The following is a 72,089-nucleotide window of genomic DNA, read 5'->3' on the forward strand; positions in this document are numbered from 1 at the left end:
TCATGCGTGTGCGCGGTGCTCAGAGGGAGGTCAGTGTCCTTGGAGCTAGCAGTGGTCTTGGTAGTGAGGAGGGTTAGGGCATGTGGAAAGAGGAGTGTATTGGGGCTAGAGATAATTTGAGCACACAAAGTCGGGTCTAATGTGGTCTGGAGGGGAGTGCCTAAAGGGAGTTCACTAGTGGACCGACTGTGGTTGATGTTCGATCTGCCTATTCTGGGATGAGCTTTGAGGGGTTTATTAACAGAGTATCTGTTTGTTGGTTAATACAGTCATTATGGTGGAAGTGGAACTATAAGTGTTTCCGGGTGCTGTTTCGAATTTCTGTACTTGAACTTTTTTTTTGCGGTATTGGACATATTTTATGGGTAAATGATGGCCCATGAGTTGGGTCCATAGTGCACGAGTGCCACAATGAATGAGGGATTGAGTGGGAACATAGTTGGTGATTGGTTGGGAGGTTAAATGATAGCTGTAATGCTCCCTAGGGGGGATGTGTAGTTTACCGCACACTTTGATTCTCTGAATCCTTGACAGGGAGTTGCAATCTTCTAATGAATGTTTGAAGGACCAGCTAATCCAGGATGGTTGCAAAATTGTATGCCCGGGGGGGCTTAGATTACTTAGAAGTTGGGTAACTGCTGAGGTGTGGTAGGGGGTACATACATGGGATTAGGGCTTCTTTGGTCTATTGTTAGTTTAGCTCTATGTAGATAGGTAGAGGAAAATACTTTAGAAGTTAGGTAACAATTTTTAAGTAAATTGGGGTAAAATACATGGGCATCAGTGGTTTATTGGTCCATTGTAAGTATAAGGGCTGTACCATTCCAAGATGGCCACCGTATTAGAGGAGTACTAGGAGTAAAAAGGCAACAGTGGTTATTTGTTCATAACAATTGTTAGGAGAGGAAGGAGAGATACAGGAGTTATCAGGGCTTGCTTAGTCCTTTGTCAGTTTTGTATGCAAAGAGTAAGTGAAGGCCGAGGGCCGAGATTAAAATGGTGCAAGGAGGAAGTGAGGCTGAGGGCAGAGATTAAAATGGTGGCCTTTAATGAGTGAGGTGTATTGTAAGCTAACGACAGGAAAGGTGTTCCCAAACTCAGTAAGATCCTATGCATGCTTCATTCATCCAAGACTACTCAACTGACCTAGAGCGGATATCGGCAAGGCACTAGTGTGGACATCCAAATCCTATTCCCTAGTGTCAAGATGGCCGTCATCTCCTAACATAGAAAAAGAGATTCAATCACAGGACACACTCCGTGCCAACCTCTGTTCAACCAACCTGGGCCTTCTGCGTTGATCTGTTGTGCTTACGCTGAACGAAGCGCCTCTGCCGAGCACCATCAGAGAGGGCAGCATTCTCGCAGCGGCCGCCGACATCGGTGAACTCCAAGCGAGGGGCCGGTCCAACCCCGGAACGCAGGAGTGCCTCTCACGTGCAATCCCACAGACATTATTTCAGAAAGGCTTGTTTAGCGGAGCCGGTTCAAGTGGGATCGGGCCGGCGCAGCTCTGTTTAGATCCCTCTGCTTGGCCAGCAAGGACAGCCCTCTCTCAGTAGCCATCTACAAGAGTGGCGTCGCTAAAGATCACCTGGGGCGTGACTCGGTCCGGAACCTCACCAAGCGATTCAGACCGGAAACCCGCCAAGAGGAGCATTTCATCCGCTGGAACTCCCCCGGGTAGATCGCCTCACCCGAGCCTCCTGGGAGTCGTCGCTCCGGTTCCGAATAGAGCGCAGTCTGCTCCTGGCTCGCCAGGCTCCCATGTGAGCAGCGCGATGGTCGGGCGGATCAGTCGTTGCCTTTGCTGAGACTCCAAGGAGAAACCAGGATACTCCGACGAGGTGAGCGGGGTCACAGAACTCGATCAGCGGTGGTGGGGCTAGGCCAAAGAGGGATTTCCAACAAAGTTGATACCAAACCCGAGAGCCCCAGTTTAAGAATAGAATTGGGTATTGTAGGGGCATATCTGCTCATGCAGATATGCCCACACCTGAGATATAGAGAACCCTGCCGTAGGACTTGGAAGGCCTGTTAAAGGGGTGACGTACCTATATCTTGGGCAGTGTTGCTGGGCTTGGCACACAGGCAGTGTGCCATGTCGTTTTTGTCTTCACCAATGGCATGCATACTGCAGTGTCAGTTTGCATGACCTAGGTGAGGAGTCCCTAGGGGACCCTCTTCGGTCCCAATGCCCTAGGTACCAGGGTACCATTTACTAGGGACTTACAGGGGGTCTGACGTGCCAATCGTGGTACAGTTTTAGAGAAGGAGCACTGGCACAGGGGACCTGGTAGGTAAAAGGCAAACCCTCATTATGGATGAGCCCTATGAGCCCTCCTCCGGAGCACATTTGGGACCGAACCGATTTGAAAATAATGACTGGGAATGTAAATGACCTTGGAATAAAAAAAGCGTAATATGGTATTGCTATATCCTAGGCGGTACACCCCAGACATAGAACTTATACAGGAGTCACACCTAAGGGGCAATCATTGTAAAGCTCTGGATAGGTGTGGATATAAACTCCTCGCACATGTGGGATTCACATCTGGATCACAGGGAACAGGGATATTGGTCCGAGCTGCATTCCCAGGCTGAACAATGTGCTCAGTGAGCTAGAGAAATGTATTCAATCTTCAGTCAATGGTCCATACTCAACACTAAAAATACAAGCAAAACAGAAACAACACTGGACACGTCCAGTCCAGGGTTAAATTCTTTAGACTTCACGGTTACTTCAAATTAATCATTATCATGCAAAGTCCTTTTATCAGATCAAGCAAATAGAAAAGAACAGAATAAATCAAATGCAGAAACCAACACAAAAATACATCCAGCCAAACAACAACAAACAACAACGGAACACAAAGCTTGAAATGTTAATACCAGGGTCAGGAACAAAACATACAAACATAAAAATATCAGTGTAAGCCGAGAATTCTGAAAGAAAGCTTAGTCCCAGTTGCGACTGGACATAGTGAAACAGCTCAAGAGAAAGTAGTTCCAAGCACAAACACAAAAATAGAACAGGGCAAAAGAATCCCAATAAAAGTTATATTTAAAAAGTAGGGCTGCATTTCCCACTTACCTACTAAGGAACAAATAAGGGCAGAGCCTGCACGGACAGGAACCAGACGTAAATCAGGGAGCCCGGTTTAAGAAACCTTAGGAATGGGTAAACCCAACATCCTTACCCAAGGTAAGGCAACCCAGGAGTATACGGCCAAATTAGTCAAATGGATCACGAAGACTTTAAGAATCCAATGGGCACAAACAAGGCACCAAAACATTTAAGTCACATAGCAGAGACCTCACCAAAATTGATATTTGTGCCCGAATATCTAACAAAGGGTGAGACAGGATATATTAAACAGAGGAAATGTACTAAGACTGTTTAAAGTGATTCCAGAATTAAGGAAGATAACATCAGCTGGTCTTCAGCAAATTGAAAATAGACCCGAATTAGAAGCAACCTGGACTTCAAACGAAAAGTTGGACCAGATTCATTCAACAAGACCCATATTTTAAGCCTGGGGCATAACTATAAAGTATCACAAATGCCCCAAATACTGCAAAAACAGAGGAACCAAAAATAGAACAAGTTACAGTCAAAGGTCTTAAGTCACTCCTGAGGGGATCCTGAAACACTTCACCCAATGTACAGCGAAACCTGGTTAATAGTCAGAGTGGATCCAGGCTAAGTATACCACGATCAAAACAAGAAGACAACCAGGACTGGTCATGGGTGCCGAAGGTCCTGAGTCAACAATGGGCCCGAAAAAAGCATGGGGCCCAAAAGGCATGAAACAACAGGGGCTTGTCTTGGCATACACAAAGAGGATGTTGTCAAGATCTGTTCATGAAATGTCAATGGATTTAGAGAAATGGGCCAAAACCACGAGACTCTGTCCCGTTTAAAATATTTTGATTTAATATTACTCCCAAGATACATGGAATCTGACATCAAATTCAATCATAGCCTATTTTATGTTATGTTATGTTAATAAGCTTTTAAAGCGCACTTCTACCTAAAGGTGTCCTGGCGCTGAGCCATGCCTAACTGGTTACCAAAAAACAAAATGGCTATTCGGAACACAGACAAGTTTTCAGCCCCCTCCTAAATGAGAGGAGCTCGGTATCATTCCTGACATGTAATGGTAGGTTGCTCCAGGCTTTAGCAGTACAGGCGATGAAACTTCTGCCACCCCAATTGGCTTTTTTAACTAGGCGGACGGCCACTTGCTTTGCCTTCGTGGATCACAATGTTCTCCCGGGGACATACCATTGAAGGCGTTTCCTCAGATATTCAGGGCCTCTGCCTGTCAAAGACTTAAAAAGCGTGCAAAGTACTGTGAATTATGCACACTGTTTCACTGGGAGCCAGTGGAGCTGCCTAAGTTCCTTCCTAACAGCGACAAACCTAGGTGTGCCGGTTAACAACCTGGCTGCCGCATTTTGTACCAGCTGGAGTCTGTTTAGAAGAACATCATGCATTGGCGGAAAGATTTTCTAACCCTGGGCACCCAAGAGGGGGCTTGTCAATATACGCTACCATCAGAAATCAGAAGAACTAGATGCGGGACTAAACTGGTTGCAAGTTCTGAAACTCGAGTATAAAAACCCCACATATGCTAGGACCTGGCAGTTAATGATAATAAACATATACATCCGGCCTGAGAAAAGATGGAAGAAGGACAGATCGATCTGTCTGGTGAATCTGATAAAGGTGCTGCAGACCACCCATCAACATTGTGAAATGATAATCTCAGGGGACTTTAACATCAACCTCATAAGGAGTAAACAGAACAGAAGAAATAACCAACGTGAGCCAGAGGTCCTGGAATTAAGACAAGACCTGGAAGCATTAGGCTTAACAATTCTGAACAGAAATATAAAGGGCGATATACCGGCAGCCATCACGTTTTTTCAGCCGTAAAAGGCAATCAACCATAGACTATACCTTTGTTAGCAAGGAACTCATTCACACGGTCAATGGATTTTAAATTAGACCCTGTCCGGAAAGTGACCACCTCCTGCAAGACTTGGTTATAAATATCAACTTGCTTCAGATGCCTGTAATGTACAATCTAAGGAAACTAAGTGGCGTGGAACAAATACAAAACTAATCATGGATGCCATTTATGAATATGCTAACACCACAGGGCCATGAGCGAGCAACAACTTGAACAAAACTGGGAGAACTTAGGAAAAATCCTACAAAAACAATTCCCAGCAAATCAGGCACGCCAGAGGAACCCAGGAACAAGGAAAGAACCATGCTACAATACACAGCTGCGCAACAAGAAAATCAAAATCAAAAGAGAGGTAAGAACACAGGCCACGGCAGCAAGAAAAGGAAAAACCACGTACAAGAGCAAAATTACAGTAATGAGAAAGAAATACAGGGATGAATGCAGGGAGGAAAAAAAGACGCATAAGGAAAACCTCTGGGGCAAATTGCTCTGGGCAAGTAAACTGCCAAACAGCAGGAAATTTTGGGGAATCAAACAATTTAACAAAGGGGCTGACACAGCATCAAAAAGCAGGCATAAGTGAAGAAACCTGGAAACAACACATTCACAATTTGTATAAGGATGTAGCTCATGAGGGAAGGAGCAGTGTAATAACCTTCAGTCCCTTATCACAGGAATGTATGCAATCGGAAGGAGACTCATTGCTCCAAAACACCTATGGATGTAACACACTAAACGATACAAAACAACTTAAGGGAATAATAAAAAAACTAAAAATACGGAAGCAGCTGCAGGGCCAAACGGTCTTCCAAATGTTCTATTTAAGCAAGCACCAGATTTTTGTGCCCATCACTTCACGCCTTTTTTTTTTTAACTATCTATACAGTCAGAATAAGATACCAAAGTACTGGAATGAAAACATATTCCATCCAATATATAAAAATGCAAGTCGCACCCAGCCAGAAAATAACAGGCTCATAGCCTTGATTGATGTAGAGGCTAAATTATTTGCATCCTGCATTTTAGTACACCTCCAAGCATGGCTGGAGGAGAAGCGTGTAATCCCGAAATTTCAAACAGGATTTATGCCCAGCGTGGGAACAACCACTAACCTGGACGCCTTGGCAATTTTGACAGAAAAAGCCATAAGTAGGAAATCTAGATTATTTGCATGCTTCATAGACTTCAAATCGGCATTCAGCAGAGCTCCACGAGATCGACTCTGGGAAAAACTGAAAGCATGGGGACTACCACGACAAGTAATCGACGCCATTATAGCCTTACACAGCGACACCTTGGTCAGGGTGAAGCTCGGACATTGAAGCAGAGTGTTAGCCATGATAAACACCAATTACGGCCTGAAACAGGGCTGTGTTTTGGCTCCAAGTTAATTTAATTTGTACCGTGCTGACATAGTCACCTGTCAATAGCGAACTGCCATCCACCCAACTTGGCAATCGAGTCAATACCTTAGCTCCAATACGCAGATGACATAGTGGTTCTGAGCCAAAGTCCAATTGGTATGCAAAGAGTTATAAACAATCTGACAAATTACCTCGACCAGCAAGGGTTGGAGCTGAACAAGAAGAAAACAAAGGTGGTGCGTCTATTATTATAGTTATTATTATAGTTGCTTATACAGTGCTACTAACACCCTACGGGTAACCTGGTGCTAAGTTAGAGTGTGTACTGGGTGAAAAAGGAGCCCCTGCCAGACGGAATTAGCAGGAGGCTTGGTGGAAGGCCCGAGGATATAGCCAGGTTTTGATCTTTTTTCTGAACTGCGTCAGATTGTCTATCTGTCTGATATCCAATGGGAGTGTGTTCCAGAGTCGGCGGGCTGCTATGCAAAAGGCCCGGCCTCCTGATTTAACTTTCCTGACTCTCTGCACCCTTACCAAATTTGATGAAGAAGAGCGAAGCAGCCGAGGGGGAGCATACCAACTGAATCTTTCCTGCAGGGATTTTGGCCCTTGTCCATGTAAAGCTTTAAACAATAGGCAGAGGGCTTTAAATTGGATTCTCTGGAGGACTGGCAACCAATGTAGATCCGAAAGTGCCTGCGAGGTAGAGGAACAGTGTGGTCGTCCCAGAGTTATCTTTGCAGCCATTGTCTGTATTCTCTGCAATCTCTCAATCAAATACTGTGGAGAGTTCAGAAGCAGAGCATTACAGTAGTCCAATCTACCGAGAATGGTGCTTCGGACTATCAGTGTCCTTGCCTCCGATGAAAACATCGGGAACATTTTTCGGAGAGCTCTTATCAGGCTGAAGCAGCTCCCAACTGTCTTATTGACGTGTTTCTCTAACGTCAGTTTGTTATCGAACATAACACCTAGGTTACGTACAGCAGTACTGGGAGTCAATGGTGCGCCAGCCATGGTTGGCCAAAAATTAGATGGAAGCAGGGGGGGATTCTTCCTGTTGCACAATATAAGATCTCAGTCTTTTCACAGTTAAATTGGAGGGAGTTCTCCCTAAGCCAAGTCGCTATATCCTGCAGGCACGCGTGGAAATCTGTTACGGAGACTGAGTGCTCGCCTTCTAAAGACAGGATAAGCTGAGTATCATCTGCGTAGTTGACTAAATTGACATTATGAGTCTACTGGACTCTAAGTACAGCAAATTTAAATGGTACGCAAAGGGCGAACAAGGAGAAGAGATTGGCTCTTATAAAAATCTGGGAATTAGGCTGGGGCAACACATGTCATTCATGGACCAGAAAAGAGAAATGAGAGCTAAAGCCCAATCATTAATCTTTGCATACAAATTGCTGAAAAAGAAATTGAGCTGCCCCTCCTACAGCCACCTGTTGAAAGTGATGAAAGCACAAATATTACCCACCCTCTCGTATGGAGGGTGGGTAATATTTGTATGGATTAAACCCAGATCTGTGACTGGGGGTGAATGTTTTGCCAATGTGCAACATTCTGTCCATCATCTTGTGTGTTTGAATACTATCTACGCACATACTTGGAGCCGTATCTTGTTGTATTTTAACTAATCGTAATGCCAAGCTTGTTTAATAAAAAAACTGAATTAAAAATCATATTCTAGGCAAAAAGTGGGGGGGGACTAACCATGTCAAAAGGCGCACTTTCTCACATAACCCCCAAATGAAAGAGGATGAAACCAACCTTTCCCTGGAGAGTCTTCATCTTCTAAGTAGAAGAACCTGGAATGACCATCTGCATTGGCATGGGTATTCTCAGTTGTGTGATCCACTGGACAGTCCATTCCCTGTGGGGATATGGACCACCTTAACAGTTTTGGTTTTTAGCTTTCATTTGTTGTAGCCATCTGAGAGGCCTGTGGTCTGTCTGAACTAGGAAGTGAGAGCCAAACAGGTATGGCCTCAACTTCTTCAGGGCCCAGACCATAGCAAAGACATCCCTCTCTGTGGCACAGCAGCACTGATCTCTGGGGTGTGGGGGGTAGTCTCCTGCTTATGAAAGCAGCAGGTTGGTTATGTCCTTCATCATTTGTTTGGGCTACAACTGTACCTATCCCATGCTCAGAGGCATCTGTCTGCACAATGAACTGCTTGGAGTAATCTGGAGCTTTTAGGACTGGGGCAGAGCACATTGCATCCTCCAGAGTGTCAAAAGCCTTTTGACCACTCACTGTTCGGTTCACTTTCTTTGGCATCTTCTTGGAGGTGAGTTCTGTGAGGGGGGCCACTATGTACCCATAATCCTTCACAAACCTCCTGTAATACCCAGTCAAGCCAAGGGATGCCCTGATTTGGGTCTGGATTATTGGAGGTTCCCAGTCCAGAATTTTCTGGATCGTGGGTTGGAGTACCTGAACTTGGCCTCCCCCTACCAGGTGTCTCCAGTACACAACCTCTCCCTGCCCTCAACCTCTCCCTGCCCTATCTGGAACTTGCTTTCCATGATAGTGAGGCCTGCACATTTCAGAGCCTCAAGAACCTTCCCAAGGTGGATCAGCTGATCCTGCCGGGTGGAGCTATAGACAGCAAATTCATTCAGATAAGCTGTACTAAAGTATTCCAGTCCAGCAAGGACTTTATTCACCAACATCTGGAAGGTGGCAGGGGCATTCCTTAAGCCAAAGAGTATCACAGTAAACTGGAAGTACCCACTTGAAGTGGAAAATTAAGATTTTTCTTTTGCTCCAGGGGTCAAAACTATCTGCCAGTTCAGAGATGTGAGATCAAAGGTACTCAGATACTTGGCTGTCCCCAACCTGTCAATCAACTCCTCTGCTCTAGGAATTGGATGTGCATCAGTTTTTGACACAGCATTGAGACCCCTCTGGTGCAAGCAAAACCTCATTTCTTTCTTTTCACCCTAGGAGTTTGGGGACTAACACAACTGGGCAGGCCCAGGGGCTCCCTGAGGGTTCAATGGCACCTAAACCAGTATCTTGCGTACTTCAGCTTGAATGCTCTCTCTGGATCAGACTGCCTGTAAATTTTGTTTTTGACAGGTAGGTGGTCACCAGTGTCCACACCATAGGTACACCAGCTACTCTGACCAGGGCTCAGCATACTGATTTAGGACATGCCTGCAATCAGCCTGCTGTAGGTCAGTGATAGTGTCTGACAAGACTACTCCATCAACAGACCCATCTTTTGGATTGCTGGAGAGGAGATCAGGGAGAGGTTCACTCTCACCTTCCTGTCCTCATAAGCATAGTCACATCAGCTCTGTCATAGTAGGGCTTCAGGCAGTCGACATGTATAAGCCTTTTGGGATATTTGCAACTGCCAAGGTCCACCAAATAGGTGAACTCCCCTTTTCTTTCAAATACAGAGTAGGGACCACTCCATTTGTGCTGGGGGCCCTAGGTGCCATATGCTCTGTTAGGCCTGGCATCATTGGCATGGGTCTCCCCTGTATTTTTGCCTTTGCCGCCTGTATTTTTGCTCTGTGTTGAACTTTGTTTTGCTGTTCTAGATGCTGTGAGTACTTTGCCACTGCTGTTCAGTGCCAATGTGCAAGTGCTCCCTTTGTCAATTATTGTTATGGATTGATGATTCCATGATTGGCATATTGGATTTACTAGTCAGTCCCTAGTACAGTGCACTGTGTTTGCCCAATGCCTGTAAATCAAATGCTGCTAGTGGGCTGCAGCACTGTTTGTGCCACCCACATAAGCACCCTGTAAATGTAACTCAGGCCTGCCATTGAAGAGACAGGGACTGGGGAGGTGCGGTGGCTCCAGAGAGTCTGGATGGGTCAGGGCTCGGCTGCATAGACCTTGGCTGCATTTACAGTAGGGGGAGGAGATTGAACTGAATGGGCCTAGTCTGCCTTCCACAAGGCTGTCTCCACCTCCTGCCAGGAAGCTGCACCAGAGAGGACAGAACTGGTTTTGACTGAGCACAGGGCTTCTCTGCCACTAGAGAACAAAGGGTTTTGCTGTATAAATATTGGGGTCCAGACCCCAGAACTTTAGATCACTTCTGGGAAATCAAGAGGAACCTTTGCCAAGGAGAACAGCTGGAGAAACTGAGGAGGAGTACTGCCCCATGCTGTTTGCTGTCTGGGGTTGGCCTGTAGTGGCTACTTTCTGCCAAGAAAAGGAAAAAGGACTTTGCTGTTTGCTGTGTCCTCTGCTTAAGGAAGATCTCCAAGTGCTTGAAGAAGAGCTTGCCTCCTGTTCTGAAGTCTCAGGGACACAAAGACTTCATCCTCAGCTCCCCTGAACTTCCTTGCTGGGAGTTGTAACCTGCCAAGAGGTGCCTGTAGCTGTTCTGGGCCTCTGGCGGTTGTTCTGGCTGTTGGGAGCTGGAAAAGCAACACAACAACGAGAAGCGTTACGCATCAGTGCCTGTTTCAGGCGCATCACCCAAAAAACCGACACAGTGCCTGCCCGTTGCTCGAGAAATCGCTGCGCGCTGCAACGAGTGCATTGGTCTCCAAAGTCCGATATCACTGCACCAATTCTGACGCAAGCCCTACTGTGCGGCCGCAAGAAACCACGCATTGGCCCGGATTGTCGCATCGCAGCGAGTCGCCAGGTCTTTCGCATCATTGGGGGACGCAGTAAGAAATCGACGCATCACCTCCCCACACAGTAAGAAGTCGACGCATTATCTCCTCTCCGGTAAGGAACTGACGCATGACCTCCCGTGCGCAACAGTAAGGAATCGACGCATCACCTCCCCTGGAGCAAGGAACCGACACATCACCTTCCCTGAGTGTAAGAAACCGATGCTCCACCTTCCCTGCTGCCCTTTTTGTTTGTGATTGTGACGCATCTAAGGTACTTTGTGTAAAAAGTGTTGCCTCTACAATTTGCTTTGAACTGAACTATTTCTACCATTTGAAAGTCATACTTTTATTACTGTATTGTGGATTTGTTGTCATTTTGGTCTTGTTTGGTTTAGATAAAGATTACTTATTTTTCTCAACTGGTGTGGTGTCCATTTGTAGTGTTTTCACTGTGTTACTGTATGTGTTCACAAATGCTTTACACTCTGCCTCTGAGATAAGCCTATCTGCTTGTGCCAAGCTACCAAGGGGGTAAGCAGGGGTTATTTTAAAAGTGTATACCCCTTAACCTGACTTGAAGCAGGGGTCCCTATTTGGACAAAGGTACCTACGTCTGCCAACTAGAGACCCCCATTTCTTTTTTTTATGTTTGAAATGCTTTATTGAGAAAATTGTTAATACCGAGAGATACCAACCATTATAAACAATATTATCCAATACGAAAGTAAGATGACAATAGGTTAATACCGCATAGAAAAAAGACAAAAACATTTTATTACATTTTTATAAATGAGAAGGGAAGAAAAGAGAGCAAAGAAACAAAAGGGGAGAAGTAAAAGGAAAAGAGGGAGTGGAAAAACTACAAAAGAAATATGAAGAAAATAGGGCATATTTAATAGGCAAATAAGAAATTAAAAAACATATTGATCAGTAAAATGTAGGTGTAATAGAAGAGGCATGAAAAATTAATAAAAAATGAGGACAGAGCGAATATAATTCAAGGAGGTTTAAAATTTTCAGAAGAGAAATGTGTATTGTTTTTCAAGGCCATGCGATCAAGGTATGTTGTAAGGGGTAACCAGAAGAGATCTCTGTTGAGAGTGGGAGTGCAGGAGGAGGCAAATGCCACATAAAGTCTATGAAGGTGACAAAGAGAATTCCACCAACATTGTACAGAAAGCTTGGTGAGAGTTTTCCAATTAAAAGATATGTGTTGGAATGCAAGAGCAAGCATAAGGTCTAATAGACCATAGCAATGCGGGGGGAGATCTAAGGAATCAGAAAGGTTGCCTATAAAGAGAAGATGTACAGAATAGGGAATAGATATTGCAAATAGACGAGAGATGTAGGACCAAACCTCATCCCACAATGTAGCAACAGGAGGGCATAGAAAGAAGAGATGGAGAAGATCAGCATCAGGAAAGCCACAGGTCCAACAGTTATAATCTTTAGAGATAGAAAAACGAGAGAGAGAAACTGGGGAGAGATATAGTCTGTGATATAGAAAAAACAAAGATTGGGTCAAAGAAGCAGAGCGGGAAATTTTTAGAGATCTGGACCAAATTTTATCCCAAAGAGCAACAGACCAATCACATCCCAGATCCAACTCCCAAGCAAGTTCTAGTTTAGATTTGACGCGGTTTGGATTGGGAGATAAGAAAAATTTATAAATAAGAGAAGCTTTAGGAAAGGTAAATAAAATTTGAAGAAGAGGAGATTGAGAAATAGGAGAAGATGAGGAAGGAAGGGAATAGTAAACGTCGAGAATAAGTGCCATAAGAATGGTGAACTTGCGTGAATAGGATTGGGGACAATGAAATAGGAGTTGAAATCGAGGAAATGAGCAAGGAAGAAGTCCATTGAAGAGTTGCTTAACCCATATGAGACCCTTTGATCTCCAAGAAGTCCAACAAATAGGTCTGTTGTTTAGGAGAATACGCAAATTATGCCAAATGGGGGTCTCCAAAAAGGATTCGCGAGTAATTGGGGCAGATTGGACCAAGGGCCTCAGAAGGGAAGAGGTATATCTAAATAAGGGAAGGGAAGTATATGAATTTTTGGAAGAAAAATGTATAACTTCATTGAGAGAAAAGGGTGATAATAGCGTATGTTCTATAGAAAGCCAGAGGGGAGCAAAAGGAGAAGATTCTGATGCGAGCCATCGGGAAGCTTGATGTAAAGAAAAGGATTTATGATAGAGGCGAAAGTCTGGGAAATTGAATCCACCATTCAATTTCGGTTTACGAAGAGAAGCTAAAGCAATCCTAGACTTTTTATTTTTCCATAGGAATCTTGAAAGGCAGGAGTCAAGACGTTTAAAATGAATATCGGGGATATGTACAGGGAGCATGGAAAATGTATATATAAGGATAGGCGATATCATCATCTTAATCGAGTCCAGCCGACCCCACCACGAAAGATAAAGAGGATTCCAAGAGGAAAGTGATTTATCGATACAGGAGAGGACTGTAGACATATTCAATTGGATGGATGAGGAGATGGAGGTAGAGAACCATATACCTAGGTACTTAATTTTTGAAGAATTCCAGGCAAATCCAGTAGAGGAAAAATGATGAGGAAGGCAGAATTTTGTAAGAGGGAGAATCTCTGTTTTATCAGAGTTAATCTTATAACCAGAGACTTGTGAAAAGGAATTAAATTCAGATAATAAGGCAGGAATAGATGTTTCAGGGGTAGAGATAAATAAAAGAATATCGTCCGCATATGCAGAGAGATTCAATTGATTATTACCATATGGAAAACCAGAGATGGATACATTATTTCGAATAGAAGTCAAAAAGGGTTCAAGGGCTAGAACAAAGAGAAGTGGAGATAAAGGACAACCTTGACAGACACCGGGCTGGAGAGGAAAATAAGAGGATAAATGACCGTTAACTAGAACTGAAGCTTTAGGAGCAGAATAAAGTAGGGAAATGAGGGAGATGAATTTAGGACCAAAGCCGTGCCAGCGTAAAGCAGCAAACAGAAAGGACCAATCTACTCTGTCAAATGCTTTCTCAGCATCAACAGAAATAGCAGCTAGAGGGATGGAAAGAGATGAGACTTTATTTAAAACATTGAGGAAAAGACGAGAATTGTCAGAGGTAAGTCTGCCTTTAACAAAGCCACATTGTTCCTTACCAATAAGATGGGGCATAAGAATATCTAGGCGGAGAGCGAGCAGCTTAGCAAATAGTTTATAGTCCACATTTACTAAAGATATCGGTCTGTAATTTTTACAAAATTGAGGATCACGACCTTCTTTGGGTATAAGGCAGATCGTGGCCTCATGGAAAGTTCCTGCAGCTTTACCAGAAAGGAAGAATGATTGAAAGAGTGTTAAAAGTTTAGGGAGTAAAAGATCAGAAAAATGCATGTAGAATTCAACAGAAAAACCATCGGGTCCCGGCGACTTACCTTTAGTAAGAGTATTTAAGGCGTTATCGAGTTCAGTAAGTGAAAGTTTGTGTTCAAGGCCAAGAAAATTGAGAAGGAAGGTAGAAGGGATAGGGAGCTTCTCAAAATAGGATTGAATAAGAGAGGCGGAGGGAGGAGATTCGGATGTGTAAAGGGATTGATTAAAAAAGTTGGAATTGGGTAAGTATATCTTGCTCTTTGTGTAAAAGTAGATTTTCTGAAGAGTAGATAGAATCTATAGAAGTACGTTCCTTACGCGATTTGAGATAGTTAGCTAAGAGTTTGCCCAATTTGGTGCGACCACCATAGTAACGGGCACTACTCCGAAGTAGTATTGAGGAAGCATTATCAGTAGTAGATTTGTTAAAATCAAGTTTAGCTCGTATGAGATCTGGTAAGACAGAGTTAGTAGAAGAGGTGTAAAATCTATGCTCTAAAGACTTAATATGAGCCAACAAAACTTTCCGTTTGTTAAGAAAGAGTTTCTTTTTCTTAGAAAGAAAATCAATAATGAACCCTCTTGCCGTCGCTTTAAAGGAATCCCAGACAAGATAAGGGGACAGAGAAGGATCAGAATTGAATAAAAAGAATTCGTTGGCAAAGGAAAGAAAAGAAGAAGAGAAAAGAGGGTCCGTAAGAAGAGAGTTATTGAACCGCCAGCAAGAAGATTTAGGGTGTGAAGGAAGAAGATCAAAGTCTGTTGCAATAGGAGCATGATCAGAAATAACTATGGGTTCGATAGAAGAGGATAAGAGATTTTGGGAAAGGGATTGAGAGATACAAATGTAATCAATACGAGAGAGAGAAGCATGAGGGGGAGAGAAAAAGGAGTAATCTAGGGTATCGGGATATGAAAGTCTCCATGAATGAATGAGATGTGATTGTGAAATAGTATCAAGGAATTGTTTATGGGATTTGTGAGGTATAAAGCAGACAGATGACTTGCGATCAAGAAACGGACCAACAATCTGGTTACAATCACCACCTAAAATAAACATGGTATCTCTGTGTTGAAAGCATTTCGTTGTAATTGAAGGCCAGAAATTACAATCAGGTTGAGTAGGACCATAAACATTAAAAACAGTTAAAGTTACAGAATTAATTAATAACTTAGCTACTACCCATCGACCTTCAGTATCATTATCTTGGAATACAACCTTACATTTTAGTTTCTTGTGACATAGAATAGCATCACCATTATTTTTATTGGAAGATGGGGACAATAAGACCGTACCCACCCAGCCTCTTCTCAACTTAAGCGATTCGGCTTCAGTAAGATGAGTCTCTTGTAAAAGAACTAAATCAGGATTATAAGAAGCCAGGTGGGAAAGTATTCTCTGTCGCTTAATAGGGTTAATAAAACCTTTTACATTCCAAGAAATAACTTTGAAAGTAAAAACAGTAAAAATGTAAAAGAGAAAATAGCCATAAGAACAAAAAGAAAGAGGAGAATGCCAGTAAATAAAAGAGAAAAGAAAATGAGAGAAAAGAGGAATTTTAGAGAGAGAGACGTAGGAGCACAAAAAAGAGAAAATGGAAAGCGTATGTATAGGGAAAGAAAAAGTAAGAAGGAACAAAGGAAAAGGAAAAAGTATAACCAATAAGTAAAAGGGACAGAAGGGGAAACAGGGTATAGGAGGGGAGAGGGAAAAACAAGAAGAGACAGTACATATCCAATAAGGATGACTGAAGACAATATACCTGAGGGGGAAAGGGGAAAAGAGAGCGATGGGACAATGGCGACACTCAACAAGACGAGCCCCCCATATACGAGAGTCCGAACCAGACCGGGACAGGAAAAATGCAGAAGAGGAGGCACACAAATTGAAAAAGACCCAGTGAACCTATAAGAATAAAACAAGGAAAAGCAATTAACACAGAAAAAATTTAAAAGGATAAAAAATAGTCAGCAATCATTAAGTACAAAAGATAATGAGTTCTAAGAACAGTGATGTCTAAAAAGTAAAAACAAGAAAAGAGGTAAACCTGAAAGGAACATTACACTAAAACAACTATATAGCATCAAAACAACAAAACTGTAATGTAACCAGAGGCAAGAAATGTAAATTCAGGAACACGAAACCTGTAAGGAAAGAAGATTAAATGATCAACCATTAGAAGAGTTGGAAGTGTCCATGCCATTGGGAGCGTGAATATGAATAAAGTTTTTAAGTTCTGCAGGATTTTGAAAAGTCCATGTTTGATTTTGGTATGTGACTTTGAAAAGACATGGATGGAATAAACCATATCTAGCGCCTAAAGAGCGAAGAGGAGCCCGAAGATTCAGGAACTCCTTCCTTCTGGTCGCAGTAGCATTGGAGACGTCTTGTGAAAGAAACACTTTTTGACCCATCCAGGAAATCTGACGTTTAGATCTAGCTGCCGAAAGGACTGAGAGAAGATCTGTAAATTTCAAAAAGAGGATGATGACTCCACGTGGCTTGGTTGAGGAAGCTGTACGAGGACCAAGTCTGTGAGCTCTTTGGATACTGAAAGAAGTGGTAGATGGCATATCTAGAAGTTTCAGGAGAAAGGAGGTGAAAAACGAGACAGTGTCGTCTCCTTCCAAAGATTCCGGCAGACCATAAACGCAAAGGTTATTCCTCCTGTTGCGATTTTCTAAATCTTCAGTGTGTTGCTGAAGAGCGAGGACCGACTTTTCCAAAGAGGAAATTCGCTGTGAATTAGCTGTTATATCTGTGACTTGCTGCTCCATCAACGATACTCTGCTCTCCATAGCGGACCATTTCTCCTCAAGAAATTGCATCTTGTTATTAGTTTCTTCAACAAACGATCGTACAGCGCGTATCTCATCCAGGAGGAGTTCCAGAGAGACAGGAGGTGTCGTCTTATCTGGAGAGGGAGGATCCTGCTTCAGGCGCTTAGAGGAAGTAGTAGGTGAAGAAGCCTTACCAGCCGATCTTTGCATTGAAGAGGGACGATTGGAAGAAACTCCCGCCATTTGGTCTACGTTAGAAGAAGAGTTCGTAGCGAAGGAGGGTGAATTCGTTGCCACAGGAGAACGCTTAGAGGGGATAAAAACAAACTTTGGACTGCGCAGTTTTCCCATAAAGAAGTAATAGTCCTCAATCCTCAGGACGTCCAGTAGATGGCATTACAGTCAACAAAGGGGAGCATGGACGCAGAACAAGGCAGGAAAAGAGGAACACTCCTCACATTACCCCCTCATCCAGACAAAAGTCTACAAGGTTATAGATCTTTAGTGCCAAGAAGAATAACCATTTCAGCTAAGTTAAAAACAGGAGTCTTTTTCATACAGAGGAGCCTGCAAAACATAGTATGAAAAACAGAAGTATTCTTGGTGTTGGTGGTAATTAGAGGAGAAATAACAAGTCTTTAGGGTCATAGAAGGTGGCAAAGTGAGAAAATCCCTTCCGTGTAGGCAGCATGTTGTGTTTCAACGCATGCGAAAATCACCTCAGCAGAGGCGACAACTTGCTATATCGAAGCGCGCATATTTAAGATGGTGGCCGCTCCGAGGGAATGTACCCGATAATCAAATAGTGGAGCGCGTAGCGCGCTGACATCTAAAAATAACCTCACCAGAGGCACGGAGTGTTCCTTGATGTGATGCGGGCAGACGACGGGCAATTTTGAGGGGAAATCATGCCGGTCTCGTCGGAAGAAAGTCCCGGTGCGGTAGAGCGGAGACCCTAGGCGGCCATCTTGTGCGGCGCCTTAGCCACGCCCCCAGAGACCCCTATTTCTAACAGGCTCCAATACCAATACCCTTTGCTCTGGTTAAAATTCAGCCATAGCAGCCTTTTGGTCATACCATTGCTTCTGAAACTCCTGGCTGTCATAAAGGTTTTGGCTTGCTTTTTCCATGTACTCAGCCATCCTAAAGCAAAGGCCAAGCACGTTATCCACTATGTCTTGTTTTGGCTCTCTGAGAGGGGGTTTCCATCCTTACTTCACAAGTCTCAGAGAACCCCTAACACGATGCCCAAACAGAAGTTTAAAGGGGGAGAACCCCACTCCCTTCTGTGGAACTTCCCTGTAGGCAAAAGGCAGGCAGGGAAGTGAGACATTCCATCGCCTGAGTTTTTCAGGGAGTCCACTAATCATGCCTTTCAATGTCTGGTTAAATCTTTCAACCAGGCCATTGGGTTGTGAGGGGTAGGGAACTTGTAAGTCACTCCACACTCCTCCCACATGTGTTTTAAGTATGCAAACAAGAAGTCTGTACCCTCCTTCTGATACTACCTCCTTGGGAAAACCAACCCTGATAAAGACACCAAGGAGGGCATTGGCCACTACAGTGGTGGTCCTAAGGGGAATAGCTTCAGGATACCTGGTGGCACGATCCACTACCGCCAGAATATATCTGTTCCCTGAGGCTGTTTGAGGGTCTAGGGGGCCATCAATGTTGACCATAACCCTTTCAAAGTGTACCCCAACCACTGGAAGTGGAATTTAGGAGGCCTTCAGGCGGCCTCTTGCCTTACCATTGGCTTGGCAAGAGACACAGGACTGGCAAAAGTCCTTAACATTCAGGGACATCCCTGGCCAGTAGAAGTGATTGACTATCTACTCCATGTTTTATCCTCACCAAGGTGCCCAGCTAAGGGGATATCATAGGCCAAAGTGAGGAGATACTCTCTAAACTTCTGATGTACTACCACTCTCCTGATTGCACCAGGTTTGGGGTCTCTGGCCTCAGTGGATAGGATTCCATCCTCCGAATAGACCCTGTGGATTCCACTGATATCACCCTTTTCCTGTGGAGCTGTTTTCTGCCTCAGGCTTTCAAGAGTGAAACAGGTTTCTTGTCCTTGGCACAGATCCTCCCTAGAGGGTCTCCCTGGGCCCAAGAGCTCTGCCGTGTAAAGCCTAAGCTTCTCAGGCTCCGTTCCCTCTGGGGCTAACAGGTCCACTTCCTGAGAAGAGGGGTTTGACCTGGTATCTGTTTAGAAGCTGGTCCCCAAGTCTTCTCACCTTTTCTCTTGGAAGGCTGGTCCACTCTTTCAGGATCCAGCACCTCTTTTTCACTTAGGGCTCTGCTGTGTGCTCTTGTTTTAACGCAGCCCCATTCTGGTATCCCTAGGATTCTTGCATGGGTCCTCAGTTTGAATTCAGCCCAAGGGGAAGTCTCCAGATCATTTCCAAGCAGACATTCTACAAGGAGGGTTGAGGACACTGCCACTTCCTTCTGATCAACTATTCCGCCCACTCAAAAGATACCATAGCCATGGGATGGATCTTCGTGACATTTAGCATTGTAGACTGGCTAGGTCCTTCCAATCAGGTACTGTTCTGAGTTAACCAGTTGCTCTGTCACCATGGTGACACTCGCACCAGTATCCCTCAGGGCGTCTACTCTAGTACCATTAATCAAGTGGTGAGTCGTCTATTTTCTCATATTAGTGGGCCAGGCAGCACAGGATAAGTCTACCCCTCCCTCAAAGACTAGAGTTGCCTCAGTGGGATTACTGGCACGGTCAGGCCACTCCTGGGATCCCATCTGGACATTAGCAACTGCATGTACAGCAGGTTGGCTAGAGGCAACCCCAATGGCCTACAGTCATGACACAAAGCCTGCTTGGGATTCCAGTTCGTTCCCTGGTACCCTCCCTTTGACTGTGAAGAATCTTTGGGCTCCCCCTCCTGAGCAGCTGTTTGGGTGCCTGGAGAAGACTCTTCCCCAGGACCAAGGCCTTGTCATTCTCTGCCAGCGACTGCTGCAGATTGGCTTTTGTGGGTTTATTTATTCATACGTTTTATATAGCACTAGCTAGACCCGGGGGCATCAGAGCGCTTTTCAGAATCAAGGCCAGGCAATAAACCAGTTACTTAGTAAATGACGTGCAACAATCTTAGGCTCATAGACAAGCAACAATAAATACACATGGAAATATTAGACAATGCGGGTGTAATACAATATGTACACAGACAACAGCTAGGCCCTGAGGGCATTTACTGCTTAAGGGCAAGTCACCAATTATGAGTACAGTGAGAGAACAACCTTCAAGGTAAACAGAGACAAACAGCAATAAACAGCCAGTAGTTTAATGGGTCAAAGAGAGAGACTGATAGAACCGAGGTCAAGAATTGCTCAAGTGTTCCAGTATTTGTTGAGGAGATGGCATTTTAGGTCTCTTTTGAAGCCAGTGAAGGAAGGGTTGCATCGTAAGTCCCTCGGGAAAGAGTTCCATATGCTGGTAGCATTACCCGAGAACGAGCGAGCCTGGCTAGATTTCTTTTTTAGTTTGGGAGGGACAAGAAGAAATATGTTGGAGCTTCTCAGTGATCTAATTCTTCCTGCTTTAATGAGTTTGTTATCTAAATGTTCAGGGGTGTGTGAGTGAATGGCTTTGTGGGTAATACAGGCAGTATTGAAATTGCATCTTCCTTTTATAGGAAGCCATTTGAGGGTCTTGAGTGCATGTGTGATGTGATCTTACCGTTTAATATCTGTTATGAGCCTGGCTGCCATGTTTATTACTGATCTGAGGGGAGCAAGGTGCGATTTTGGGGTCCCTGTTAGGATAGCATTCCCGTAGTCAAGTTTGGAGAGGACCAGAGATTAAACAACCCGTTGGAAATCATCCGAGTGAATGAATGGTTTGATTTTTTTAAGGTGTTTTAGTTTGTAAATCGCTCCTTTGGCTGAGTTTTTTATGTGCTCCTTTTTTGACAAGTCTATATCCAGTGTGAATCCTAATGATTTATCCGAATTGTGTGAAAGAGTGAAAGTACAATATAGATCCTTCAGGTCAGTGATCCATTCTTTGAAGGTGGTTACTTTTGGGGGAGAACAGGATAATCTCTGTTTTGGTGAGGTTTAATTTTAGATGGTTAGAGTTAAACCACGATTGAATATTACACAGTGTGACATTGAGATGTCGGATGTCTCTAGGAGATTTAATTTTGTAGTAGAGTTGAGTGTCTTCTGCATAGAGGTGGAATTTGATCCCAGCTTGCTTCAGGATAATAGAAAGAGGTCGCTGATAAGTCAAGTAGGATAAGTATGCATGCATCACCATCATCTAAAGATCTATGGATGCCATCTGTGATATTAAGCATGGCAGTTTCTGTGCTGCAGCCTTTCCTGAACCCTGATTGGAAGGAGTCAAGTAGGTTGGAATCCTCAATATGTTGGTTGAGTTGTTGTAAGACGCATTTTTCCATAGTTTTGGCTAGGAACGGGAGGTTGGAGATAGGTCTGAAGTTGTTGAGATCATTCGGGTCAGCCCTGGGATTCTTGGGAATGGGTGTGATTTCACCTAGTTGAAGGGAATCTGGTATACAACCCGAGGCAAGAGAGGAATTGATGATTTTTGTCCAACACGGGGCAATAATGTGGTTAAGGTTATGTACTATTTTAGCAGGGAGGGGATCTTTGGTGTGAGAAGTTGGCTTTAGTTTCGCAATAATATTGAAAACCTCAAGCTCTGTCATGGGTTTGAAGACCGACCGATTGGTGTTGTTTTTCAATTGGAATATTGAAAAGGTTGCCGCTAGTTCCATTAGGAGCCATTTTGTCTTTGGCGAGGTCGAGAGCTTCTGTTATAGCAGTGGACAGGTCATTTACGTTATGCGAGGAAGGGTGATGTTGTCGTTGTTCACAGATCTTGGCTTCAAGGTCCGTAATAGGGACTTGTTTGAGGTGTCTGGTCCATTGCTTAGGTTTATTTGATGAGTTTAAGTGTGGTTTGATGGAAGTATCGATGTTGAACAGTATGAGATGGTGGTCTGACCAGTCTATAGGGAAAATGCGCAAAGGGAGACTAGTTCATTGTTGGTGATAATCTCGTCAAGCGTAGCGCCTTTGATATGTGTTGGTTTATTGCAGAGTTGATTTAGGTTGTTCATTTCTCGAAGGTGCATGTGGCGCCTGTCTGTGGAGTCATTGGCGTTGTTCCAGTGTAAGTTAAAGTCTACTAGAAACACTCCTTGGTGTCAGTTAAGGAGTACCAAGTTAGTAGGTCTGATAACTCTTCTGCGAAGACGGCGTGATTCCCAGGAGGGCGGTAGGTGGTGTGTAGTTTGATAGGTGGGGAGCCATTACCTTTAAGTTCAACGCCGAGGTATTCGAAAGTCCAGTATTCTGCATTATTTCAGCTTTGTGGATTATGGCTAGACCTTCTCCAGTTCTCTCCAGTCTGTCCTGTTTTATGATGGAGTTACCAGGAGGGGTAAGCAGATCAAGTATGGCATTTGAGTGGTCATTGAGCCAGGATTCCGTGAGGAAAGCAATATCAATTCCCTCACTGAGTAAGGTTGCAGCTATATCTGTAGCGTGTTGAGCTGCCGATCTGCAGTTGACGAGCATGCAAGATAAAGGGGAGGGAATGTCTTTAGCAAATTGTAGAGTCTGAATGGTGGTGAATTGAGCTGGAGGTCTGGGCGAAGCAGTGTTTACGTGGGATCTGTTCATGCCCACTATTACTGGGATACTGGAGGGATTGCGTGCCATGGTCTGGGTCTCAACAGCCGATCATCAGTTGGCTAGCATGCCAGGTAGCAGGCAGGGATTGTCCATTGCAGATCGTAAGGGCTGGATGGTGGTGAGTTGGGCAGGGGTCTGGGCGAGTCTGTAGTAACAGAGGCTCTATTAATGTCCATTATTACTGGAATAGTGGCGGGAGGGGTGAGAACAGTAGTCTGGGACTTGGGGAGGTAAGATTCGCTGAGAGCAACAGCTTCTCGTATAGATAGGGGGCAGTGAGAACGAGGTGGCCTATCGGCCCGCCGGCACAGTGGAGTGGAAGGCCAGGGGGTGCCTTGTGAGGCCGTCAGTGTGCCTGAGTGAGGAGGCCATGTCAGACTCTCGTCGATGGGAGAGCGGGTACGGATGGCCTGAATTGATAGGTCCTGTCTAAGATGTGCTAGGTCAGTTGCAAAAGAGTTGATTTTACGCTACATATGGTAAAGAATCTGAGTGAGAGTGTACCTGATGTATCCCGCATAGGTGATGAGGGAAGACGCGGAAAATCCTGTGCATGCCGAAGCAGAGGTCGCTACGCTATTGGGGTGATCTATGCTGTTGGGGCATGCATCCCAAGGCATGCTGTGGGCCTCAACAGGCTTAGTTATAGTATGATTGTGTGTAGGTGAGGAAGCAGGTGAGGACCTGCTGGTGGACAATTGACTGTTGTGAGAGTTGGAGGGGGTGTCAAGGTTGATGGTTGAGTCCGGGGGTGTCCCAGCGTTGGATATATTGGTAATGTGAGGGCACGTGGTTAGACCTGTATATAGGGCAGCATAGAGTTATAAGCTACGCGGAAGGACAGTGTCATTGGGTCTGGCATAGTCGATCGTCTGTGAAGTCAGGGTAGGGCTCACATTAAGAGAAAGGGGCAACTGTAGTCAGATTGGTGGAAGACGGGCTAAGGAGAGGGCCCACTACCCTAGGTTTGGTGAGAGTCTCGTCTGGGTAAGTAATTGTGAGATTGCTGGCTAAGGTGGGAACCAGAGAGGTCATTATTGAGGACATTGTTTGACGGTGTGGCAGGGTTGAAGGTAGTGTCAGGAGGTGAAACTGCGCGAGGTATTGAAACCAGTTGAGGAAGAGGGAGGGTCTGTTCAGGATTAGAGGAATGCGGTAAAGGAGAGAGAGTTGTTGAGGGAATTTGGCCCTGTTGTGTGAGTGCAGTGAGCAATGAAAGAAAGTGTCTATCAAAGATGGTGAGGTGAGGGTCAGTGGCTTGAATGCGTATATTCCCTGTTCTGAAAATGGATATGTCATTATTTCTCCTCTAAAAGAGTCAGTTTTGTCAGTTTTATGCCATTGTTTTGGTGACTTGTAGGAGGAGGAGGAAGATGCTTTTCCATTTAGCCGGGTGTTTGGAGTAGAAGATAAAGTCAGTTTTCTTGGTGCCTTTGAGCATGCTAAGGTAGGTATCGGCTATTAGTGTTTCCGGGTGCAGCTTCAGTAGCTTATGTTTGAAATAGCTTTTTGCGTACTTGAAGGTATTTTTGGGATACGTGATGCGCCATGAGTTTGGGCCCTATCTGGCCAGGGCAGCGTCCAGGGCCTTGTGTAGGTACATTACTATGGAAGTTCCTTGACTGAGTTATGAGGAATCATTCATCCTGATTTGAATTGTGAATACTATTCAAACATAGTATAGGCAATCCATATTAGGCGTTTCGACCCCAACGGGTCTTGATGACATGACACAGGGAGTGGTCAAAGCTTTTAAATACACGTACGTATATACAATGATAATAGGCTCAGCGGGTATAATATCAAAGATAGAGGCACAAGTAGAAAAAGTGCACATTCATGACAATGTTTCACGTATAATATAAAACATCAGTGATTGTTTTATGCTGTACATGGGTCATTCACGTTCCCAATTGTTTACTCCATAACCCTCTCTTTCATCATTTCACAATGGAATTTAGTTTATGTCAACCAACATTCAATTTTATCACAAAGTCGTGCAGTTTTACAAATCCTCAAAATCCAATGCATCTACACATAACTGCGTTATGTTTTCAATGCTCTGACTCCAAACTCAGCATACTCAAATGTTGTGGATAAAACCATGTCCCAAGGTGCAGGGTCATGCCAATGTTCCACAGATGAATAAAACATCAGTAATTACTTAATACTGTGTAAAATCAATCTACGTTCCCAATTGGTTTCACCATTAGTTTTCTTCCGTAGTTTGTACAAAAATAAAACTGAATTTAAATGTCACCGTTCAGTGTCATAATATCAGCATATATTTGAACGCATGTGGTTAGATATACAAAACATGAAAGTGAGGCAAAGGGTATACCCATGATGTCATGACTAACAGTCAATCACTTGCAATCCTGTTGGGTATGGAGTGTCACTGACTGTACTGTCATTCATCCAAATCCAGTCCAAATCGAACAATGAGATAAAGGCACTGGAATCTGGCACACGTGTATATGGAAACTGCAAATTGTAACCTACACCTATAATGCACCTCACAATAGAAGACAACACACTTCCTGCCAGGGTCCATACCTAATTACCAGAGGACTCAATGTTGGGTAGAGACAAGTCTCAGTTTTCTTCTTGCGTAAGGAACCAGATAAACCCATCTAATTACGACAATTGGTGGAGGGAGGCCCTCTTTCAGTTAAAAACAACAGGGAACCATATACCAATCACAAGAAAAAGAAGACTTAGAGGGAGCCAACTCTCCAAACACTTGTGCGGAACTATGTATATGGGATACAGTCCCTTTAATTCACCTTTCTCTGCATGACATTCTACGGAGGAGCATTGTCAGGTTTTCGAGAAGTGACAGAGTAAACCCCATCATTTTCGTCACCCTCTGACAAGATGCTGTACTGGAAGAAGCAACCTGGGGAAAAAAGGGGTTAGGGAAGCCCAAGAAAACAGGATTCTCTGGTAATTTTAGGGTATGAAGTGTCTCTCATGCAGCGCAGTACTTCACTTCTGTGGAATGAAGGTCTTCTCACTAAATAAGTAACAATAGATTAATATGGTACTAAAGTTTTGAAAAAAAACATTCATAGAGAAATTGAAATATTCTAACCAGTCTCCAAATAAAGTGGGCAGCTAACAAACTCTAAAATTAGAAGAAGCCTTTCTGGCATCTGATGAACTGTGGGAGAAAAGAAGCAACTACATGAAGAAATATATAGAAGAGGATCAAAGTCTCCTAGGAACAATACAGTTAAGAAGGGCAAGTAGGAAGGGAGCCAACAGGGAGAAACAAAAAAAAGATGCAAGAGAAAGGATGCTGTGTGCGATCTGTAGCAAGAGCAGGATACCAATGCAACTGTGTAGCACATTGTCAGGCAAGGAGCACATAGTGATATAACCTTGTGTGATGCAGCTGCCCAACATGCCCTGAAAGTGTATGAATTAAAACGTATGTAGGTTAGCAGTCTAGTTTCTGACACCTTTTGTTATCTTACATCCCTGTTGTCCATTATCTCCACTGTAACCATACTCTCCCCTTAAGGCATGTCAATACCTTTGGTAGGTATTACGTGAGAGGACCCATGTGTGTGCAGCTTTAGTACTAAGAACTTTGACCCAATTCCTCACAGAATGTCCCCACTGAAGAACACTTTCAGAGGGTTTGACACAGAAATTTTTGTGAAAGTTAACCACCAGGTGAGGAGCATGGACCAAAGATGGTTGTTCCCATGATCTCTTCCATATATGTGGATTCTTGAATTAAGACTCTTATTTATCTTATACTCTGGTGTACCATTTGTCACAGTAGGCATTGTTGGGGTCTGTGTCTCAACGGAATCTACAGGTTTAACTTTGGAAATGTGACTAATGGGGGAGATGTGATAATGTTTATGTAGAAACAGGTGTAGAGCTGAATTCCCCACAGAATCTAAGACCTTAAAAGCACCCACGAGTCTGAACACAGAAAGATATCTATGGACAACCAAACCCGGTTACCCTGTTTGCAAGAGGACATTCTTATTTGTGCATTAGAAACCTTGTATGTACTGCTTTCGCTCTTTGTAAGTTAAGAGCAGAGGCTCAGTTTGAATGTGTTGAGACAAATATGTAACAGATGGCACCATATATGGAGGTCTCCAGTGTGGAAACAGAGGCGGATGAATGCGATAAGAGCAAATTACTGGTGAGACCTCAATTGAACTATGTTAAGATTTATTGTAGAAGTCTGCCCACTCCAGCGAAGAACACCAATCCTTTTGTATATTCATGAGGGAGCAACTCAGATACTGTTCAAGTGTTTGACTTGGTCTCTTAATCTGTCCATCAGTTTGTGGATGGTAGCTTGTAAACAACAGGTGGATTGTCCAGACTCATTTCACTGATTTGTTTCAAATTAACTATGAATAGGGCTCCACGATCTGTGACTATGGAGTTTGGCTGACCATGTAATTTGAAGATGTTTTCTATGAATGTATACGTTAGTTTGACTGATGTAGGAAGTATTTTGAATGGAATAAAATGGCCAAACTTTGGGCCTGAGTTAGGATTTGGCTCATCTGTAATGTCCTCCGCTAATCTGAAGGACAGAGTACTAAAGTGCTCTGTCCATCAGATTAGTGGCAGGCAGTACTTCAGCCACCCTGATGGAGTACCATCTGTCAAATTTAGAGATGTCACAGTAGTGTCTGTCAAGGGACAAAAAGTTTGATGGTTGTCTGCCATCGGTTTCGACAGCTGTTTACCAAACGTATAACTTTTTTTGTTTTTCAGAAATAAACTTCCAGTGTGGAAATTTGTTTCTGAAAAAATAAAGCAAAATAATTGACCCCCCCGCACCGTGGGAGTTTTCTCACAATGTTTGGGGGTCATTTATTTCCTGTCCATCACCACCAGGTTTTATCTACCCTGATTATATCATCTGCCCAATTTAGAGTAGATGGGGTAATGCTCTTTTTTTCTGTCCATCACCGGCAGGTTTTACCTGGCAGTGATGGACTGAAAAAACAGACATGACACCATTTTCCCTTCCTCCAGTGGATTTTCCACCATTGGGCCTTCCGAGGAAGCTTTCCATCAGTTCGGACAGCAAAGGCTTCATTGACAGAAGGCTTACGATCTACCTGTCTCTAAATGAGTTGGGCAGACTGAGGTTTGGTGAACCTTTGCAACAGAGTACCCTGTCTGCCAAACTGTAAATCAGGTTTTTTGTGAATTAATCAGCTACTCAAGTATAGTATACCCTTGTAATCTAGGCAGCATAACAATTACATCTATGGAGATCATCATGCCTGGCTGAGGAGGTGTGGGCTGAGGCTGTAGCTCTCCTGCAGATCTACTTTGGCTTGGATGCATATTTCACATTGTTGTATCTATCTCGTCATGGCATCTGACATGTGTGGCAACCAAAAATGTCTCTGAAATTAATCCTACATCTTTCTAGTCTCTAGATGTCCTGCCGCTGGGAAGTTGTGGCACAAATGTAGAGTTTGTGTCTTTGGTTCTGCTAACAGAAGATATAATGCCTTTTTTCTATATAACAGATCCTGTTTGTGGTACCTTTCTTTTGGCTTTTTATTTATCCACTTCTGAAGATCTCTTTCTTGTACTTGTCAAGCTTTGGGTCACAAAAGTCAAACATTGCATTGAAATGCTTATAATTGTAGACTGGATATAAGGAGGAGGAGGTAACATAGTTGTTCGTTCTGGCTGGTTTAATAAGGCATCAGTCTTGCCATGCTGATGTCGTGGTCAATAGGTAAGAGGGTTCACCTAGTCTTCACTGTGTGATGGCTTCTTTGATAGCAAGCAATTAACTGTCATACTTTATATAGTTAAATTAATTTGGTGACACAGCTCTTGATAATTATGCTACAGGCTGCAACGACTCAGTCTCTGGATCCCTTTGAAATACTACTGCAACGGTATCAAAGAAGGTAGCATCTGCATCAACAATAAAAGGGAGGTTACTGTGTAGATGTCACAATATTGGTGCTTCGGCGAAGGCTTTATTTAGTGTCACAAATGCTTTTTCTTGTTTCTTATTCTCTCCCCAGAGAAGGTCCGCCCTTTCGGTTAACTTGGCAATGGGCCCGATATTGGTATTGACATTCTACATTAATTAAAAGTAGAATTTAAAAAATCCTACAAAATTTTGTATCTGCTTCATAGAAGATGGACAGGGCTAGTCCCTTGTGACAATATTTGGACTCCCAAGAAGGTGATCAGCGGCACCACAAAAATATGCTTTTCAGCTGTTGCATTTAATGCATGCTGCAGCAGATGGGATAATACTTCCCAAACAGGATGTCAGTGTTGTGTTAAATCTTTGAATACTCTTCTTGGAATACTCATCTAGCTCTACAATAACAAAGGTATCTATGAGGGCATGGAACATGTCATTAATAAAATGTTAAAGCCCCACAGGGGCTTCACAAACTGTATTGCCAAATACTCAAGATAGGCACTTATGGTGTTGAAGGTCGTCTTCCATTCATCAAACTTAGATTCACACCAGGTTGTAGGCTTCTCCTACAGCCAATTTGAAAAAGATGATGGTGGTCTTTATCTGATCCAACCACGCTAAAATGAAGAAAATAGGGTATTGATAACAGATGGTATAGTGTTCAATTCTCTGTAATCAATAAAGGGACGGAACTCCCTATGTTGCTGTGGAATAAACTAGATAGATGCTCCCACTAGAGATTTCGACTATCTAATTAATCTTTTTTCCAGGTTTTCGTGAAGGTATTGTTTCTGGTCTGCATCTTTCTGCACTGCAAGATCTGACGTGATGATTATGCCCCAAGAATTAAACCTATAACACAATAGTATTCTTGAAGGAGTGGGAGGCTGTCAGCTCCCTTTTTATTAAATATATCCACAGAATCTTAGAATGGTGGAGGTAACGCCACCATTGGCTGGTTTCCTTGGCTTTCTTCTTTACTAGGTTGTTCCATGGTTTGCAGATGAAACCAAGTCAAACTTTATGTTTTTTTTAAATTGTGGTATGGAGGTAAAGGTTATCTTTAAATCTTTTCAATCAATTGTAGGATTATGCAGTCTGAGCCAGCCAGATTCTAATACAAGTAGGTAAACAGGAGCATTGTTGAGGTTGAATCGTTTTGAGATGTCTCTTCTGTGTTACCATCATGACAATTAACGTTTCATTTGGGATAGCTACTGATGTTAAAATCTGTTCCATTTATTCCTTTGATAGCTTCAGGATATTCTTTTTGCCATGCAAGAATATGACAAATTGTCTCAAAAGCTTGGCACATGAAACACCCAGAAGATCCTCAGCCAATTAGAGCAAGTAGAGTAAGATTTCCTTGGGGCAACGTCATAAGGACTCTTAAATGGTTATGAGACTTGTGTTGGGGGACAGACTGTTCATTTGTGATTAGGCCTGTCCCAGGTATGTCAGCTACAGTCAAGCTTGCCAATTTCCAGCCAACTGTGGGCACTGTTTGACAAAATGGATAGCTTTCCCACAATAGAGACAGATCCTTGTTTGGCACTTTTCTTCAAATTAGGTTTCTGGATGTGTCAGGATAGGCCTTTTAAGAAATACCGCCATTTATATACTCACGTTTCTTAAGTTGCCTTCTCTTTTACACACAATGACTGTTGACATACATTTGCGTGCGCGACAATGCAGGATAAAATTCTCTGAATCAGCATTGCTTACAGTTCTACTTTGTAAGCACACTATCAGGACACTTTGAACATTTAGTGCAAGGGATAAAGTTCACTGCGCAAATAGCATCATTGTTATTATCCGGTAGGAGACAACGCTATCCAACTAGAATAAATAATTGCGGCCTGACAAGGGTTGCGACATGGCCTCATGGGTGCTGTTTTTTATATATACAGAACCACTTCCTTATTAAGGGAGAGGAGCACTTAGCTGACTCTTTGATGTCGGAATTCCAGCTCAGCTGATTCCTATTCACCAACATGAGGGATGTCCAACTCTACACCAAGACGAACAGACTGATGACACTTACCCGCAGGTAATGGGGAGGTAGACCACTTGGGCAGGGATTTGGCAGATCACCCACCATAGACAAGACTAGGTTAGGGAGCACTGGGTAGGAGTACATTATACACATCGGACATGTTTCCCTTGTCTCCCTGTTGTTTCTTCCACCTGTATTCCTTACCCCTGTTTACCAGTCCCCCTCTACCTTTCACTCCCCTTAAGACGTGTCTACGCACTAATAACTCATATTTTTGTGTAATCTCATGTTTCTCTCCTATGTCTATACTTGGCTATGTAATTATGTAACTTGTAACTCGCTGATCCTCATGTAAAGCGCTCTGATACCTCCGGGTCTAGCCAGCGCTATATAAAACTCGGCAAATAAATAAAATAAATAAATGCCCGCATATATTCACTGTCTTAGCACAGTGATGGAAATGTTAATCTTTTTCACTATTATTGTGATGCTTATTACACTAATCCTTTTTGTTCTATTGATTATCGCAGCACACATATTTTATACAAGAATCCCAATGCTTCAATACATTTTGAAACGCCTTGCTGAGTATTTCTTGTGTATTTCTTTGGGTATGCCTAACAGTCCAAATGAAAGGTTTCTAGATCTGTTACCACGATTTCCTTATGGGACCAAGGTTGTCATGTTCTGAGGTTGAACACACATTTTTTACCTTGTAAGGTTAGGGGTGCAGATGGTGCACTGTGAGCTAGCAGGGATATGGGCTAACATATCCTGAGGGTGTGCACGGAATCAGTCTGGCACAATCCTGATGTTTATTTTGTCCAACAAAAGCTCAGTTTTACCGGGGAGGTACAAGCCGTGCAACATGGTGCCAACAACAATCTTGGTTGGGCTCTTATTTAATGGATTGCCTGAATAGTTTTCTTTTGTATACCCAAAGACCTCTACTCACCCCTTAACAGGAGATGCCCTTGTTGCTAGTGAATAATCCTTCTCAGCTTTATGTATTGTCTGTAGGTTGTTCAAGCTTGAACTTTTCAAAGGATCTCCCCATAGGAGTACCCTCCTTGAATTACTACATATTCTTATGACCGAACAGGTAGCATTAAACATACTTGAGAACTGCAGACATGCAGTTACTCAGAAGTCGCTACAATATGATTCCGCACTTGCAGGTGGGGATGTAATCTTTGTGATTGAGGCACACAAAGCATTTAGGATAGAGGCATTCTATTCGTAGGTTACATTTCCAGAAGCAAAAAATGTAATCGATCAAGATTGTTTCACACATACACTGCAACTGACTTTCCAAATAACTATACAGCTTACAAACCTTTAGAAATACCATTAACTTACCAAGAACATCAACATTGGTTTGAAGTTGCCCTACCACACACTACTGAAGAGGTTAGTGTAGGTCCCTTTAGCGATGAGGGAGCAACATGGCCAGTCTTAGCTGGTAACATACCACATCTAAACATAACTAATATGACAGCAGCACAATTATGAAGACTATATAACAGTCTAGTCAGAATATATAGAAGTCTGACATAAGTCCTGGAAGTACTGCTCAAGCCACACAACCACATTTGGCTACACCAGGCATTTGTCCACAGACTATCAATGATCCTTGCTGTTATGAGTAAAATTCCCACCAGACGGGAGGAAATTACGTTCTGGATTGCACAAAAAACAAGTCAGCTTGAAACAGTGTTTCCCCATACGGGACCCCAGGAAAAAAGCAGAATGTTACAATATGCTTGCCAATGGGAATGGCTCCCCCTGGGGAGGACTGTGCCACTTGGGGCAAGCCTTTGCTGCAGTGAATACCAGGACTCACGGTACTCCCTCCTTAGTTTTGCTAGAAGTGCTAAACAGATTCAAAAGGAGTACGGGGCAGCCCCTGCCCTGGATTGCAGTATCCGCCATTATGTTAAGTAACATTAATGGGGAAGCAGCAGCATTGGCAGTACCCAACGACTCACAAATTTAAGTCTAAGAGAATAAGAGGGAGAATTACCTAAAATTATTGAAGAAACCTATGCATCCATTCATAGAGATAATTTGGGTGCCAGACCTACAAAACCACAAATTAAGAGTAATTCTAAAAGGAATAACCCAATGCAAGGACCCGACTCTTCTAAGAAGAAGTGCGATAATAAGAAACTAAAAGCTAAGTCACGGGGCATACCTCCTTGACAGGAGCCCACGGAAACGCACTATAATTTACATAAATGTGATAATATTAAAATGCCTGATAGGTATCAGAATACCAATACATGTTCATCTCGTTCCCTTCAGGATACATCCTAGAAACGATCGGAGAGAGGTGGACGGTCAGAGCGCAGATTAGAGAAGTACGTGAAACCAAAGAAAGACGTACAATGCTCTTCTGACTACATAATAAAAAAGACAAACCTAAACAGTCAAAACCTCAATTAAAAAACAGGAAGGTAACAGGACTTAAAGTCAAGCATGCCATGGATATTGAAGACGCTGCTTCTGAGCAGGGTGTGGGCTCTGACAATGCTGGACAGCATGGCATAAGTCACAATAGTTTGCCAGAACCTGATGGATTGTCTAGTGGCAGTGGCAGTGGCATTGAGTGACTATATCCAGGTGGAAACATCGTTTACTAGGGTGAGTGTCCAGCATCATTTAAACATGATGTAACTCCAATTGGAGTGGGACATACCAAGATCCATTAATGTTCTCTTTTGGGAGAACTTGTCATTCAGTTGTGATATTCTCTTGACTGAAAAGGATTGGCCACCTGAATTTGTGATGGATTGTCCAGAGGGAGAAACTTTAACTTTACCTGCTTTTTCTGACCACATCCCACAATCAGTTAAACATTCATACGCCAAGGTGTGAACATTAGCTATGGCTCCTGTGTTATTTCGCAACCATGTGGGGTGAGATGACAGTTCCCCTCATCATGTAATACCAGTGAGGTCGACCCCACAACTTCAAAGACAAAACCCCATTAAAAATGAGGCTAAAAACCAAGACAGAGAGATTCTCACACAACATGAATACCAAGGTGCAATAGAAAGTTGCACCTCTCCTATGAATAAACCCTTGTTTCCAGTTTTGAAACCTTTGAACGGACAGTGGTACTGAGCTATGTGAAACGGCGCCACTCAGGAAAATCGCACATATATTAGTTTCAATAGAGCCTGAATTTTGGACGTTGTTGTAAGCTGAGGAGAACCACCAACCTCCCCAAAAATTGCGGCCGAGGCCACTGAATACACAAAGGAAATCCTCAGCACACATCTTTAGTGTATCTAAACATTTTTCTGCACATTGTATGCATAAATATTAACACAGTATTTTGAGTTTCTTGTTTTTCTTTCTATATTCTTATAGTTTTTCTTCAGCCGACACGTTTTTCGTCGCATACACTGGGAAATCGTCCCACGACTTTTTCAAGGCTGTTTAAACACAAACAAAAGACAGATGTAACACCATACGTACACTGGTGTACATTATCACATTAAAAGATCCCCATGTCTAGAGGTATAATTATACTCCTCTAAGGAGAAACATCTAATAAACACGCACAAGGTAGAACGAATGAACATGACACCCATGCCAATCAAGGGCCCAACCTAACTATTGAGCCAAACTATAGGGAGTGAAAAGGTGACATCCCTGATCACCTGCTGATTGGTGATAGAGGAAACATTTGCGTCAACAAAGTGAAAGAGTCAATTACCAATCTGTGATGGTGTTCTGGTCAAAAAACCGTGATGACACTTATCCGACATTGATTAAAGAACAGCCTAAAATAAGGACTGTAGATTGTCAGATGCAAGCACAAACAACCCCACAAAAAAACAGTCAATAGGTGATGGAAGATCGATCAATATATCCACCTTAAAACCCAAAGTCATGCATGTGTGAGAACACATTTCAAACACCTCTACAATCTTTGGTATATTCCTCTGTGAAATTAAAGAAACCTATCATTAGAACAAACTCCTCGTATACATGCCTACTTCCATTTCCAAATCTGGCACGCAGATGGAAAACCTACTTCTTATGTGGTGATAATTCCAACCCACAATGGGTAAAATATCTGTCTTCTGCATTCAAATTGGTTCTTCATTCAGGAAATGTCTCCTTCTGACCAATCCACGAGCTCTGAAAATAAATATATACCTGGGGATGCAATAATGTGTAAACTCCTCCAAAGACAATACTCGTATCGATCATCAGGTAAGATCCAGCCGCAACCTATATGCTGTCATTCTTACTTGTTCAAAATTTGAACGCGTGACCCCGCTTAACATAACCATTACATAGTCAGGGTTGCAGCATGTGCGCTCACGTATCAAACTATACCTCACATCTCAGAAAATATCCACCGTCACCACTATCACACTTAGTCATCCAAGACTTGTCTAATGGAACCGTTTATGTCCCATCACGATCCCCACACAATTCCATATGTACTGCACCCAACTGGCACCAAGATATTTAAAAGATGCCTTCATAATACATGACCAATTTGTATTTGTCCATAGCACAAGTATACTATCTCAAACTACCAGCGTAGTCCTTCAAAGTTTACCAATGTAAGGACAGCTCTATCATCAACGCAGCCCACAACCGTGACTCTCGAGTGCGAGAACACAGAGGAAATGAGTGTTCCCCCCCTTTATACAATCTCTCACAGCTAGGAGTCGTCAAAATAGAAGAGGGACACATATTGTCTCGAAAACGGGTGCCATCGTGAACTTCCCAATAGGCACCAAAATCTTCAAAATCCTCACGCAGCAGCACTGTATTCAAAGCTCATACAGTGCTATCTGACCCAAAATATGTCACATGGTTATACTACTTATATTGTTCTGTGTACAGTGCAAAATGTTCAGCAAATTAATCGTGATTAAAACTGTACCAAAATGAAACGTGTTTCATCGTGTTTATGGTAACATGCTTTCCAAAATTGAGGAGGCAAACACCACCCTTTAAGTATATGAAAGGGCGTAAGGTCACTTTCAAAATTCATTAAGATGGTGGGACAAATCATCTAAAACCAGTGTTGGTTGTGATTTATTAACACTACATTTTTCCATCCCTTAGATAACTTTCAATCAGCTTCAAGTTCCTATATTTTTTATATAAGAAAAATATAAACAGAAAGTAGACATAACGATTTTTAACAGAAGAGAAAAAATGGTGTACAATTTGAGTTACGAAACGAGGCAACTGAAATCATTTCTTATATTACATACTTTTGATAACTATTATCCACACAGAAAATAAAGTAACAAGCATTTCACCTTCCCAAAAAATAATGCAGCTCCTGATCCACATTTAACCCAATCTCAGTAGTACGAAGTTTGAGAATCCAACGGGCCTCACGTCTTCGTAAGGCAAGTTCCCTGTTACCCCCTCAGGGGTGTCTCTGAGTTTGTTCTATGCCATAGAATGAGAAGTGTTTATTAGTGGTTTGTGAGGGGCAGAGCGCGATGTGTGCTGCAATAGGATATCTAATGTCCCCTTGTTTCACCGCTCTCATGTGTTCCCCTATTCTTTCATGTAATGTCCTTACGGTGCTACCCACATATCTTTTGTCACACCTGCACTCGATAATGTATAAAACAACGTTAGTCAGGCAGTTTATATTGGTAACAATCCTGTATGTTTGGTCTCCTAGGCCCTTAAAATGTGTCTTTCTGCTACTGGGCCACTTACATGCACTGCAGTGCCCACAGCTATAAAAACCTATTGTACGTTGTGTAAGCCAACTCTCTTTCGTCCCAACTCTAGGATAACTAGGGCACAGTAAATTTCTCAGTGAGACTCCTGGTCTATAAGTAGTGTCTGGTCTGTCTGAAACCGCATCGCTGAGGGATTTGTCAGCTCTCAGAATGTGGCAATGCTTGTTGAGACTATGTACTAACACCCCTGACTAGGCGTTGTAACCAGTCACCATATATAACTTCGCATTTTTCTTGCTAGGTTTGGTGTGTTCCCTTAAAGTGTCTTGTCTCTTTACACTATTTGTTCTCTGTTCAGCTTTCCTGAGTGTATTTTTGCCATAGCTCCTTCTCTGGAAGCGGGCCAACACACCTTTCTTACTTTCCTCAAATTCCGCATCTTGGCTGCAATTCCGTCTAACCCTGATTAGTTCTCCAAAGGGAATAGACCTAATTTGGTGAGCAGGATGAGCGCTGGACGCATGCAACAGTGCGTTGCACACTGTCTTTTTACGAAACAATCTGCTTTGGATCTTGTTCTCCTTGATATAAAGTTCAACATCTAAAAAGGAGATCTTGTTTGTGCTAAACTCAAAGGCGAATCTGATGTTATATTCATCATTTTCATTTATGTATTTGAAAAAATCCATCAGTTTATCTGTCGTGCCTGTCCAAATCATGAGGCAATCGTCGATGTACCTGCCCCAATACAGGATAGAGTCATTCCATTTGGATCCCATCGGACCCCAGATTCTCATCTCTTCGAACCAACCCATGAACAGGTTGGCATACGAAGGAGAAAATATGGAGCCCATAGCAACCCCCTGTTTCTGCCTGTACCACTTTCCTTTGAACAAAAAAAATTATTGTCCAAAATAAGTTCAATCATACTGATCAGCATCTCTGTGTGACCTAGTGTTGAGTATCTTTCTGATGGCACGCAAACCAATCTCTCTTCTAATGCCTGTGTACAAAGCCATAACATCAAGGGTAACCAAAGTCATATTTTCTTCCCAATTCAGGTCTGTCAGTATCCCTAGAATATGTTTCGTGTCACGGATGTACAAAGGCAAGTTCTTGACCATTGGTTTCAGAAATGTGTCCACATATTCCGATATTCTTTCAGTCGGCCCAACATTACCAGATATGATGGGTCTCCCGGGAGGAGATGAAAGGTCCTTGTGTATCTTGGGAAGCGTGTAAATGCACGGGTACTTAGGACGGTCAACTCTCAAGTAAGCCAGCTCATTGTCATCCAGCAAACCCAACCCATGCTATTGTCTCAAATGTCTGTTTATGTGGTCTGTCAGAGCTAAAATGGGATTGGTCGTAAGAGGCTCATAACATTCCTAATCATTCAATGTTACAACGGTCTTTTGTTTGCATTTATACAGCCTTGAGAAAGTCGCAGGACGATTTCCCAGTGTATGGGACGAAACATGTGTCGGCTGAAGAGAAACTATAAGAATTAAAAAAGAAAAACAAGAAACTCAAAATACTTTGTTAATATTTATTCATACAATGTGTAGATAAATGTTTAGATACACTACAGACGTGTGCTGAGGATTTCCTTTGTGTATTCAGTGACTTCGGCCGCAATTTTTGGGGAGGTTGGTGGTTCTCCTCACCTTACAGCACTGTCCAGAATTCAGGATCTATTAAAACTAATATATGTGTGATTTTCCTGAGTGGACCCATTTCACTTAGCTCAATACCACTGTCCGTTCAAAGGTCTTTAGTCCTATAGGTCGGAGCCCAGGAGGCTCGATGACAACCTTTACAAGTTGAAGGATGAACAGGGACAGAGAGGCAGAGGATCTTTTTAATAGTGTGTCAGGTAACAATGACACAACTTCATCAACACAGGGTGGACAACCTCTTAGACAAGAGGGTCTAAGGGAGAAATTCATAAGGTTGGAGAGGATGAGGAAGAGTAAAATGTCCAAGTGGTGGGATGCTGCCACTTTAAAACAATACATAAATGTGAAGAGAATTCCCAGGGGTTTAAGGTCCCAAATAAGACCCACATACAATGACCTCGAGGCAGACCTTTTAATCTCCTGGGAGAAGGAACTAACTGAGAATTCCAAATTCCAACAAATTAATGGGGATTCTCATTGAAAATTGTGAGAGGAAGGTCTCACAATTACAGAAAGATATAGATTTATTAGAACAGGAGATCAAACAGTTGAATTTGGCAGAGGCAACCGAAAAGGATTTTGCAATATTGAATGACGTGATGCAACGTCATCTATCTGACATTAAACAGAGCAAACCAGGAAACTAAGGAGGGATGAGCAAGATTATCTAAATGGCAGGATCTTCACTTTTGCTAAAAAGTACAAACCCTTAGTACCTAAAGACAATCAGCAGAGACCTAAGGAGGGACAATCAATCAGTTCAAGTTCCACGTCATTGGAAACTGTTCTGACCAGTGGCAGTGAGTCAGACAGGGGGGAGGGTCCTAACAATGCACCTAATATCGAGAATCCCTTTTTTACAAGAGGTTTAGGGAATAAAGAAAGGCAACAGAGAGAACAGGTGCCCCGTACCAGTGGCAAAACAAGGAGGGGAAAGAGAGGGGGCTCAGGGAGAAGAGTGGCCAGGAATGAGAACAAGATCCTGGAACCTGAAGAAATAGATGACATAAATGTAGTGAATCTGACTGGGAAATGTTTTTCTGATGATGCTCTATCTGTTCTGCCTAAGGGTATGAGTTTGTGCCCTAAAGGCATAGGTAATATTTGTGATATCAAAATATGTCTATATAAATTTGTTAGACAGATGAAAATTAAGAAACATTTTCGAATGAAGGATTTTGACAATCCAAATTTATAATGGGGTCTTTGCCTCGAGTGCACTTTTGATTCAGGATGTATTGGACACCAGATATATATATATATATATATATATATATACACATATATATACACATATATTAATATCTATCTATCTATCTATATATATATATATATATATATATATATATATATATATATATTTTTTTTTTAAAACAAAGATGCCCTGAAGCATTGAAAGAGCACTCCCAGCGCTCCCCACCATTAAGGATTCCTTGCCTCGTTGCTGCTCGCATCCGTAGTTGCCCAATTTTTGTTCAAACAAGCCGACGCGTTTCGAGGCTGACACGCCTCTTCTTCTCAGGCTACAACCACTCATCGACAGCTCACTTTGTAAAGTATTTTATTTTATTTAAATTTGCCCCCAGTGGGCTTTACGAGATTTAGTATCTTCAAGGCATTATGGGATTTGTGGTCCGACAAGGTGAGTCACTCTTTAATCACTTTAGTAAGTTCGATTTGCAGTTTGTAAAATTAACAGCATTTTTCCTCCTTTGTAGGATAGGCAGTGACATCGCGAGCTGAATCTGCATTGGGACCGCTGTGCTGGGCGGAGAAAACAGTGTAACTCCACAGCCTTTCTGTGCAGAAATGGTGCTTCTTTCCACGGCCAGGCTGCCGTGTCGTAATTTTTGAAACAAAGATGCCCTGAAGCATTGAAAGAGCACTCCCAGCGCTCCCCACCATTAAGGATTCCTTGCCTCGAGTGATTAAAGAGTGACTCACCTTGTCGGACCACAAATCCCATAATGCCTTGAAGATACTAAATCTCGCAAAGCCCACTGGGGGCAAATTTAAATAAAATAAAATACTTTACAAAGTGAGCTGTCGATGAGTGGTTGTAGCCTGAGAAGAAGAGGCGTGTCAGCCTCGAAACGCGTCGGCTTGTTTGAACAAAAATTGGGCAACTACGGATGCGAGCAGCAACGAGGCAAGGAATCCTTAATGGTGGGGAGCGCTGGGAGTGCTCTTTCAATGCTTCAGGGCATCTTTGTTTAAAAAAAAAAAAAAAATATATATATATATATATATATATATATATATATATATATATATATATATATATATTATCTACTGGCGGTCGCCAGTAGATAGTTATAGTTAGGATCGTGTTTCCATAGGAAATCCGCAACATTCTATTTGGAATAACTTTGGCGCCGATTGACGAATCCTCGCGAAATTTTCAAAATAGGTGGGGCGCTCCGCTCCTTCCCTGAAAGTCTCGGGGGGATTCATCAAGCGGGGGCTGAGAAAAAGGGGGGGTCCCAAAACGCGTTTTCCCCATGCATTTTTCCATAAGACCTTTAGTCCAAGCTACAGCCCGAACGGCTGAACAGAATTACTTGAAATTTGGCAGAGAGGTAGTCCTCAGGTCAGGGATGTGCCTTTTGCAGGTCTGGTGTAAATCTGTTCAGTATTTCCTGAGAAAATAGCATTTAAAAGCATATATATATCTATAAGCGCGTACAGTAAAACTTACCATACGCGCACACTGCCATGCGCGAGCGCGATTCTGATTGGTTGTTAGATCTTAGTAAACATTCGAATCGGTCGAAACCAGGAAGTGTCGGCCGCCATTTTGTCTCTCGCAGTCTGAGGGGGTGAAAAACAAAGGTGGAGAACGTGAAAAGGGGGCAGGGTGGACAGTTCCTGACACCCTAGCCTTTGTCAGGGGGTCCCAGAAGGACCCCCAAGGGCCAAAACTTCCTTTAATTTTTTTGCGAAAAATCGCGGAGCACGCGTAGCGTGCGCGTACGGTAGAAACGGAAAAATTCCGCGAACTGCGGAACGTGGGCACGCGGTGCGCGAAGCGCACCGCGCGCCCACAGAGTGCTCACGGTGCGCGAAGCACACCGTGCGCGTTCGGTACGCGCACAGTGAAAAACCTTTAAAAAAAAAAAATACATAACTTAGCATTTAAAAAAACGTACAAATTCACTGAAAAAACCATAGGTTTCACACACGTTATAGTTAGGAATTAGCATTTAAAAAACCTTGCAAATTCACTTAAAAAAACATAGGTTCCACACATGTTATAGTTAGCTGGACATTACACTCGTGAAAAACCATTGAAATTCCCCCGTTATAGTTAGTGCAGGCAACTATAACTCACGCGACCGCAATCCTCTGCTGATGACGTCAGATATTACATCACTGATGACATTTGTCTTTCTGAAAAAAAAATATTTGTAATATATGTATAGCTAAAAATTAATGGAAGAAGACATGGGTAAATAAGTGTCTAAATACAGTGATGTAATATCTGACGTCATCAGCAGAGGATTGCGGTCACGTGAGTTATAGTTGCCTGCACTAACTATAACGGGGGAATTTCAATGGTTTTTCACGAGTGAAATGTCCAGCTAACTATAACATGTGTGAAACCTATGGTTTTTTAAGTGAATATATATATATACATATACAACTTTATTCGGTTATTACAACCATCAAAGTTTCAACCAACAGCCCAAACATTAAAATAACGATAAAAATACACAGGTATATATACAATAGTAGCAGCAATACGTCCATGTTTAAAATGCAGAATGCTTCAGAATCAGATACAATAATAGCTGCAATGTATAATATCTACTCTCATCAGTGAAAGACCCTGATGTAAAGTGCTGGGTGCTTTAAAACTATATATAAAACTAGGCTGCAAACAGTACCATAAAATCACACCAAATAGAATGGTACAAGAAGAAAAACAGTTAATTGATATAGGTAAACGGTAAAGTGCAACTCATGATCTTTACACTGGTCTAATTTTTAAAATTGCATTGCGCTTGTACCAAACTGCCTCTAAAAATTTGCTAACAGCTACAACAGTTCTAGGGGAGAAGTCAGTTTTTAGAATCCTTAGTACTATTTGATATTGTGCAATCCCCAGTTCGCGACAAATTGGAATAATCCAACTCCTACGAGGGGAGGAATACTCTGGACAGAAAAATAGCAAATGTGATTCATTTTCGTCACACTGATTACACATTGGTCAGGTCAGCACTGGCTGTGCTTGATTCCATTTGTGGGTGAATGATCTTATAGGTAATATCCCCAAACGAAACCGTATGAAGAGACTTTTAGGGAAAGCAAAGGATAAAAAATCCAGGTAATCCTCTAGTAGTGGAGTAGATTTAAAATTAAGAAATGTATTAGTCAAAGATCATACAGAACTTTTTCTTAATATACATTCATTAATAACGTTCTAATAGGTAGTTTTGAGAAGGTGTATATCAATTTTCTTTAATTTAGTAGGATCAGCCCAAAATCTGGAAAGACCTAACTTTCCCAACAACGAATACACGTGTTTAATCCATGGAAGGGATCTGGCACCTGGTATATTTAGAACTTCACACAGGGAATCCCTATAATCAGCAAGCTCCGGTGAACACCAGAGACGAACCCAATAAGTCGATACTTTCAGGGCCACTAGATCTGTTACTCTTTTTAATCCCAGTTCTAAATACAGTGGAATAAGGGGTGTACTATGGGGAAGGCATAACATTTTCCTAACAAATCTATTTTCTACCAGTGCCAGGGGCTGGACATCAACATGACCCCAGACTTCAGCCCCGTAAAGGGCAGCCCCTTGCGCCTTAGCACGGTAAATCTCCATGACGGGGATACTACATGAGATACCGTCCTTTTTTGTGTTCCCAAAATAGCATTTGACCTGTTCTCAATAAGAAGTTTACTTTTCGTGATCTGATCTAGCCATTTAAAATTATCCATAAATCGTACTCCTAAGTAGTCAAAATGATCAACCCTCTTAAGGACGTCTTTACCAACCTGAATAGTTGTTTTACCTTTCTTGGTCCCCTTGCCTAAAATCATAAATTTTGTTTTGTTAACATTTAGCTCGAGTCCCCTCTCATTGCAGAAGCCTAGGGATTTATTAACCAGGGTCTGGAGATCCTTGGGAGACTTTGAAATGAGTAGGGAGTCATCCGCGAAAAGTAGGATCGGTACCTTCTGTTATTTAGCATTGGAGAGTCATTTACACAAGTTTCCAAAACCTTGACCACATCGTTTAGATAAAGAGAAAACAAAGTGGGGGCAAGCACACAGACATGCCTGACACCCCGTTCAGTTGGAATACGATTAGTCAGTTCACCACTTGGTCCCCAACGTACTTGGGCATAATAATTCTCATGTCATTTACTCAATAGATGTACAAGATTACTGGGAACGCCTATGCCACAAGTTGGAACGGGGGATAAGATCAAAGGCAGCTCTAAGGTCCATAAATGCTACGTATAACATACCCTTACGTAAAAGCACAGTTTTCCAATACAATAGTATAAATCTAAAAATCTGATCTATGGTGCTAATTTTAGTTCTGAAGCCTGCTTGAAAGGGAGAATGTATTTGTTTTTCTTCCATTTATTCTGTTAATTTGTTCAGTATTTGGCGACTAAAAACTTTTTGAGCATTGTCTAACAGGCTAATTGGCCTGTAATTAGCTGGGTTGTTAGCATCACCCTTTTTAAAAATAGTTATTATCTCGGCCCCCCTCCATGAATCAGGGATCGCTCCCCCGGCCGAGATAGCATTCAATAAAAGGTTAAAATAAGTTGACCAAATAAGTGGCTCTGACTTAAAAAGGTCACCTGGAGTTTTATCAGGCCCCGGTGCTTTAGCTAGTTTGAGAGACAGGGTGTATTGGACACCAGATTGTTAGTATCACTAACTGAATGTGAAGAGGAGGTGGTGACCTCGGAAATGATCATGCGACATCTGCACATACTTAGCAATCTTAGTATCACCAGTAACTTGAAGGAGAAGTCTAAGTGGACACCGACTCTCTTCACAGGTAATAATATAGATATCTTTCATAAACTGGTGCTCTCAGACCTTGACAAACATATAGACAAATGAAAATTACAGGTAGTATGAGAGACAACTTGACACATAGAGAATGTCAACCACTAAAGAACCTTATGAGTGATCAGAGCATCACGATATGTGAGGCAGATAAGGGGGGGAACATAGTTATTATGCAAAGTACTGACTATGAACTTGACATCCTCTCAGAATGGAATGATCAGGAATGTTATGAGCCTCTTATGACCAATCCCATTTGGGCTCTGACAGACAACATAAACAGACATTTGACACAAAGGCATGGGTTGGGTTTGCTGGATCACAATGAGCTGGCTTACTTAAGAGATCACCGTCCTAGGTACCCGTGCATTTACACGCTTCCCAAGATACACAAGGACCTTACATCTCCTCCAGGGAGACCCATCATATCTGGTAATGATGGGCCGACCAAAAGAATATCGGATTGTGTGTTCACATTTCTGAAACCAATGGTCAAGAACTTGCCTTTGTACGTCCGTGACACAAAACATATTCTAGGGATACTGACAGACCTGAATTGGGAAGAAAACATGAATGGTTAGGTCAAGATTCCGTCCCAGGTCGATGCTCCTCAGGATTCGAGCGATGCTATAGGGTGTCCACCCCTTGATATCCCCAACTCCTGCACTTATGGCACGGAAGGTTAGAGTGATCAAGTGAGGGAAGGGAAGGAAGGGAACAGCGGGGAGTAGAACCTGTAAAAGAAGAAACACACAAAAAACATAGAACACAAATAAACAGTTATGACTACACTCATGAATTCTCGCTAAGACCAAGGCTCCTTTCTATCTAGCACACATAGACCACGGCCACTCGATTCCTCATGCAACCCACTCCACTAGTTCATGGTTGCTCGGGCAGCTGTCGTTACCTCAGGCAGCCCATACACGATGGCTACCGGTGAGTGAAAGGAACACAAAGACAAAAACCTTAATTCACCAATACAGCAGGGCAAGGACTGGGGTGTGAATCAGGCTGGATAGAACCCTTCAGAGTCCCCCCCGGTATCTCTCCAAGGTACCCCTCTGTAGATAGGAGGATGAGGCTTGTATAGTACTCCAGAGGCACCAACCCCCCTGAACTTAAGCGGAGTGCTCGGACTGTCCAATAGTGCGGTTACATCACCGCTCTCATGGATAGGATTTTCCCAATATCCCGATACACAGTTCTAACACAATTCCGACGGTTACTTCACCGCCCTTTAGTCACGGTAAATCCATCTTATGGCACAAAGTACGGGTGATTGACTAGCGGTTACTTCACTGCATCAAAGGTCCAGGTACTGGTACTTTCTCCAGGGGGAGACAGAAGCTGTGTAGCATCTTCTCCCTTACGGTGCTTAAACCCCCCCAAAACGAACACAGCTCACTTAACTGGCTGTTGGCACTGAAGTCTCCCGGGCACTCTGGACTGATGATCCTCGGCAGAGTGAAAGTGTGGAGGGGAAGCCACGACAGCACTCGCGGTTCCTGCACGCCGCGGCGGGCGCTGGTGGGAACGTTTTCCAAAGCCGAAGGCAAAATAGATGACGGACTCGTTCTCAAAATTACGCACAACGTGCAGTGCGTGTCGCGTCCTTTGAAGGTCGCAACTCCTCCCCTATTCCCGTGGCCCTCTGAGAATAGCGGTTTTCGTAGGCGCCACAGCCCGATTCCTGACAGTATGTCCCCCTGCCCAGCGCCTCCTAGACCCAGGCTTGTCTGGGTGTCGCCTGTAAAAAGCACGAATTCTAGCTGGAGCGTGAACATTGCTGCTGGGTTCCCACGAATCGTTTTCAGCGGAGTACCCTCTCCATGAAACCAGGTACTAGAGGTTCCTCCCCCTGTACTTGGAGTCCACAATGCGACTGACCTCGTACTCTCGCTCCTCCTCCGTGGACACAGCCGGTGGGGGTCTTCGGTGCCCCCCCAAGGCGGGTTTAAGAAGGCTGCAATGAAAGACCGGGTGGATCCGTAGGGAGCCCGGAAGCCTCAATTTATACGCCACAGGATTGATTTATTTCACAATGGTATAGGGACCGATATACTTGGGATGGAACACACTCCGCAGTTTGAATTTTATGTTTTTGGTGGATAACCACACCTTGTCTCCTTCCTTATACTGCGGGCCCTCCACTCTGTGTCTGTCCTCCCATCGTTTGTAGATTGCTTTCGCTTTCATCAAGTGTTTTTGCACGCGGGCGTGCCCTTGTCGTAGCAACCGCAAGTGTTTTAGCACTGACGGTTGGTTGTATGTGCTCCTGGGTATATCGATCGGCAACATCCTGGCGCTGAAACCGTAATTGGCCTTAAACGGAAAGACGCCTATAGAGCTATGTGTTGTGTTGTTGTAGGCCAGCTCGGCCATCCATAACAAGGAGACCCAGGACTTATGTGCCTCATTGGCGTAACATCTCAGATATTTCTTTACAGTTTGGTTTAACCGTTCTGTTTGCCCATCCGTCTGAGGATGGAAACTTGTGGAGACTGCAGACTCTATGTGTAGTGACCAACACCATTCCTTCCAAAAGCTAGCTATGAATTGGGGGCCCCGGTCCGACACAATGACCCGAGGAATTCCATGGATCCGTACGATGTGTTGTAACAACAAGTGTGCCGTTTGGCGAGCCGTTGGCAAGGACTTGCACGGGATGAAATGTCCCATCTTCGTCAAACTGTCCACTGTTACCAAGATGGCGGAACAGTCCTGATCCACGGGAAGCCCCGTGATGAAATCCACGCTAATGTTCTGCCAGGGTAGTTGAGGCGTGGGTAGAGGAAGGAGCTTCCCTCTTTTCTTTGACGTGTCGGACTTACCCCGTGCACAGGCCTCACACCTGGTGACCCATTGTTTGATATCCGGAACCAGTGTGGCCCACTAGAAGTATCTTTGTACCAGAAGGGTGGTCTTTTGTATGCCAGGGTGTCCTGCTAATGGGGATTCGTGGCACCAAGCAAACGCCATCTTTCGCAAGGATTGCTTAGGCACGAACAAACGATTGTGGTGGAAAGGAAGCCCTTGCCTAAGATGTCTCTCGGGGAGTTTGTCAGCCCGTTGGTTCCAGGCCTCGGGGTTCCTGTTCTTTCATATATCGTTCAGTTAGTTCTCGGCACGGAGGGCGCATATCACCTTGGAGGCAGGTATGATCGCCTCTTCCTGAATGTTGGCTTCTTCGTCTTTGGCGAACACACGGGACAGAGAATCAGCCTTGTGGTTATCGGTTCCGGGTCTAAAGGTGATGACGAAATTATACTCTTCGAAGAAGAGCATCCACCACATTTGTCTGGGGGAGAGGCGTCGAGCTGTTCGTAAATACTGAAGGTTCCTATGGTCGGAGTATACTGTAACCGGAAACCGAGCCCCTCACAAGTACGGACGCCACTCCTGAAAGGTCTTTTTTATGGATAGCAGCTCTTTTTCGGCTATATTGTAATTCTTTTCCGCCGGTAAAAGCTTTTTGGAGAGATAAGCCACGGGGTGCAGCTGCCCGGTGTCTTTGTCTCTTTGGGACAAGATGACCCCCACTGCCTCGTCCGAAGCATCGGCCTCTACTATGAATGGAATGTCCAGTTGGGGATGTCTCAACACCGGTGCTGAGGTGAACGCCGTTTTTAGGTACTCAAAGGCTTTTTCGGCTTCGGGATTCCATCCAAATGGCACTCCTTTTCTGAGGAGCCTGGTGATCTTTTGGGAGAATCCTTGTATGAATAGCCGATAAAAATTGGCAAAGCCCAGGAAGCACTGCACTTCCCGAACATTGCGTGGAACCGGCCAATCTTGCACTGCTTGGATCTTTCGCTCCGACATACTCAGACCCTCTGGACGAAGAATCACCCCTAGGAATTCCACTTCAGACACTCCAAACTCACACTTGCTCAGCTTACAGAATAAGCTGTGCTTCCTCAAGGCCCTTAATACTTGTCTAACGTGTTCCGTATGTTGGCTCCTAGAGCCCGAGTAAATTAAAATATCGTCTATGTAGACTACCACTGTTCTATCTACATAGTCCTTCAACACATCATTTAAGAAATACTGGAATGCCGCCGGGGCGTTACACAACCCGAACGGCATTACAGTATACTCAAACAGGCCATACCGCGTCTTAAAGGCTGTCTTCCACTCATCCCCCTCTCGTATGCGCACCAAGTGGTATGCGCCTCTGAGGTCCAGTCGTGTGTATACCTTTGCTTCGCGCACCTGGTCCAACAAGACAGGAATGAGCGGCACTGGGTACCGGTTGCGAACAGTATTCTTGTTCAGCAAGCGATAGTCACAGCAGGCTCTCAACTCCCCATTGGCCTTAGCTATAAAAAACAAAGGGGACGCGGCAGGAGAACGGGAACCCTATGTCCAAAAAATGGTCCAGATATTCTCTAAGATGCTTCGTCTCAGGTTCTGAGAGCGTGTAGACCCTACACGTAGGGAATGTAGCCCCTTCCACTAGGTCTATTTAGCAGTCGTAGGGCCGGTGTGGTGGAAGCCTTTCGGCCTGTGTTTTGCTGAATACGTCAGAAAAGGATGCATATTCGCTAGGCAGACTAACCTCCTTTTCCGCAGCCGTGGCGGCTATGAAAGGACTAGCCAAAGCAGCAGCACAGGACCCCCACCCTAGCACAAGGTGCTCCTGGCAGCCCTCGGATAGAAACTGCACCGTCTTCTCTCTCCAGTCTATGGTCGGGTTGTGAAGGCTAAACCACGGCATCCCCAGGATGACCTCGTATTGGGGCGCTTCGATTATGTTGAGTGCCAAGGTTTCTATATGTCGCCCCTCTCCGGTTCTAATGGTCAGTCGGAGGTTCTCAGTTTGTTCGATCAGTAACCACGAGGTTAGAGGTTTCCCATCCACTGCGAGTACCTCTTCGGGGATATCTCTAGATACCTTCTTTAAAGCTAAGTGTTCCACTAATCCTCTATCTATGAAGTTTCCCGTGGCCCCAGAATCCAGCATGGCCTTGGCCTTACGGGGTTGTTGACCATTATCCAACCAGATACCCAACTCAATGTGGTTTTCCATGTCGCCTTGTTGAGCGGTAGCAAGGGAAGGAATTCTCCATTGCGTATCGCCACTATTCTCCGAAGGAGCCAGCGAGGCGCCATGAGGATCCGGGCTCGTGACGGTGGCTATAGCCTTTCGGTTCCGGGAATTCCCTCCTGGTCTCTTGGGGCGAGCGGGGCATTCCCTGACGTAAGGCCCCTTTTTACCGCAATACATACAGAGCACTTGGGTCCTCCTACTCTCCCGTTCTAGGCGTGACAAGGGAGCACGGATGGCCCCTACCTTCATGGGCTCTGGGGCCGCTTCGCTACCTAACACTTCCTTCTTGGCTCTTTCTCCTCGAAACCTCTCACCGCCTTTATCGGCGATGCGACCATCCAAACGTAAGGCCAGGCTAACCAGATCAGTACAGTTACGGGGTTGGGGGTCTATCCTCACTATGACGTCCTTTAGCTCGTCACAAAGACCCTGATAGAACAGCAACATCCTTTTTTCTTCCGGCCAGGCTGCTTCCGCCACCAGCCGGTTGAAACAAGTTAAATACGTTACTAGTTCAGTTTTCCCCTGTTTCAGCTCCAGAGGCTCCCTGTCAGCGCTGAATGAGGTGGTACGTCTATGAAATACCCCTTCTAGGGCGGCCCTGAACTCATCCCAATCGGATAAGACAGGGTCGTTGTTTCGTACCAAGGGAACGGCCCAATTAGCTGCGTTGCCCGCTAAATACGAGATGGCAAACGCCACCCTGGAGTGATTATTCGGAAAAGATGATGGCCTGCACGAAAAATGCATTAATATTTGTGTTAAGAATACCTGGATCTTTTGGGGGTCTCCGGTGTATCTTTCCGGGTTGGCTAACGGTATGGGTGGCGGAACGTTAACTTGAATGGGAGCAGACCCTGTGCTTCTGTCAAAAGGGTTTCTAGACAGTCTTTCCACCCTCTCCCTTAATGCTGCGGTTTTGGCACGAGAAGCCTCTAGCTCCTACCGCACTGCGGCCAGAGCCTGTAACACCTCGTCCATGCTACTGCCCTACAACACCCCCCTCGAACTGGGAGGAGCCTCAATACGTGGGTGCGTAATTCTGTCAAGATTCTGTCCCAGGTCGATGCTCCTCAGGATTCGAGCGATGCTATAGGGTGTCCACCCCTTGATATCCCCAACTCCTGCACTTATGGCACTGAAGGTTAGAGCGATCAAGTGAGGGAAGGGAAGGAAGGGAACAGCGGGGAGTAGAACCTGTAAAAGAAAAAACACACAAAAAACATAGAACACAAATAAACAGTTATGACTACACTCATGAATTCTCGCTAAGACCAAGGCTCCTTTCTATCTAGCACACATAGACCACGGCCACTCGATTCCTCATGCAACCCACTCCACTAGTTCTTGGTTGCTCGGGCAGCTGTCGTTACCTCAGGCAGCCCATACACGATGGCTACCGGTGAGCGAAAGGAACACAAAGAAAAAACCTTAATTCACCAATACAGCAGGGCAAGGACTGGGGTGTGAATCAGGCTGGATAGAACCCTTCAGAGTCCCCCCCGGTATCTCTCCAAGGTACCCCTCTGTAGATAGGAGGATGAGGCTTGTATAGTACTCCAGAGGCACCCCCCCTGAACTTAAGCGGAGTGCTCGGACTGTCCAATAGTGCGGTTACATCACCGCTCTCATGTATAGGATTTTCCCAATATCACGCTACACAGTTCTAACACAATTCCGACGGTTACTTCACTGCCCTTTAGTCACGGTAAATCCATCTTATGGCACAAAGTACGGGTGATTGACTAGCGGTTGCTTCACCGCATCAAAGGTCCAGGTACTGGTACTTTCTCCAGGGGGAGACATAAGCTGTGTAGCTTCTTCTCCCGTACGGTGCTTAAACCCCCCCAAAACTAACACAGCTCACTTAACTGGCTGTTGGCACTGAAGTCTCCCGGGCACTCTGGACTGATGATCCTCGGCAGAGTCAAGGTGTGGAGGGGAAGCCACGACAGCACTCGCGGTTCCTGCATGCCGCGGCGGGCGCTGGTGGGAACGTTTCCCGAAGCCGAAGGCAAAATGGATGACGGACTCGTTCTCAAAATTACGCACAACGTGCAGTGCGTGTCACGTCCTTTGAAGGTCGCGACTCCTCCCCTATACCCGCGGCCCTCTGGGAATAGCGGTTTTCGTAGGCGCCACAGCCCGATTCCTGACAGTATGTCCCCCTGCCCAGCGCCTCCTAGACCCAGGCTTGTCTGGGTGTCGCCTGTAAAAAGCATGAATTCTAGCTGGAGCATGAACATTGCTGCTGGGTTCCCACGAATCGTTTTCAGCGGAGTACCCTCTCCATGAAACCAGGTACCAGAGGTTCCTCCCCCTGTACTTGGAGTCCACAATGCGACTGACCTCGTACTCTCGCTCCTCCTCCGTGGACACAGCCGGTGGAGGTCTTCGGTGCCCCCCCAAGGCGGGTTTAAGAAGGCTGCAATGAAAGACCGGGTGGATCCGAAGGGAGCCCGGAAGCCTCAATTCATACGCCACAGGATTGATTTGTTTCACAATGGTATAGGGACCGATATACTTGGGATGGAACACACTCCGCAGTTTGAATTTTATGTTTTTGGTGGATAACCACATTTCCCGAAGGCAAAATGGATGACGGACTCGTTCTCAAAATTACGCGCAACGTGCAGTGCGTGTCGCGTCCTTTGAAGGTCGCGACTCCTATTCCCGCGGCCCTCTAGGAATAGCGGTTTTCGTAGGCGCCACAGCCCGATTCCTGACAGGTTACCCTTGATGTTACGGCTTTGTACACAAGCATTAGAAGAGAGATTAGTTTGTGTGCCATCAGAAAGATACTCAACACTAGGTCAGCCAGTGCATGGAATCACACAGAGATACTGATCAGTATGATTGAACTTATTTGGACAATAATTTTTTTGTTCAAAGAAAAGTGGTACAGGCAGAAACAGTGGGTTGCCATGGGCTCCAGATTTTCTCCTTCGTATGCCAACCTGTCCATGGGTTGGTTCGAAGAGATGAGAATCTGGGGTCCGATGGGATCCGAAAGGAATGACTCTATCCTGTATTGGGGCAGGTACATCGACGATTGCCTCATGATATGGATAGGCACAATAGATAAACTGATGGATTTTTTCAAATATATCATTGAAAATGAATATAACATCAAATTCACCTTTGAGTTTAGCACAAACAAGATCTCCTTTTTAGATGTTGAACTTTATATCAAGGAGAACAAGATCCAAAGCAGATTGTTTCGTAAAAAGACAGCGTGCAACACACTGTTGCATGCGTCCAGCGCTCATCCTGCTCACCAAATTAGGTCTATTCCCTTTGGAGAACTAATCAGGGTTAGACGAAATTGCAGCCAAGATCCGGAATTTGAGGAAAGTAAGAAAGGTGTGTTGGCCCACTTCCAGAGAAGGGGCTATGGCAAAAATACACTCTGGAAAGCTGACAGAGAGTAAATAGTGTAAAGAGACAGCACACTTTAAGGGAACTCAGCAAATCTAGCAAGAAAAATGAGAAGATACGTATGGTGACTGGTTACAACGCCTGGTCAGGGGTGTTAGTATTTAGTCTCAACAAGCATTTGCACTTCTTCTAGTTTCTGGGCTAATACATCACAGGATGCTTGAATTGATGCTTGATTAGATTCAAAAACGGAGAATCTTTTCCCTATATCCTCCTTTAGGGCCAGTAGGATATCCGCTAATGACTCGATCCCAGGGCCAGCAGAGACTACGACTGGGGATGTTACAGGTGTAAAAGATGTTACATCTGCCTTCTCAGCTGCGGATGGTAAGCCCAACACATCCTCTTGGACCTCCAAAATCAAAAATCTGATTGAGTTTCCCACAGATGAGTGGATAACTGAACGATGCTCACCGGATACTTCCAATTGTTTTAGTTGTTTCAGCCACCACTCCTGCAACTTTATTCGTTGATCTGGATGAGACAGGAGACTTCATACTGTTTTTAGACGGAAGGGAATTTAATAGAGAGGCAGGCTGTGGACTATTAGACGCCAAGGAGTTGCCTTTTATTAGACCCCCTATTTGTAGGAGTAGACAATACCTCATAAAACGTCTTTAGGGAGGGTGTGATTTTCACTTTGGAGGAGAGGACTTTCTTCACCCTACCTCTCCCTTTTCCACTTACTGGAGGGGCAGCCTCCGTAGTGGCTTTTCCCTTGCCCTGCCTGGCAGTAGCCCTAACTTCCATGACCGGGGGAAAAGCACGAGTCAATATTGCAGAATCAGTGCCTAACTCAAGCTTAATGGCCCTGGTGCGTAAAGTGTATCTACAAACATTAGGATTTATATTGGCACTATGAGGAAACTGAATGTCGCCGCTCTCCATACAATACTGAGCCCCCACCTGCTGCGCAGTCCCTGCTGGGCCCACCTGCTCAGAAGAAACCCAGCTAAACACTGTCGGGGTTAACGAAGAATTCGCTGGGTCGTCGGGAAAGCAATGGTCAAAGTTCTTACCTTCACAAATGGCTAAGGCGTATTCAAAGGGGAGAAGGGTAGAACATCCTACCTCGCTCCGATGTCCTACCACGCTTTCCCAGCTCCGGTCTCCGTTCTTCAAACAAACATAGTCACAGGTGCTGACTCTACCCATGAAGACCTGGACCTGCAAACAAGGAATGCTGTATCGCCTCCACTCTCGCACTGCACCTACGGACCGCAATAGTGCCGGCTCCTGCGCCGCCGCACTGCTCCGGAGGTCGGACACCATTCAGGAAGGGAGAAGAGCCACACTCGGGCCGTAAAAAAGAAGAATCTGCAGCACTATCCAGGTACAGGATAAAAGGAAAACTGGATACCAGGGCTGGTGGGTACAGGGGGGGATCCTCGAGGAGCACTTCACGAAATCATCAGAAGGGCTCCCAGGGAAGGTCTGTAGACACACGCCAGAGAAACTTCGACCGCGACCGTTAGCTTCCGGCCGCCATGTTCCCCCAGTGTTGATGTTCTAGAATCTGAAATTCCTAAATTCAAGGAAACACTACATTCATCTTCAATGGAAATGGATAAATTAGCCCTTCAAAATAGAGAACTAAAAGAAGATGTAGAGCGTCTTGAGAATAATTTGAGAAAAAACAATTTAAGACTGCTAAATGTTCCTGAAGATTTGGAAGGAGCACATATCAAAAGCTTCGTGATTTCTCTTTTAAAAGATACAAATCTCAAGGACTCTCCGGAGTTAGATCTAGCTCATGATATCCAATGGGTCCATCGAGATCCGTTTAAGAGGAATCCTTCAAAACAGAAACCAAGGAAAATCTTAGTAAATTTTCTTACGTATACTATAAAGGAAAAGATTTTATCCTTGGCTCTGAAGCAAGGTCTGATAAAAAGCAATTCCCCCTCCAATCCCTTTTCTTTTACCATCAGATCGGATATGTCTTATATTACAGCTACAAAACAATGGGAGCTTGGTAAAAGAATGGTAATCTTAAACTCATTGGGGGCTAAGGCACAACTGAGATTTCCTGCATCTCTGGGTATCATGTGGAACAACCAAATGCACAACTTAAGCCAAATTGAGGATGTAGATAGATGCCCTTATTGACAAAATAAGGAATGGGAGTGGGGTGTAGACTGGGGGGGGGAGTTATTCAATGAGAGGATGGATTTCCCGGGGGGGGGGGGGGTATGGCCTAGCACACAGAATAAAATTTTCTAAATGTCACGTCCAGGGGACTAAGACCATAAAGGCTCATGCCCAGAATAGGGGGGGTTCTCCAGGGATATGTGGGGGTTGAAATAACTCACTATTAAAACGTCTGTGTAAAGTTTTGACATCAAGTGGACGTAGTAGCCCTAATGAGTAGTGAAATAAAATTTATCTCGTGGAATATCAATGGGTTGAGATCTCCACGTAGACAAAGATTGGTCATTAAATATCTTGAACAATCATCTGCTCAAGTCTATCTTCTACAGGAAACACATTTAAGCCATTCAGAATGCCGGGCCATCTTTGCTAAATATCATTGGGTAGAATATTTTTGTTCCTCTGAACAGGTAGCGCATAATAAAGGGGTGGCTATCTTAATTAAATCAGGAGCTAGAGGTAACATTAAATCCACATCAACAGATCAGACAGGGAGATGGATCATTGCACAGTTGGAGATCAGAGGGATCGAGCTAACTGTAGCCTCATTTTATGGCCCCAATGTTGCTGATCCGACATATATTTGTAAAATGCAGACTAAATTAATTTAAGCCACTTCTGCTATAATAATTGGTGGCGATTTCAACGTCCTTTTTGACCCTCTACGGGATAGATCAAATCAGAGCCGTCGGGCAATGACTAATATGACGTTTGGAGGGCTAAGATGGGAGATAAATCAGGTTTCACCTTTTTCAGCAAAAAACATGGTCATTCATCTAGAATTAACTATGTTTTAGCTGATAGGTTGAGTTTAGAAAACCTACCTGATATTTCAATTTTACCTAGCCTCTTATCATGCCCCTGTCTCTTTTATTTATCTTGGAAGGAGGTATAGCCTTAGGCCCAGATGGACATTGAAAAGGGCAATGTTGTCAAATGTGGAAATAATCAAGATACTTATATCTTCCACCTTAGATTATTTCTCCGTTAATATAGGATCAACATCTTTAGAATATGTCTGGGACGCCTTCAAAGGTCATACGCGAGGACAGTTACATAGTCTGATCTGTTCTAAAAACAGGGAGGAGGCCCAAGAACTCCATAACTTGGAAGGAGAGATTATTAAGTTAGAAGATGAAAGGACAAGATGCTCTCAGGAGCACCCTGAAAGACTGACACAAGTTCTTAGCGATTTGGAACGTCTTCGTCAGGAATATAGGGGCAAATTAGATCAAAAGGTGAAGGCCCAGTGGGCATCCCACAACATGCAAAACTATGAATATGGCGAAAAGACGGGCGCCCTCTTAGCCTGGAAGGCAAGAGTAGATCGAGTTAAAAATAATATGAATTAATAATAGATGAGAGTGGGGTTACTTCTTGCAAATTAGAGGACATGCAAACTCGCCTCCTCTCCTTGTTTTCAGAACTGTATAAGAGGAGATTACATCTAGTTCAGAAAATATCCAAAAATGGTTGCGGTATAAAGATCTACCTGAATTAACAGAGGGCAGCCGAGATAGTCTTGATGCTCCTATAACAGAGAGCGAGATAAGACTATATATAAATAACACCAAGAAGAATAAAGCTGCAGAAACTGATGCGCTTCCTAGTGAGGTTTACAAACTCCTCCAGGATGAGCTAGTCCCTAGACTGTGTGAATTATTTAACTACATCTACTGTCCGGAAGGCAAAGTTCCCAAGTTCTGGAAGGAGGCTACGATCATACTTATTTTGAAGCCAGGGAAAGACCCTCTTAAAGCAGACTCGTATAGACCAATCTCCCTGCTAAATGCTGATTATAAGATCTTCATGAGCATTTTGGCAGGGAGATTGGTCAAGTTAGTGCCGCAGTTGATCAATACGGATCAAAAGGGCTTCATCCCAGGAAGGTATATTCAGGAGCAGACGCTCCAATTAATTGGCAGTATAGACCTGGCAGTGGCCCAGTCGAGACCCTTGGCTGTGGCGGCATTTGATGCAGCCAAGGCTTTCGACAGGGTTTGCTGGGTTTACCTCTGGGAAGTACTAAAGATAATGGGCTTTGGGCCTATTTTTATTCAGACCCTAATTAGTTGTTACCAGGGAGCTTCTGCAGTAATTCTGTTAAATGGTATGTTAACAGCAAGTTTTAGCATATCCAGGGGAACAAGGCAGGGCTGTCCCATCTCGCCCTTGCTGTTCGATCTATATATAGAGCCCCTTGCTCAAGCGTTAAGACTGGATGAACTACTCACCCCTTTTAGCTCCCATCAATATAGCAGTAAATTAGCTCTATATGCAGACGATCTGCTATTATATACCAACAACCCGGTGGAGGTAATACCAAGGGCGGAAGCCCTTTTAGAGGAATTTGGTTCGTATTCCGGTTACCTAGCTAACTCCTCTAAAACAGAGGTGATGTGTTGGAACATCAATAATTGGGAGGGCAGATTGAGCAAAGAATTTAGATATCTGGGAATCATCATAGTCAATGACTTAGATGATATACCTCTGATAAATCTAAAAAAGGTGTCCAAAGAGGTAGATCAACTTTTTACAAGATGGAAAAACCTCCCCCTGACTATCTATGGTAGGGTTAACCTAGTTAAGATGGTCATTCTACCTAAATTGACATATCTGTTCAGCACTATTCCCCTTCACTTTCCTAGTAAGGATATCAGCAAAATCCAGAGCAAAATAGGTAGTTTTATTTTGTCAAATAAGAGTGCTAGACTCTCTTGGAATAAGTTAAGACGTAAACTACTGAAAGGGGATCTTGCTCTTCCGGATATAGCCTGGTACTCTTTTGCTTTTCAATTTAAAAACATACGGATGCTTTTGACCATAACTCAGGAAACTAACTGGGGAAAGATATTGAGAGAAATGGACATAGTCGAGGGTGGGGGAGACGGTTTTTTATACAAATTTGGCGCACCAAGTTTTTTTTTTAAAGTTCGCCTGAAAGTTTTAAGAGCAGCCCTCAATGTGTGGTACAGGGTCAGATGCAGATGGGGGATTGGTTATTATTCTGAATTTGCCCCTATTTGGGATTCCCCTGGGACGCCTGCCTGCTTAGATGATAGTCTTGCATTACCAATTAAAAGGGCCGGCATCTCGATTTGGTCAGATCTTGTATCTTCAGATGGAGTTCATCCGTGGGAATTATTAAGATCTAAAATAGGAAGCTCTTTTTCTAAATTTAAATACCTACAATTGGCCTCCTGGTATACAGCAGAAAAAGAGTCTATCTGTGGCGATTGGGAAATCGAGTTTATTCTTCAAAATTCAAATCCCAAAACGAAGGAGGTTGCATATTGGTATAAGAAACTTCTTGCTGCAGATGACGCAGAACTCCCTCCACAGTATGCGGCCTGGAACCAGTCACTCTTGGACTCTAAAGCTGAAGATCTATATGATTTATCATTGCAAACCCTATATAAGTTTGTTAAACCGGCATCTTTAAAAAAGAATTATGTTTACGTTATTAATAGATTATATTATACCCCTGTGAAAATAGCTAGATTTGCTCCCCTAGTCTCTCCTAAATGTCCAAGATGTGACTTTCCTAAAGCTGACGACATACACATATTTTACGAGTGCTTTAAACTAAGCGGGTTTTGGCAGAATGTGGAGCGTGTTCTTATTTTTAAAGTCAAGATCAATCTGAACCTTTCTATAGTAATTTTTGGTATGGATTTTGATTTGATGAATCTTCTGCGGCCAATACAAAGAGACTTGTTACTATACTTAATTCTTATTGCCCGAAGGGAGATATGTAAACTCTGGAAAGACCCACGGCCCCCACGCCACGATAATTAGTTGAAAGCTGCATTCGCTCTGGCACGTTTAGATCAGGGGTATTTAAATGATAATAATTCTAACATTTGGTCACAGTTTTTATCATGGGGTAGAGAGATGAGACTGGTTGAATACCCCTGGATCCTATGATTACACCAAGCTTTATACGAAGAAGCGGGCCTGGTAAGGCCTAAAGCTAATGCAGTTGCAGAAGCCTTGGGCGCCCAGGTCGGAAGGATGGCTTCTTGTCAGATTTGCAGATGCTGAAAGGTGAGATGAGGACTAAAAAAAATAAAAAAACAAGCATTGGCACATTCGGAGAGCTGGCAAATCCCTCATCGATGCGATTTAAGACAGACCAAACATTACTTATAGACGAGGAGTCTCACTGAGAAATTTACTGAGCCCTAGTTATCCTAGAGTTGGGACAAAAGAGAGTTGGCTTACACAACGTACAATAGGTTTTTATGGCTGTGGGCACTGCAGTGCACGTAAGTGGAGCTGTAGCAGAAAGACACATTTTAAGGGCACAGGAGACCAAACATACAGGATTGTTACCAATATAAACTGCCTGACTAAATTTGTTGTATATATTATCGAGTCCAGGTGTGACAAAAGATATGTGGGTAGCACCATAAGGACATTATGTGAAAGAATAGGGGAACACATGAGAGGTGAAACAAGGGGACATTAGATTTCCTATCGCAGCACACATCGAGCTCTGCCCCTCACAAACCACTAATAAACACTTCTCATTCTATGGCATAGAACAAACTCAGAGCCACCCCTGAGGGGGTAACAGAGAACTTGCTTTACGAAGACGTGAGGCCCGTTGGAATCTCGAAATTCGTACTACTAAGATTCGGTTAAATGTGGATCAGGAGCTGCATTATTTTTTGTGAAGGTGAAATGCTCATTAGTGCATTTTCTGTGTGGATAATAGCTATCAAAAGTATGTAATATAAGAAATGATTTCGGTTGCCTCGTTTCGTAACTCAAAATGTACACCTTTTTTTCTCTTCTAGTAAAAATCGTCTACTTTCTGTTTATATTTTTCGTATATAAAAAATATAGGAACTTGAATCTAATTGAAAGTTATCTAGGGGATGGAAAGATGTAGTGTTATTATATCACAACCAACACTGTTTTTTTTTTTTTTTTTTTTGAAAAACCTTTATTAGCATTTCAACCAATAACAAGTATGGGCCTACAACCCCCCGGGGCCGGCCGCTAAGCAGTCAAAGCAACAGAGATCTAATGTTGACACAGGCAGAACCTCGGGGAGCAGAATCTCCATGCTAATATATTCTCGGCCAGTGAGTGGCGCAAGTAGGACACCAGGATTAAGAAGGCTTTCATTTTATAATAGGGAAAGACGAAAGGATCAGGTGCCAAACAATTTCCCAGCAGCGAAAAATGGCAGGCAGAATAACAAACGTAAACAATAAACGGCAATCTATCGAGTCAATGGCGCTAAAACAGGAAGTGCAGGATGTAGAGAAGTATCATGACCAGTTGCGCCTGCAGTCCCATGCCCTAAAGCCCAGAAAACACCCCGGAAATTGTGGCACACATGAAAAGGCAGTGATTCACAACAAAGGAGTTGTACCACGCTGATCCCAGAAAAGAAAAACAAAGAAGGATCAGAGAAGAAAAAGGAGGCCATGGAAAAAAAAGGGTAAAGACTAAAGAATCCCCTTCCCCAACCCCCCACCCTGCACCTCTGCAGATGAGTACGGCCCCCCCCCCCAGCAGTGTGCCTGTCGCCCTGGAACCAGACCCGAAATATAGAAGAACAGAGAAAAGGGAGTAAGAAAAGAACCCCACCAGACGGGGGGTAGAGAAAGTATTAATAAACTGGAGGAGGGCCTTCAAAACATGCCCCCGGCTTCTCCCTCCCGCACGGTAAGTTTTCCCCAAGGCAAACAGTAAGCAGCACAAAATCGACCATGTCAAAGAAAGATGGGGAGCATTATGCACCAATTATACTAATAGCTATGCCATGAGAGCACGCAACCCCTGAGCCCGCCCGTCTACTAGATGACCACCCCTGAAGGATCAGCCTTATCCTTGACCACTCTTTGCAAATCTGCCCATGCATACCCCTCGACCCAGCGCCATGTCCAATGTTACAAGGTAAAGGAGTGTCCAAAAACGACCGGGAAGCGACGCACACAGGTGGGGTGGAAGTCTCTGAGTACCAACACAGTCCGCATCATGGAGGGACGTCTTTCCCAGTGTCGCCCCAGGATCTGCACTGCACACAAGGTCCAGGAAGGCGGAATCAGCCAAAGTAGACAACTGTTGCTTGAATTTTCCCTGGGTCGCCGGAGGCCGTGCACGGGACGAGGCCACCACCTCCCACTCAGGTCCAATACCTCCGGAACAGATCAGACCCACAGCCAGCCGATCACACGGAAGCATACTGTCCGGAGTTTCCAGCTGTTCACTAATCTCAGGGGTGGCCGCGACATTGTCCTCCTGTGTGCAGTGTGGGAAGTCCCTGTGTACCTGAGGACAGGCAGGCCGCAACTGTCCCGACGCTGATGCCACACCATCGAGCTTACTCCCCAAGACCCCGATGCCATGAACCAAGGTGGAATGAAGGGCACCGAGAGCCTCGAGGAGGTCGCCGCACCCCAGCACAGCTCTCTGCGATCGCTCCGCCACACTCCCAAAAGTCACACACTCCCAATCCTGCTGTGACCCGGTGGACAGGATGGTAGGCTTCATCATAACAAGATGGCCGCCGGGTAGGCCCGACCCGTATTGGGACCGGGACCCAGGGACAAGCGCCTCAAGGTCCACGTCGCTGGAAACAGGGTTCCGGGGGCAGGCAAAAATTATCCGCTGTGTGGTCACGGGCAACAGTCGTCCCCAATCCGGGAGCAGCCCGCAAGAATCAAGGCGAGTTACGGGCGGCGTCCGGGCAGCTCACCGTCAAAGGCAGGGGCAATCACCGGAGAATCTCAGAATTGCCACCCCGGGCATGCACTCGGTCCGCTACGCTTAGCGGTAGGAACGACCACGGCGAAATGTAGGCCGAGGTGTGCACCGCTCCGGTGGTCCGACTCCACCCAGTCACCACAGGCCGCTGTTGTTGAACTGCCACCCGGCCAAGGCGTCCACTCGAGGTCCTGGCTCCAGGGCTGCACGGGCCGCAAATTTCAAAGGCACATTTCTCCGGCGGTACCGCCACCAGAAACTTCGGAGTCACACGGTCGGTTGCCACTCTCATTTACAAATACGAGCGCATAGCGCAGGCTGAGGATCACATGCAGGATATCCGTGCGGGATGCGGAGGTTCACGGAGCCGGGAGTCTACGCTGCCGTCCCGGTCGCCATCTTGGCTCCTCCTCCCAACACTGGTTTTAGATGATTTGTCACACCATCTTAATGAATTTTGAAAGTGACCTTACGCCCTTTCATACACTTAAAGGGTGGTGTTTGCCTCCTCAATTTTGGAAACATGTTACCATAAACACGGTGAAACATGTTTCAAGATGGCGCCCATTTTGGTACAGTTTTAATCACGATTAATTTGCTGAACATTTTGCACTGTACACAGAACAATATAGGTAGTATAACCATGTGACATATTTTGGGTCATATAGCACTGTATTATTATGAAATCTGTTTATTGGCATTTTAGTTGCGCACAAATTACATAGTACAATGTAGAGTCCAATTGGCTAATAATTGCAATAAAATCAGTAATACATCACTTGTCTTGTACACAGTAACGAATGGGATCTGGTTTAACGTCCATTGACCAGAAGGGAATAAGATTACGGCCCCCTACGTCGGTACCATCTTGAAAATGTTCCCTTCACCGTCTTGTGTTCAGGTGCTTCCCCCACGGGGACTATTAGTGGTGCACCCAATTATCCCCGCCTAGCGATCACTTCTATTTCATTAGCCATAAGAAAATGAGGCAAAACAACAAGCGCCCCAATTAAACCAAAACAACAGCAGCAAATTCTGGCCGTACGTCAGCATCCCCTCACATTGTCCTCTGTGCCATCCCCCCTCCCCCTCCCTCTCCCCCCGCCATCCCGGTACCCCTCCATTCAGGTCTCTCATACAACATCATCTCTGACACCCTGAACCTCTCCTAGTCGGCTAATCCCTAAACGCCCCCCGTCGAGCCCAGTCCGCCAGCTAGCCATCTCCCCTCCCCTCCGCAAGGGCATCTCCGCCGCGACCCCAATCACGTCCCAGAGTGTCCTCATCCACAATTGCGTCCCATTCGGCCGTTATTGGCGTTCGCCTGAGGCCTAATGTTTCCTCCCTCAGGAGGGCCGTGCTCTCTGCCCTCGCCCACACCAGCAGCGAACTCCGCCACGCTTGTGTATGAGGAGGATCCGCCGCCTTCCAGCGTTTAGTAAGTAATCGCTTCGCCACCACCAATCCCAAGTCGATAAACCGTGATGTGACCTTCGTAGCTGGAGTTCTACGAAAAAGGTGCAATAAACAGGCTGACCATTCAAATGGGACCTGGCGACTTGTACATGTACTCAGCGCTCCATGAATTGCCCGCCAGTATGAAGTCAGCGTGGCGCAGCTCCACAACATGTGGACCAGCCCAGCGTCCAGCTCCCCGCAACGGGGACAACCCACGTCCGCACGATGGAAATACCGGTTGATAGAGGCAGGTGTGAGATATACCCTATAAAATATTGGATTTGGCGGAACCGCGCGTTCCTTGGGATCCTCGTTGGGCCCTGCAACGCCCTGCCCCATTCCCTGTCAATCATGGGACGGGCCAAGTTCCCTTCCCATTTCCGACGCAGCGGAGTCAAGTCGACCGCCGTGTGCGTGCGCAATGAAGCCGCGAACCACCTGATCAAATGCTGCCCTCGCCCCAGAACATGGAGGTATTGCATAGTGAGGTGCTGCCCAGGCTCCTCTCTGACGTCGCCCCACCGACTCGTCAACGACGCTATCAGCGAGCGGTGACGAAGAAATTGACCGGGCGGCAACCCTGTCTCCTCCGTCAATGCGGCGAAGGAAAGGAGAACACCTTCTCGGTAGAGGTTTCCCAGCGTGTGGATATCCGCCGCGTGCCAGTCCCCAAATTCAATTAAACGCAGCAAGCCCCTCCCACTAGGAGAGCCTTCTATCGGTATGGCTGGAGCGTATGGTGTGCTATTCCGGGTTAAATAAAGAGCGCGGCGATAACATTTGTAAGCCACCTTAACGAGAAGGGGCCCTGGCCTGAACGCCTTGGCATTCGGGTGAAACCGCGTGGTGAGATCCGCCAGGGATATGGGGGCCTCTACGGTCGCCGTGTCGTCTCGCTCTCTGTCTGCCAGCCATCTGGCCACCCACTGCAGCTGCGCCGCTAAATAATAATGTGCGAAGCATGGCATCGCAAGACCCCCCTGCCCCGAGGGGAGGTACAGTTTGGGTAGCGCGACTCTATGGCGTGAGCTACCCCACACAAAGTCGCGAAGCGATCGCTCCAAATTTGCGAAGAAAGCCGCCGGGATGTAGATAGGCAAATTAGAAAAATAATAGAGGAGCCTGGGCAGGATCACCATTTTGGTCAGGGCAATCCGCCCCGTGACCGAGAGAGGAAGGGTGCCCCAAAACCGCATCTGGGCTCTGATCGCCGCCACCGCTTTACCCAGGTTGCCTTCCACCAAATCAGCCGGTTGCCGATATATTTGGATACCCAAATAATGGAAGGTGTCTGGCTGCCATTTGACCCGCACACCTCCAAGATTGTATTGCGGGTCCCCGGTCTCAGCGCGGAACGCATAAAGACACGACTTAGCGGCGTTCACCCGCAGCCCGGATATAGCGGCAAAATCGGACAAAACTCGCTCCAGCATGCCTGATGAACACCATGAGGTTGTCCGCGTATAGGGAGACCTGATGGGTCGCGTTTCCCAGGGGGATGCCGTCTGCCAGTACTCCGCGCAGCATAGCAGCTAGAGGCTCTATTGCAAGCGCGAAAAGGAGGGGCGAAAGAGGGCATCCCTGCCTCGTGCCACGGCCAATCGGGATCGCGTCAGAGATGTAGGGACCAGTTCGCACCCGAACCACAGGGTTTTTGTAGAGAAGCGCCGCCATCTGGAGGAACCCCAAGCCCAAACCGTAGTGTGACAACGGCGCCACCAGGTACCCCCACTCAAGGCAATCAAAGGCCTTTTCAAGGTCTAAGACCAAGCAGCCCGCTCTGGGCCAATGCTGCGTGCCCTCCACCGCCACCCGGAAGAACCGCCGCAAGTTAAGCGAGGTGCTGCGCTTCGGCACAAAAGCCGTTTTGGTCCCGATGAACCAATGTCGAAACCGTTGGGGCCAGTCGCTCCGCCAACACCTTGGCTAAAATTTTGTAGTCCGTATTGAAGAGGGCAAGGGGGCGATATGACCCCAGGTTGGTAGGGTCGCGCCCAGGCTTTGGCAAAGAGATCAAGTCGGCCTCCCTCATGGATGGCGGCAACGTGGCCTTCTCAAGGGCCGCCAGATACAGCGAATGCAGATTGGGCACCAGAGATTCCTGGTAGGCCTTGTAATATTCCGCCGGAAGCCCGTCTGGTCCAGGTGCCTTTCCAGTGGCCAACGAGGCCACCACGTCCCCTATCTCTTCTACCGTGAGGGGGCCCTCTAAGGAGTCCTGATGCTCATCCGGGATGGAGGACAGTTGGGCAGCGTCCAAAAACTGATCCACAGCCTGTGCTCGCCGACGTCCTGCGGAGGTGTATAGGGTCGCATAGTGCGCGGTCAGGGTCTGGTGTATCTCCCACTGTGTATACACCAACGTCCCATCCGGCCCACAGAGTGATTCTATCGGGGCATGCGCCGTCTCCTGTCGGAGCAACCAGGCCAGCAGCCTCCCCGTCCTGTCAGCTGCAGCGTGGACCCGAGCTGAATGAGCCGCATAGTTGTGGCACCGCAAGCGCTCAAGCAGTTCCACATGACGCGCCCGAAGACGCGCCAGCCGGGTCGAGTCCAGCCCACCCCCCTTGCCGAGACGCTCGTACGACAGAAGGCGGGACTCCAGTGCAGCGAGCGACAACGACAGCCGGCGACGGATGTTCCACGTCATCCCCAGGCAGTGTCCCCGGATTGTGGATTTGTGGGCATCCCACTCCGTCAGTTCGCTGCCCGTCGTACCCTCGTTCAAGTCAAAGTACTGCTACACCACCGTGCCGAGAGAGGCCCTGAATTCAACATCTCCCAGTGCTGCCGGCTGCAATCGCCATGTTGGAACGGGAGGCCTTCCGGGACCACAGCGCAAGACCAGCCGGAGAGGATTATGGTCCGAATGGGTCTGGCCCAAGTAGTCTGCCTGATCAATCAGGGGAATCAGGGAGGGAGATCCCACCAACCGATCAAGCCGGACATGAAGTCCGTGCACCGTGGAATAATACGAGTAAATGCGATCGCTGGGATGCAGACCACGCCATACGTCTCGTAAGGCCCAAGGCGACAACCAATCAGCGAGATTCTTCGCGTTTGAAATGGCCTGCGTGCTACGGAGGGGTGGATAGGACCTATCCAAATGTGTGTCAAGAACTGCATTAAAATCCCCCCCAATCAGCCAGGGAAGGCCCGCATATGGCGCCAGCGCCCCAGACAGCTGATCCAAGAATGACAGTTGGTCGACATTCGGAGCGTAACCGGAACCCAATAACAGATGCTGTCCGTTCAGCTTCCCACTGACAAAGGTGTACCGCCCGACAGGGTCAACCACCATTTCTATACATGTGAACGGTGTGCCCGCCCTTACCCAGATCAATGTACCACGAGCGTGTGCAGAGTACGTGGTCCCAACGAGTTGTCCCCTCCAGCGGAACCGCAGCCTGTCCAGCTCCAATTGCGTCATATGGCTCTCCTGGAGAAGGGCAATGGCCGCCCGGTGCCGCTGCAAGTATGCGAACACAGAATAACTACGGGCCGGCGTATGCATCCCTCGTATATTCCAAGTAATCACCGCAGTGTCAGCCATCAAATGTAGATGGGGACTGTGTAGGAACCGAGGCCCGGGTCTGGTGGGCCGAGCGGGGAAGAGAGACTACAGTTGTGGATACCACGCTGACCTGCTGCAACAACCTAACAAATATAAAAACAATAGTGTGTCGCTGGGCACACCCAAGTAAAGTCAAAAACTGCGTAACCGCCAGGGCAAACCCCAACATGGGCATTCGTCCAAACTCACAACTCAAGTGACTATGTAGACTACGCCAGGTGGTAGCTGATGGGCGCTAAAGGTGAATGTGTAGACCGTGAGGTACTGAGGCCCTGCGCCAGCGCCGCCCGTGCCTCCTGCGCCGTCTGAACCGCTGATGGCGTCAAACATGCGCATGCAGTGCTATTCGCCTGCCACCGCCATCCGCCACCCACAGGTCATGGCATGCATCTTCTCCCCATTCCCCTCCCCGGGTAGGGAAATCCCCGATAACCCCTGCCCCATCCGCCAGGAGTACCCCAGCCTGACCGCACAGACCAGCACCTAGAGCCACAGCGCATCAACCGAGCGACAGCAGGAGTCGCTGCCCCCCGCCTCCCAGATCCTGCTGCACTCACTCCATTCCCCTGCACCTGTGTGTTGCACTGTCCCAGCATGGCAAAGTTCATACAATAGTGTCAGCTGTCTGAGGTGTCACCACCGGTAGCTCTTGGTCATCTGAAAACACAGCGACCGGGGAGGAAGATCTGCTAGTCTCTGGGTCGCTATGGTCACAAGCTGCTGCGTCCCCTTGACTGCTCACTGATCCCAAGGTTGCCACCGCTTCAAGGGCCTCCTGGCGTTCCAACCGCATCTTCTCCAGGCTAGGCGCCCAAACAGGGCCCGGCTTCTGCTCCCTCCTGGGCTCCCCCCGTCGCCGACGCCGTGGTCGTCCCTCCCGTTGCCTGTCATTGCTCGAATCAGCAGGCCTCTGACCACTATGCAACCCCGCCTCCTCCAGCCAGTCCCAGGCATCTGACGGCGTATCAAAGAATCGAGTCCCTCCGCTCGTGACCACTCGGAGGCATGAAGGGAACAACAGGGAGTATGGGAGCTGCAGATCACGCAGCCAGCGCTTCACCATTAGATAGTTGCTCCTCCGCTTCTGGACCGCCGCCGTGTAATCGGGGAACAGCATCACCCGGCTGCCTCCCACCTCAATGGTGTCCAGCTTCCTAGTTTCTCGGAGTATCACCTCCCGGTCGCGGTAGTTGGGTAGCCTGAGTAGAAAGGGACGCGGCCTGGCCCCGGGGCCAGGCCGGCGCGCCGGGACTCTGTGTGCCCGCTCCACGACAAACTGAGGGGAGAGCACCCCCGGAGGAAGAACGTCCCGCAGCCACCCCTCAACAAACTGTTCGGGATGCCGCCCTTCCGCTCCCTCTGGCAGACTCACCACACAGACATTCTGGCGCCGGGTGCGGCCCTCCGCATCCTCAGCACGATCATCCAGCGTGTTAACCCGGTCAAGCAGATCCTGCAGAGTTGCGGTGTGGCTGCGCATCACCAGCTGAACTTCTTGAAGTGTCTGACCCTGGTGAGCAACAGTGTCTGCCAATTTACGATGGTCAGCATGGAGTAAAGTGAAATCCGATGTTACTTTGTCGATGCGGGATTCCAGGGAGGTTCTAGTCTGCTCCAGGGTGTTACTCAGTCGGTCCACCGCCGCCAGCACGGCATCCATCTTGGCTTCCAGGGTCGACGTCAGCTGCTCCACACCTCCGTCCGAGCGCCCTAGCAGTGGTCCAGGGCCTCCATTTCTCGGCCCGCCTTCATGCTGCTTGTTCCGCAATCGTCCCATAGCCAACTGCTGCGCTGACGGCATTGACGTTTCCCGGGTCGTGCGGCAAGGAGAGTCCGGTCCAGGTACCCCGCGCCGGGGAACCAGAAGGTCAACCTCCCCTGATCGCAACCAGCACCGCACAGGGGAGAGGGGTCGCGGCGCGCCCCCAGCCGCGGCCGGTGTCCTCACCCGGCCGATGTCCTCGAGCTAGCAGTCTCTGTTGCTCAGGGCCTCCAAGATCTCCCCGCGTCGGACGCACCGCAAAGAAGTCGCCCTGGACCTTCCTGTTCACACCGCTTCACGCACGCAGTGACGCTGTCAGATTGTGCCCTGCAGCCCTTCGGTCGCCCGCCTTCCACGAGCTGCCTGTCTCTCAGCCTCGGTCAGGGCCGCTGCTCAGTACAGAGCTCCCCATGCGTTGCAGTTGCCAGCTCCCGAACCGCCGACTCCCAGGCTATTAGGCGCTGCCTATCGACGCCAGTCAGGGAGGGACCATGGCCTCAGCATAGGCGATCATCATCTTTCCTCCACCAGAGAACGCCAGGAGCTCCCCACTCCCTCAAAGCCTCCAGACACAAGGGCGGCGTCCAGCCGTTGGGCCCCGTATCTCCTCACATCCAGCGGCTAGGGGCCAGTCTCAGTGTCCACGGGGCCAGGACGCCCCACCGCCGACCAAGCTTGCCCCGCAAGGCCCACCAGGCTTGGCCCCCCAGCGCCACACACAGAGGGCTCTCCGCTAGTTCCGGGCCTCCCCTCCACAGCCCTGCAAGATGCAGTCACTCTGGGCGCCAACTCCGCACTTCGTACCTGGGCTGCAGTGTCCGGCAACCAGCGAGGCCTCACCAGGCAGAGGCAGGTCCAATCAGGGCATCCCACTGCTCCTCACCGCAATCGCCGCAGGCCTGCACTCCCGCACCAGCACCGTTTCCGACATGGATGGTGACCACACCTGTAGGCCCCGCTGTCTCCACACTTCATCACCCACTGCCGTCGCGGTCCAACAGCAATCCGCCGTCTCCCGGTGTCACAGCGCGTGCTCTGCATGACCCTGCTGCCGCACGGCGAGCCGCGGCCCCCAGGCGCCTCACCTAGCTGGTCACCTCCTCCTGCACGCTCCACACTTCAATCCAGGCCAACGATCGGGGCGCCGCTGCCCATCAGTCCGTGAAAGTGGTCGCGCATCACTGCTCTGTGCTCCTGCGGGGAGGGTGCAACAACGCCGTCTCAGGCTGCTGGCAGCTTGCTGTCCCCTCGCGTTGCAGCGCGATGTCTGTGCGGCCCGGTCATTGGCCCCAGGCACCTCACTGAGCCGACCGCCTCCTCCAGCGCATTCCGCTCGTCAGTCCGAGAAAATCAGCAGGGCGCCGCGGACCGGCGGGTCATGAGCGCGGCCACAGCTCCCTTGTCACTGGTCCTGCGGGGGGGGCCACGACACGGTCACAGGTCACCAGCAGCTTGCTGGCCCCCCGCGCCGCAGCATGGCGGCCGCGCGGCCCTGCTGCCTCGTGCGCCTCGCGTAGCTCGCCCGGCCGGCCGCCTCATCCAGCGCGGATCGCGCTTCACTCCGGGCCAGGTGTCAGGGCTGAAATCTCCGGCAGCGGGCCCTCCCGGACCCCGAAACTCTCCTCGGAGCCGCCGGAGCACTTCACGCGGCGGCGGGCGGCGGCAGCAGTCCCGTCTCACAGCGCGGGCAGGAGAAGTTGGAGGATGATGGCGCGGGGCTGTGGGAGCCCTACGGTTAAGCAGCCATCTTCTCCGCATGCCTTCTAGCGCCCCCTGGGTCAGATAGCACTGTATGAGCTTTGCATACAGTGCTGTTGCGTGAGGATTTTGAAGATTTTTGTGCCTATTGGAAAGGTCAAGATGGCACCCGTTTTGGAGACAATATGTGTCCTACTTCTATTTTGAGGACTCCTAGCTGTGAGAGATTGTATAAAGGCAGGTGCACTAATTTCCTCTGTGTTCTCGCACTCGAGAGTCACGGTTGTGGGCTACGTGGATAACAGAGCTGTCCTTACGGTAAGAGATAATTGACTGTGGAAACTTTGAAGGACTACGCTGGTAGTTTGAGATAGTATACTTGTGCGATGGACAAATACGAATTGGGAATGTGTTATGAAGGCATCTTTTAAATATCTTGGTGCCAATTGGGTGCAGTACATATGGAATTGTGTGGGGATCGTGATGAGACATATACGGTCCCATTAGATAAGTCTCGGATCACTAAGTGGGATGGTGGTGACGGTGGATATTTTCTGAAATGTAAGGTATAGTTTGATAGGTGAGCGCACATGCTGCAACCCTGACTATGTAATGGTTATGTTAAGCGGGGACACGTGTTGCCGCTAGATCTTACCTAATGATCGATACGAGTATTGTCTTTGGAGGAGTTTACACATTATTACATCCCCAGGTATATATTTATTTTCAGAGCTCGTGGATTGGTCAGAGGGAGACCTTTCCTGAATGTAGAACCGATTTTAACGCAGAAGATACATATTTTACCCATTGTGGGTTGGAATTTTCACCACATAAGAAGTAGGTTTTCCATCTGTGTGCCAGATTTGGAAATGGAGGTAGGCATGTATATGAGGAGTTTGTTCTATTGATAGGTTTCTTTAATTTCACAGAGGAATATACCAAAGATTGTAGAGGTATTTGAAATGCGTTCTCACACACGCATGACTTTGGGTTTTAAGGTGGATATTGGTCACTCTTCCATCACCTATTGTCTGTTTTTTTTGTGGGTTTTTTTGTGCTTGCATCTGACAATCTACAGTCCTTATTTTAGGCTGTTCTTTAATCAGTGTCGGATAAGTGTTATCACAGTTGTTTGACCATCACACGGTCACAGATTGGTAATTGGCTCTTTCACTTTGTTGTCACAAATGTTTTCCTCTATCACCAATCAGCAGGTGATCAGCGATTTCACCCACTATAGTTTGGCTCAATAGTTAGGTTGAGCCCTTGATTGGCATGGGTGTCATGTTCATTCGTTCTACCTGGTGCGTGTTTATTACATGCTTCTCCTTAGAGGTGTATAATTACATCGGTCTTTTGTTTGTGTTTATACAGCCTTGAGAAAGTCACGGGACGATTTCCCAGTTTATGCGACGAAACACGTTTCGGCTGAAGAGAAACTATAAGAATAAAGAATGAAAAACAATAAACTCAAAATACTGTGTTAATATTTAAGCATACAATGTGCAGATAAATGCTTAGATACAGTACAGATGTGTGCTGAGGATTTCTTTTGTATTTTCAGTTATGAAAACCAACAATTTTCATATAGTCTAATGTTAGATTAAAGACATTTAAACATAGCTTACATACATTTGCAGTACAAATCGCACACAGCACTAATGAACAATATAGTGCGTAAAAAAACACAAAATAACACTAGATATCTCGAATGCATTTTTCTGCCAAAATATAGTGCCTGAGGGCAAGTATTTGACCACATTTAGCGCACTCAGTTCTCAATAACAGTTCTGTCATTTGTCTTTAGGGGTCTAAGACCAGCTGTTTGTTTTTTCAGCCCAGGTTATAGAACGTTTACAAGAATTTGTCCTATATTGATGACATTTATTTGATAGATGATGACCTTTCTACACACTAGTCTGACAAGGCTAAATGTCAGTAATTTTCAAGAAAAAGATGTCCTCAACAATACCAACCCACACTGATGCAAAACACTCTTCTGGAAAAGATATATAGATGATATCATTATGGTCTAGAAAGCCACAAAAGAGAGTCTATCCGAGTTCCACATTTGGCTCAGTTCTTGCAATTCGTTTTTTTAATTTACCTACACAGCCA

Source organism: Triturus cristatus, chromosome 3_1, assembly GCF_964204655.1.
Source record: "Triturus cristatus chromosome 3_1, aTriCri1.1, whole genome shotgun sequence".
Classification (NCBI taxonomy): Eukaryota; Metazoa; Chordata; class Amphibia; order Caudata; family Salamandridae; genus Triturus; species Triturus cristatus.